The sequence below is a fragment of the Mytilus edulis genome, chromosome 2 (genome assembly GCF_963676685.1).
Source record: "Mytilus edulis chromosome 2, xbMytEdul2.2, whole genome shotgun sequence".
NCBI classification, from domain to species: domain Eukaryota; kingdom Metazoa; phylum Mollusca; class Bivalvia; order Mytilida; family Mytilidae; genus Mytilus; species Mytilus edulis.
In genome coordinates, this window is record NC_092345.1 from 47,884,251 (window position 1) to 47,956,339 (window position 72,089).

The following is a 72,089-nucleotide window of genomic DNA, read 5'->3' on the forward strand; positions in this document are numbered from 1 at the left end:
TTACAGTATAGGGGATTTAGACTTTTCGATTGTGACCATTTATTTTTTTGTAGCTACATTTCAGCATCGCCTATATATCGAACAGACCACTCAAAGTTGATACGACATTCTGGAGTTTACGCTTCTTATCATATTTCCCACAAAAAAGGTTAAAGTCTTTCAGGGAAATTATGGAACCAAGTTTCCAAATGCCATAAAGTTAAAGTAATCCCTTCGAAAGTTAACAGACACCATCCCGATTTGGTTCGCCATGGGGATTTCTTGATCACTGATAACTACGGATATGTCCATTTGTCGATACCTTAATTCCGTACTCTTTTCCTCGATTGTGACAGCATCGAATGTGCGTACTTCCCAAGAGCTACATGACGTGTGCCGCTAGTGGAGCACCAAAGTGTTTGGTGTTGCTCAATTTTAGTTTTTTTATGTACATTAATTTGTAACTTTTCAGGAACTTGTTTGTCTTTTGGTCGTCTTTAGGTTTTTTTTCTTATTTTGTAATGCCGTTGTCAGTTCGCTTCCATTTAGGTGTTATGAATGTCCTCTTGGTTTCTTCCGCTTATGTTTTCTTAAATTTATTTAAAATAAATACAAGCTCTTCAAACACAGCAAAAAAATCTTTACGATATTTTGGAAGCTCGTATATAACGGTTAGGATTCACATCCACTTATTGGTCCTTTGAAGAAGAAAAAACTTAATATATCGCAGTAAAATCTTGAATGTTGTCTTTTGTAAAAACAAAAAAACAACAACACTATAATACAAATCAACTTGCATTTTTTTGCATTGATTGCTCATAGACAATGGCATGTTTTCTTATAAGGATTATGGCGTATTTATCTAAATTAAATAATTCTTATAATTTATATCTATTTATTGAGAACTAGTCTATTAATTCAGACTTTATTCTAGGTTATAAAAGTTGCCAGAACGGTATATTGCGCATTTCGTCTTGAGTCAATACTTTTCCAACTAAGTGTTGCAGTGTGTTCCTATATTATATTGTTCCACCACTTACCAAGACTCGAGGCGGTTGAAAGCTTATAATACAAACATGTTTAAGCCCGCCGTGTTCTGTACCTGTCCCAAGACAGTCCTGTAATCTACTTAATAGTCGTATGTTGCTGTCTACCTTAGTAGGAACCAGGGTATCAGAGGTCTCGTTTAGTTTTGTGTTGTTTTGATTTGGTTATAGTATGGAGACTTTACTACAATAAGGGTTTGCCCATCTTTGATGTAGTATAAGGACATGCAACTGCTTGCATCATAATCGTTTGGTATAAAAAGATGGTGGTCTAATTGGCAAGCATACTGCATCTCTTTGTTTCTTTATTACATTACAACCGTATTCAATAAACGAGTGCCACATGCATGCAAACGATAGCCATAATTATACTTTCAAATTCATCTGGACTGCGCGTATTGTACCTGGGTGTAATCTTAAAACCGAAATAACACGAATGTAAGCCTTGATGTTCTAAGCATACCCCACTTGAAACTCAAACGTATCGGAGCACAGGAAGTAGGTTTCCGGCAAATTCCGTTAAAGAGCTCACTCGTACATTTTACCAGTTATTCATCATTGGCGCATTTATACGACTGTATACAGAAAGCTGTGATACTATATATATGTTTAGTTGTAAACAACACGTGTATTTTCAAGCCCAATTCGCAGTTTTTTCGACACAAATATATCGGCGCAGAGTTCGCGGTAAATATGGTATTGTTTCATATGATCATAAACAGATTTCATGGTAACACCAGCGTTTACTAGTTTATCACTTGTGACAAGTTCCTCCATTTTAACTGACCTTTTATCTTTGTAATAAAAAGTAGGATAACCTCTTAATACCATGAAAACGACAACTGGTTCATAAACAGCTGTGTTTGAAATAGATTTTTCTGAATCCGATGTTTCTTCATCAACAGATGTACAATGACCTTTGAAGCTTATTTCTTCTAACTCTTCAGTCTGTTCAGTTTCAATCAATACAATTTGATTACCATCCAAATCTGATGATTCATAATCATTATCCACATGGCTTTCTTGATGGTTAGTTCCATCCAGTTTGAATGTATTCTCGTCTTCAACTACTATTTGTTGAATACTAGACGATTCCTGAAGCCTATCATTTTGCACTTTTCTGTCCATTTCAACAGAAACGTCAATAGTTTTCTCGTCCCTAACCATTGTTTCCAATGAATCTTTCTCCGAACACAGATATATGTCATTGCCACTACATCTTGCATCATCATTAAAATCCTTCCGTGAACAATCTGAAGGGGTCAAATTGTAACATGCACTTTTAGTTGCTGAATTGTCATTACTCGTTGTAAAGTTTTCGGTATCAGCTAATTTGTTATTATAATTGTTATCATTGATATCTATTCGTATATTTTTTTGAACTGACTGTTCATTTGAGGGGCATTCGTTTGCATCATTCATTCCATGGTCAGTGTGTGTATCATCAACTGATAAGATTGACAAATATTCTTTATTCACATTGGGCTCTTCTGCGAGAAAATTAACTTCAATGACCGGATCCTTATCTTTTCGATCATCTGTATCATTTTCTTGCTGCGTTAAACATAGATTGAAACCATCCAAGTTTGGAGATTTATCAACCGAAACTACTTCTAACTGATTTGAATCGACTGAAATGTCTTTTGATGTGGGTTTATTCGAATCATCACTAAGGGGCATGGTTTGGTATGTAACGCTTTTATTGACACTACAACATCTCTGATCATCATCAGATCTGACCTTTTCAGTATGATTGATATGCATGGAAAGCCTATCCAAATTGGATTTAGAAACCGCCGCATTATTTCGATGGGCGACCATTTTTACATACGTTATTTCATTGTCAGAGTCTGATTCGTTACTTTGCATGTTTTGTGCATTGATATTTAACACTGAATCAGAGTGGTCATCATATTTGACATATTGCGTTTCCTTGAATGAAGTTGACACTTTGTGCCGTTGAGATTCATCATCACGACGAATCTCTTGTGAACATTCATTTTGAGCTATTTGTAAATTAATTTGCCTTTTACTCTCCTCGGGTGACAACCCTTTTTCCTGTAATATAGGAACAATACCAGGAGAACCATCCATACCGAATTGATATTTACAGTAACATAATTCAACATTAGGGTCATCTAAACCAATATATCCATTTTCATAAAACATATCTAAGCTCCAAGCTCGAGCCTTGTTGATAACATTCATATCTTTCTGTAATATTTTTATGTTGTAATCAGTGATCTGGTTTGGGATGCTATACGATTGCCCAACTACACTAAATAAACAATCATAGTTAGAGTCTATGCTGCATGGTATCTTTGGAGGTAATGACTTATTATCCCTCTCTGTCAGTTCCAATATTGCAACATCCAGTTCTTCATTTGCGTATTGCATTTGTCCACGAAAATGAAAAATACGACTATCTTCCTTGAACTTATCTGTATAACCAAAACATATATAAACATCTGGGCTTTCAAGATTTGATTCTTTGAATATTCCACCAAAACCTACAAAAATAACGAAATTATTTGTACCTACTAATCATATATTTGTAATAACGATAAGTTCAATCATACTAAATAATAGTTCACAATTTTCATATGATTTTTTTGAAGCCTGAAATCAACTGATTTCTAAAACTACTCTAAGTGTGACAAATTTCAGTATGTCACTTAATTCGTCTTACTATTTTTCTTAATTGTTTCTCGATCATGAAAAATAATATACTAGCTGTTCGGTGTGAGCCAAGGTCCCGTGTTGAAGGCCGTACTTTTACCTATTGTGGTTTACTTTTATAAATTGTTAAATTTGTACTTGGATAGAGAGTTGTCTCATTGGCACTGATACCACACCTTCCTATATCTATTCAAAACAATGAGCATTGAATAGATATAGGAAGGTGTGGTATCAGTGCCAATGAGACAACTCAATGCTCATTGTTTTGAATAGATATAGGAAGGTGTGGTATCAGTGCCAATGAGACAACTCAGCAAACAAGCTAGAAAATTGGCAAATGAATCGTCATGCAAACTTGTGTACCAAAACATTCTTAAGACTTACCTATTTTTTCCACTGTTCATTGTATTTGTGCATATTAATATAAGAATGTTCGCTAATCTGTTTGTAAATAACAAGCTTTTTGAAAGACTTTTATAAATTGATAGAACGTAGATAAATAAAAGGAACTAAAAAGGCAGAACATTTTTATCTTGAAAACAACATGAACAAGCACACGAACCCTTTATTTTTTTCTGTTTATTTATATACTTTCTATCTATAACAATCTTTTAGACGCTAGTTATTTTGAATCAGATATCTCAGCGAACATCCTCAAGCTAAATTGTACTGACTCTTATAGTAAAACCATATGCCTGCTGTGTTATTTCTTCACGATATGAAACGTGTTTTCATCATGGTTTTATAATTATGTAAAACTTTATGTAATGGTATTTGGTCTCTTGTCGAGAGTTGTTTCATTGGCATTCATACAACTCCTTAATTATTTTTTTTTTTATTAACTTCCACATTTGATCTTGGTTAAATCAATAAAACTACTATATCATGTATATTGGCTCATATCAGTATGTTTTATCAGGATGATAAATGATCTTACTGCATATGTCTTTCACAAAATGTAGCGATGTCATTACATATTTCTCTCCAACTCGGAATCCGGTACCGTAGGTTAGGTATCCCATTATCAGACCAACAGATTTAGATGTCTTTTCAGCAAGTTGTATTGAGATTCTGTCCGTGTCACAATCGGTTGTTGTATGCAATTCAATTTTTGAAACTGTTACGTCATCATCTTGATCTTTTAATAATGCACCTACAATTATAGTTTGATATATATGAACGGTTTGTATATTATGTTTTTTGTTACCATGCAGAAAATTGCCTTTACTTTTCGTTTGGTTTCCATGCCTATGGCATAGTACTGGAATTATCATTTATTTGGTGAATGTAACATAGATATAAGGTAGTTACTATAACTAGTAAAAAAATGTCTTGATAACAAAAGGAAACATGGTCATAATCCATGTATGATTGTTTTCCTCTTCAAACTAAAGAAACACATTAGTCTTCGCAAATTTTCTTTCATCTTTAATAAGTACTTTTTGGTTAGTAAGGGCAGACTTTTGTTATGCACTTTCAACACAGGCAATTGTCTCAGAAAAACAATCTTGTATACCTTAATACAACACAGGCACTTGTCACAGAAAAGGGCCTATGACTTTCAAGACGGGAGTCTGCTAAAGTACTCTCTTAGCTCTGATATACATGTAGTTTGTGAGAAAAATGGTACAGCGTAAAATTGGACAGAAGCAATTTTTACAATGTATCAATATTCAAAAGTTGTTCAAAATTTGGTATTTTTCTCATGAGGTGTTTTACCTACATTTTAATTTCTGATTTAAAAAAAAATTGAACTAGAGGCTCTAAAGAGCCTGTGTCACTCACCTTGGTCTATGTGCATATCATAAACGAAGGACACAGATGGATTCATGACAAAATTGTGTTTTGGTGATGGTGAAGCGTTTGCAGATCTTACTTTACTGAACATTCTTGCTGCTTACAATTATCTCTATCTATAATGAACCTATGAATCTATCTCAGTAGTCAAAATATTTTGTAAAAATTTACAAAATTTATGAAAATTGTAAAAAATTGACTATAAAGGGCAATAACTCCGAAAGGGGTAAATTGACCATTATGATCATGTTGATTTATTTGTAGGTCTCACTTTGCTGTACATTTTTGCTCTTTACAGTTTATCTCTATCTATAATAATATTCAAGATAATAACCAAAAGCTGCAAAATTGTCTTAAAATTACCAATTCAGGGGCAGCAACCGATCAACGAGTTGCCTGATTGGTCTGAAAATTTCAGAGCAGATAGACCTTGATCTAACAAACAAATTTGTTTCGTCAGATTTGCTCTAAATGCTTTTGTTTCTGAGATTTAAGTCAACAACTGCATTTTACCCTATGTACTATTTTTAGCCATGTTGGCCATCTTAGTTGGCAGGTGGGGTCATCGGACACATTTTTTAAACTACATAACCTAATGATGATTGTGGACAAGTTTGGTTAAATTTGTCTTAGTAATTTTAGAGAAGAAGATTTTTGTAAAAGATTACATAAATTGACGAAAAATTGACAAAAATTGACTATAAAGGGCAATACCTCGTTAAGGGGTCAACTGACAATTTTGGGTATGTTGACTTTTTTGTAGATCTTACTTTGCTGAAAATTATTGCTGTTTACAGTTTATCTCTATCTATAATATATTCAAGATAATAACCAAAAACAGCAAAATTTCCTTAAAATTACCAAATCAGGGGAGCAACCCAACAACGGGTTGTCCAATTCATCTCAAAATTTCAGGACAGATAGATGTTGACCTGATAAACAATTTTTTCCCATGTCAAATTTGCTCTAAATACTTTGGTTTTTGAGATTAGTCAAAAACTGCTTTTTACCTTATGTACTTTTTTTAGCCATGCCAGCCATCTTAGTTCACAGGGGGGTCATCGGACACATTTTTTTAAACTACATACCCTAATGATGATTGTGGCCAAGTTTGGTTAAATTTGTCTGAGTAGTTTCAGAGGAGAAGATTTTTGAAAAAGATTACAAAAATTTACGAAAAATTGACTATAAAGGGCAATTACTCGTCAACTGACCATTTTTGGGTATGTTGACTTTTTTGTAGATCTTACTTTGCTGAACGTTATTGCTGTTTACAGTTTATCTCTATCTATAACAATATGCAAGATAATAACAAACCAGATGCTTCGCAGGGCGCAGCTTTATACGACCGCAGAGGTCGAACCCTGAACAGTTGGGGCAAGTATGGACACAACATGATATGATATAGCTCTGAATTTGGATTGTGAATAAATAGTTGACACAACATAGGTTTCTGACACAGAATGAATGTGGTCTAAGAACTTAAACTTAAAGGGGCACTAGCTACGAGATATATGAAAAACCTTATACATTATTATTTTTGGCTTAATCAGTAATGAAATACAAATAGTGAAATAATAATTGCTTGTTAGTAGCCAATAAGGTTCAATTTTGTCAAAATAAGCAAACAACTATTGATTATGACTTATTCACTTGCAAGTGAATAACTCGACCTCATTGAATCCGTATTCATATGAACTTTAATTCAACCCCTTAGCTTGAGATGGATAACATGTGAATTGTATGTGTAAAGTTATTTAAAGGAACTGAATGTCAACATTGAAAGTGAAACGAATGTAAATCATTTAATTGACTGATTCGATCCACAATTAAACATTCTAATACAGGCAAAAACGATGGTAAACATTTATTTTTTATTTGTAATATGAAATTAAATAGACCTAGAATAATTCAACAGCACGTGTTTGCTTAATCTATTTACATCTATATTTATGTTTAAATCGCTTATATGGTCATCGGATGACTATAGAGGTCAACTCGATAAATAATTAGATTGCGTCTAGACTCAAATACAAACGAAACGAAGCTACGTATTTTCATGCCTGTGTCTTGTTTATTGTTTTATTCAGACTTTGATAAATGCTTTACATTGTTATAAATCAAATACGAGAATTTGATTAGAATCGGTGAACATGAATTTGACAGCTAGTGCCCCTTTAAAAACTTAAAAATTTTAAATTGTACATTTACCTATTATGGTCCAATATCCAAAATCTAAATACATGGTTAGATTCATAAAATTGAGAATGGAAATGGGGAATGTGTCAAAGAGACAACAACCCGACCAAATAAAAAACAACAGCAGAGGGTCACCAACAGGTCTTCAATGTAGCGAGAAATTCCCGCACCCGGAGGCGTCCTTCAGCTGGCCCCTAAACAAATATATACTAGTCCAGTGATAATGAACGCCATACTAATTTCCAATTTGTACACAAGAAACTTAAATTAAAATAATACAAGACTAACAAAGGCCAGAGGCTCCTGACTTGGGACAGGCGCAAAAATGCGGCGGGGTTAAACATGTTTGTGAGATCTCAACCCTCCCCTATACCTCTAACCAATGTAGAAAAGTAAACGCATAACAATACGCACATTAAAATTCAGTTTAAGAGAAGTCCGAGTCTGATGTCAGAAGATGTAACCAAAGAAAATAAACAAAATGACAATAATACATAAATAACAACAGACTACTAGCAGTTAACTGACATGCCAGCTCCAGACTTCAATTAAACTGACAGAAAGATTATGGTTTCATCATATGAACATCAGGCACAATCCTTCCCGTTAGGGGTTTGGTATCATACCATCATAACATATATGAGAAGAACATAACCCGTGTCATGCCAACAACTGTTTTTAGAATAAATGTGTTTAGTCAGCATATCATAGAACCCCAAGAATTCAATTTTGGTTAAAATCAAACTAAGTTTAATTTTGGACCCTTTGGACCTTAATGTAGACCAATTTGAAAACAGGACCAAAAATTAAGAATCTAAATACACGGTTAGATTTGGCATATCAAAGAACCCCTATAATTCATTTTTTTTATGAAATCAAACAAAGTTTAATGTTGGACCCTTTTGCCCCTAATTCCTAAACTGTTGGGACCAAAACTCCCAAAATCAATCCCAACCTTCCGTTAGTGGTCATTAACCTTGTGTTAAAATTTCATAGATTTTTGTTTACTTATACTAAAGTTATTGTGCAAAAACCAAGAAAAATGCTTATTTCCCAAAATCAATCACAACCTTCCATTTATGGTCATAAACCTTGTGTTTAAATTTCATAGATTTCTATGTACTTATACTAAAGTTATAGTGCGAAAACCAAATGTTTTCGGACTACGACGACGACGACGCCAACGTCATACCAATATACGACCAAAAAATTTTAAATTTTTGCGGTCGTATAAAAACAGCAAAATTTTCTTAAAATTACCAATTCAGTGCAGCAACCCAACAACGGGTTGTCCAATTCATCTCAAAATTTCAGGGCAGATAGATGTTGACCTGATAAACAAATTTTATCCATAAAAGGCTTGTCAGATTTGCTCTAAATGCTTTGGTTTCAGAGATATAAGCCAAAACCTACATTTTACCCCTATGTTCTATTTTTAGCCATGGCGGCCATCTTGGTTGGTTGGCCGGGTCACCGGACACATCTTTTTAACTACATACCCCAATGATGATTGTGGCCAAGTTTGGTTAAATTTGGCCCAGCAGTTTCAAAGGAGAAGACTTTTGTAAAAGTTAACGACGACGGACGACGGACGACGGACGCCAAGTGACGAGAAAAGCTCACTTGGCCCTTCGGGCCAGGTGAGCTAAAAATGTACAAATTTTGTTATATTTTTCACAAAATCTTATTCCGAAATTGATTGACCAAATTTCACACCAAACGTAATATGCACATCCACTCTGAGTGCCTCGTAATTCAAAAAATAATTAAAAATGATCCCTTCACTGAATTAACCACTCGGAACCCTTCTTAGCCATGTCAGCTAGTAAACACCAATCATCTATCTCAGCTAGTAAACACGAATCCTCTATCAAGGAAAGCATGCTAAGAAACGCAAGATCTCGAATATTGTTTCAAATTAAAGATATAAGTATACTCCGTATGCATGCGCTGTTGTAATTCAAGACATGAGGCTGACGGAACCGTATCTGTGGTATCCTTCATTTCACGTTCGACGGGATACTAGTAGATGCATTCATCATGCAAGTCAGTGAAGATTTAAAAACAGGACACATAAAACTAAGACAGCTATGTTTGATAGGCAGTGGCTATTTCGACGGCTCCGGCAAAATAGCCTCTTATGTGCTATTTTACCGGCTCATATCAAATATCCTCCTTGACGTATTTTGCCGGCTCTGGCAAATTGCGATTTATATATATTGTTTTGCTATTTTGCCGGTCTTATTCCAGATTTTTAATGAAAGACGTCACTGTATGTAATATATATTTTTAAGGGAAAATATTTATGCACATATGACTATATATGTGGCTAAATGTCAATAACCGTTTAGTCTTCGCAATTTTGATGAAGGCACTGGCTACGGTTACATGGAAATGTAACAATAATAAAAATATTATTGTTACATTGGAGACTAAATGCCGGAATGCATGGTTGAAGATTTGAAGAGCTACAGCAGGTTTTGGAGCACTCTGAAAATGACGACTATGTGTAACTGTGGACACGTGAAACGAGGTCTATTAAAACTAACGAAAATCAGACAACCGTTGATAATAAGTTTTAGTCTATGGTGCAATAAAACATTATAAGATGAATAAATTTTTTTATTAATTATATATAACATCGTGATGCATAGAAATCTAGCTTTTGACAGCATTTATTCTATGAATGTTCAATACTAAAATGTATATACATGTATCTGCAGTTTTTGCAAAAGGAATGCAGACGCAAAACAAACTGGCAAGTGTAAAAGTTATGTTCAGTTCTGAACTTTATGTCTGCAGTGGCAGCACCTTTCTGGAAACTTGCAAAGTAGTTTGAGGTTATTGTGTGTGAATTGATAGTAAATAGCACATACACATTATTTCTAGTTAACTTCAGTGGCGGATCCAGGGTTCCGTGCAATTGTAACCTCCCTATATTTGGTATGATCAATGCAATTGAATGAGGACATATAGCATGTATAGTTGGAACCCCTCTTTCTCCTGAGTTGGGAACCCCATTTCAAAAATGGCTGGATCCGCCCCTGAACGTATGGTCATATGATACAGAAAATGCGAAACTATTAAATTTAATCGAATGCTATTCAGTGAAAACATTCACCCATTTTGCATAATTTGACTATTTTCTTGAAAACATATTAAAGTTATTAAAGTTAGCATGGTTAGGGAAGAAATCATGTAAATGGCAAAATGATTGATGAAGCAAAAAAGTCAATATTTTATAGCCTACTTTAAGGGATGGGTTTTGCTCATTATTCGATATTGAAGGGCATATCTACAAGTATAGTGTTAATTGCTACATCATTTTGTACAAATTCAATGATATAGAGATATATATAGCATTGGCAATCATACAAAATCCTTCTCATTTTATATAAAGGGAAAATTTAAGTTTAACTCTTTATGACCCCTTCCTTTATGTTTCGCTATTATTTGAAAACTACATGTATTATCAGCAATAAAGCAAAATTTAAGTTAAACTCTTTATGTTTCGCTATTATCTTGAAAACTACATGTATTATCAGCAATAATGAATAGAGAAAAACTCCTCCAGCAAAAATAATAAGCAAGAAAAGATGATGATCTTCAAATAAGTCAGCATATTAACTGAAATTCTATTAATAGTCAAATAGGTCAATACACATTTGTAACTGAGTTAATTTGTATTATTAAACCTGGTCACTATATTACATGCATACGTAGTGTGTGAAAGATGGTTGCCACTGCTAATTAATGATTGTGATGCTGTATATTTTACAGGGTGTGCGGTTTGAAAGCCCCCTCTCCAAGAAGTCTCTGCATTGGCCTTTGCATTATACATGTACATCTATCACGAGGCAACATGTTATACAGTGACTGTGTTATAATAATCATTAAAAGATACAGTAATTAATGTGTTCAAAAAATTTCAGCATTTACATATATAAATCAAGAATGAAAGAAAGAGTAGCATTATTTTTTTGTCATATAATGGAAGGCATACATATATTCACTCTATTAAAAGAGACAATTTTTTAAATGTCCTCCTTTTCTGAAAGGCACTGGCTACGGTTACATGGAAATGTAACAATAATAAAAATATTATTGTTACATTGAGGACTAAATGCCGGAATGCATGGTTGGATAAGGAACCGATTATTTACGAATGTAACAATAATTATTGAGGCTACGGTTACATTGCGTTATTGTTACATGAAAAACAGCAATGTTCGATGGGACTAGTAATATGTACTAAATAATAAAAGTTGAAGACATTATCTTATATTAACAATACAAGTATAACATACAATTTTTTGATTTTTTTATAGTATGTCCTCCATGGATTCTGAAATCGGACTCGGACATCTCTTAAACTGAGTTTTACTATGCGTAGTGTTGTGAGTTTGTTTTTTCTAAATTGGCTAGAGGTATAGGGGAGGGTTGAGATCTCATAAACATGTTTAACCCCGCCGCAATTTTGCGTCTTTCTCAAGTCAGGAGTCTTTGCATGGCCTTTGTTAGTCTTGTATGATTTTTTTTAATGTTAGTTTCTTGTGTAGAATTCGGAGTTTAGTATGACGTCCATTATCACTGAACTAGTATGCATATTTGTTTAGGGGCCAGCTGAAGGACGCGTCCGACGGGTGCGGGAGTTTCTCGGTACATTGAAAACCCATTGGTGACCTTCGGCTGTTGTCTGCTCTATGTTCCGGTTGTTGTCGCTTTGGCACATTCTCTATTTCCATTCTCAATTTTATACATGTATACAGAAGTTCACAGTGTTAGTTCACAGTTAGCAAACTTTGCTTTTGATGTATCAATTTTTGGTAAGTGCGTTTGTATAGCTATGTATGAAATTTGTGTCTTGATATTGTTTCAGTTTCGTTTCAAACGCATCCCATGCAAGATTTAAATTTTTCAGCCCCAAAAAATTTGTAATAGGAATCTCTTCATCTTTTGTTCAAAGTATAATGACAGCAATACGAGTAGGTGTGCAGTTAAATACTTAAAAGTGAACAGTTTTCTCAGCCCGAGTTTTCAACAACAAACCATTGAACAATATTTTTCGCCTTTGGCACTACTAATTTGAAGTAGTATCTTTAAGAACATCAAATCCATTAATACCTAAAACTATTTAAACACCATTTGTTGAATAATAATATTTATTATTTATTATTATAACAAGTATTATTTAGTAGACATGAATGAATTAAGCAACAAAACTATATAGAAGATTTAAGTTTAATAAATCTAGCGTACATTGCTGTTTTTCATGTAACAATAACGCAATGTAACCTTAGCCTCAATAATTATTGTTACACTCGTAATTAATCGGTTCCTTACCCAACTTTGCATTCCGGCAATTAGTCTCCAATGTAACAATAATATTTTTATTATTGTTACATTTCCATGTAACCGTAGCCAGTGCCTTTCTGAAAACCTTTGTTTGTGCCTTCCTACATGTAGATGGACAGAGAAAGAGAGAATTTTAGATTTAATAAAGCAGTTCACCTTTTTGCTGTATATCCAACTCTGGTTCATCTGACGGATGATATATTATTTTCTTAGGACGGGTATTTTTTCGTCCACAGCCACAAAGTAATTTACTTCCTTGTTTCCCCATCAATTGTATGTACTACATGTACATGTATGCTGTAATTAAAAAGAGTTCATTATCAGAGACATACAGTCAGGGGTACTACTTGTACAAGTGTAATTTATTTACTTGAAGAAGTAAAAAAAAATATACACATATAAGTAAATAAATAATGTTTGAATAATCTCCCCTTAATTTTCTAAAAAATTTACTTGTATAAGTAAATTTTTCTTACAATCCCACAAAAATCCTCAAGTTTTGAGATGTAAAATCATGCCTTTAATGATTTTTCCCAGGTTTGCTCAAATTTTTTCATTAAAGTTCAATGTTTCATCTCATTAATTCATCAAAGAAACTGATTGAGCAAAGATCTTGTATATTTGCGCAAGGCCTTCAAAAATTGCTCCTTTGGGGCTTGTAAATGAGCAGTGTTATGAAGATAACAGACAAATGGGATTTTCATTGTCCATGAAATTATACTTAAATGATTAGTAAAGACATCTGTAAAGGGTACACAATTTAAAATTCTATTAGAGCAAAGAAATCTTAAGAATTCAAGAAAAGAAGAAAGGATGATTTTTTTACTTATACAAGTAAAAAATTCTGAATGCCTAAGGGACATAACTAAGCTAATTATTTTTTTACCTATACAAGTAAATAAAATTCACTTGTATAAGTATCCTACAAATTTACTTATATGTGTATATTTTTTTTTACTTCTTCAAGTAAATAAAATACACTTGTACAAGTAGTACCCCTGACTGACATACATTGTACACTATATATATATATATGTATTGTTTCATAGATCTACAAATGTACATGTATCAGTTTATTTTTGAATTTGCTATTTAAAAGTAATTTTGCTTTAAAACATTACCTGTAAGATACCTGTAAGATCGTTGTGGGGCTCATATGGAAGGATCCTATCCTTTTTAGCCCACCATATTTAACATTGTACCGATGATTTGTAGTAAGACTTAATCAGTTGATTGTAATGTTTCAAACTGTTTTTGTAGAATCACTTATAACTTACCAGTTACTGAGTAATGATTCTGATTTAGAAGAAAATAGCTATCTATGTGTTTACATTTTGAAAACGAAAATATGCGTTTCCGGTAACGTAACTCTTTTTAAAGGGTCACACTAATGCCTTGACGCAGGAATCCGAGTAGCGTAGTCTGACGACGGGCATGTTTTATAAAATAATTAAACGTATACGGTAACAAGGTTATCTGAGATATGCAACATCTTCTGAAAGTGTTACTGCATCTTGAAAATTTGAGATAATGGCACTATTCCTATTTTATCAAAACTCATTACGCTCTTAAATCTTTTAATATAAGACTCATATAAGGTAATTTGACAAAATTTAGGAAAATTGTTGATTTTCTTTCTTTTGATTTGAGACCCAAGTAATACCAAAGCAAATATAAGGTAAAAGCCCGAATCAGTCTTTTCCCGCCATATTTTATAAATTAAATATTTCGAAAACGAGCTCCATGACCTATTATTTTTTTTAGTTTATTTTGATCTTTAACCAATACTCTTCCAGCTTTTTAATTTTAAATTCTTGATTTATTTAATTTCACCTAAGATCAACTTAATACATGAGAAGAACAAGAGAAAAGATAAAAAAAAATAATTGTTTCTATGTAATTCAATCCGATGAAGTCGTTTCATAAATTATCTTCGACACGAACGCCCCTCAGATATAAGAAGCATATATCGATGTACACGATGTATTTATACAGACACTGCCGTTATCAACATCGACATGATAAGTATTATAAGATCTTATAAGATAGTTACCATTTTTTTTTTATGGAGGATGAAATATTTTGTCCTTCATTTTTCTTGTTGTAATATCTGTCCAGCCTTTGACTCTTTATTTTTTCACTCTATTCAGTCCTGCATTATGTTTATTAGTTTATCCTGCCTTTTGTGTTACCAATTAAGTTGCTTATCTTGGCTTCTTTTTTTTTTAACTAAAAACTCCTTTGCTGCCTTTTTTTTCAAATTTTATACTAGCCTTCAAGCTCATATGAAGACGAGATCCATGTCCTTTGCAGCAACACGGCTTCGTGTGGGACCATTGGACTGTCGGATTAACAGACTTTCGGATTATCGTACCATCGAACTGTCGGTCTCAAGGTCGGAATACGGAACCCGCCGTTAAAATTTCCGAGTGTTGGATTATAGCTACGCTCGGGAAACGAATACAGTCATGTGTTTCAAATATTTAAGTTTATTACATTTTTTAATAAATGTTGATAAACTTGAGAGAGCTTGACATATATTGTTTTTTATAACTGTCTAATTGTTGGCTCCTCGGTATCTTGTTGGGATTATGATTTTGTTGGGTTGCTGTCGTATGACGTACAACTCTATTTTTCAAATTGATAAGATTCTAAAAATCAAAATAAAGCCAAATCATTTCATGACAGCAATTTCACGTGTCCTGTGTATGGTACATGTACAAGTTCAAAGTGTGTCCTTATAGTACAATCAAATATAAATATAACGAGATGAGGTATGGGTTCCTTCAAAGATCAAATGAAGTTAATGTAAGCAATAATGGCAAACTTACGGCCTCCAGCAATGAGAAAATCCATACCATATAGTCGGCTAGAAAAGACTTCGACACGAAAATTATGATCAATTCAAATGGGAAAACCAGGGAATTTATAATCCTTGAGAAAACTAACGGTCTAATTTATAAAATAAATACACATGTTTATTTAGGGGCCAGCTGAGGCCAACCACCGGGAGAGCGATTTTCTCGCTGAGTTGAAGACCCATATTGGTGGCTTTAATTCCGTTGTTATCTGCTCTTTGCTCGGGTTGTTGTTTCCTCGACATATTCCCCATTTCCATTCTCAATTTTATGACAGACACACTGTACTTACACATACCGCCATTGTGCTATTGTTCTATGATCTTTTTTGTTATCGTGTCTTTCATATTTGTTAATGCTTTGTTTATATATATATATCCCCGTTTGTGTTTATTTGATTAATAATGATGTGGCTCTTTTTTTTTTTTTTTAAAGAAATTCACAATACGCCTATAGCGGAGAGACAAGAAGGACAAGGAAAACTTCTAATTAAGATTCTGCAGAGGATATGTATAAAAGAACTATTATTCTTTTATGGACTTTCCGATTAGATTTTCCTCTAAGTTCAGTATTTTTGTGATTTTACTTTTTTATAGACTATATTTGTTCATACTTTAAACGACTCAGTTATTTTATCAACTACCTGTGTGACAACAAACGCGCGATTCTACGTCAGAGTTAATGCAAATTTAATCATGTGCCTGTCAGGGTAAGGATACGTTAACAGGACTTAAAATATTTCAATCCTTTATGGGTGTATTAACATCTAGATAAACAAAATCATATATTAAAAGAGCAATAAATTAGGTTGTTAAATTTGATGTATGCCTTTTTCTTCTGTGTTGCTTTTTTTAGTGATTAAGACTATAACACAATGTTGACTGCTGTACCCTTATTTTTGACATTTCAACCTATTGTGTCTGTTTGTTTTGTTTACGAAACGTTATCAATATAATGGTCTTTGATGTGACTGTCATACAAGTGAGAGGTTTAGCTAGCTATAAAACCACGCTCAATCCACCATTTTCTACATTGGAAAATGTCTGTACCAATTGCAAGTAAGAAATATGACAGTTGTAATTGTACTCCAAATCTATATCAAGCTAGAACCGCTCCTTTTACAGACTGTTCCGCAGGTGCTAATTTGTTCTGACACATTTTAAAAGAACACTTTCGAGTTTGTCTATCACCGAAAAAAAACCTCGTCAATTATGCGCGTCTTAGGGGATCGCCTGTATCCCTGCACTATCAACATTCATCAAGCGTCTTAGTGATCGTTATTGTGCTGGATAAACTAGAAATAATAATTATTTGTTCGTAGTCTACCTGATCACAATTCTCTTATGATAGCAGTGCTGAATATCAATTATAAGAATTTAATTTGCCGATTAATTCGTGCAATATAGCTAATAATTTTTTCCACCATTCGTTCAACAAATGAACGGAAGTGACGACGCCCCTAAACGCACGACTGACGTTAACTAAAACCAAAGTTTTTGACGGATTTGAAACGAACTTGAAAGTTATCTATTAAGATCAATTATAGTCCATCAGCTGGTATGGCAAAAATTCAGTTCTGTGTTACACCCCAGGGTACCGCAATATTTTTGTATAAATTTGAAGAGTAATATCTGAAGAATATTTTAAGAGGTGTTAGACTTTTGAAAAAGTGTCCAAAAGGGGTTAAAAGGGGACTTATTTCAGGGTATATCAAAAAAATTGTTTTGCACACTATTACAGAAAAATGTAAAAATAACCAAGTATTCAGTACTTTACTTTTTATTAAATGGAACATATCATATCTTATTAAAACGCAGGCTAATTTTTAATTACTTTTTAAATCGTAGAGGACCAAGAAAAAAAGGGGGAGAGTCAATTTCCAAAAGTCATGATTTTGAATGAAAAGAAGCATACGTACTAATTTTCTTGATAAAATGGTATATTGTTTCACATTGAAACATATAGCATAAAGTATATAAAGGCTGTTGAGAAAAAAATAAAGATAAGAAACAAAAACAACGAGAATCAACGACAAACACAAACATAAGCAACCAGAAATGCACTATTCTGTCACAAATTTAAACATCACATTCATGAATTAACTCACATATTAAAACAAACAAAACTGTAAGGGTTTCTAACTTTCTTTTGTTTTTGTTTTAATTTAACAACCGCATCACCACATTTTAAGGTCACACAGAAGGTCAATCCACAGAATCATCATCAGTTAGGTCACCTGCATCTACTGAATTATCATCTTTTCCATCATCACTGTCGTCATCGTTAGCAATATCAACGATTTGATAATGCTTATATCTACAAGCTTTCAAGCATTAACATACAGCTATCTGTTCAGGATAAACCTTTTTGAACACATGAACATCTTTTTTTGGCACAACCAGCTTTACATGTACAGCACATCAAAATTACCAAAGCATCAAACGCTGGTGGTTGGTCTAGCAAATTGATACTGATCATAGCGCTCTAAACAATCCAATCATAGTTGTTTGGCAACAGACCAGTGTTGTGTTTAAGAGCAGATTTCCAAATCTTCGTCTGAAAGTTGGCTTGTTTAATGTGCTTTAACATTGCATCTTTTGCATTTCAAAACGTTCTGATCTTTATTTATCGATATTTTTAATTTCGTAGCCATATATAGAACACGAAAACCTCTCGAGTGTTTTGACAACTCTTCGCCAACCTCTTCCAAGGTTTCACCAAGATGGAATAGACCTTCTGAAAACTCAACATTACGTGTCAAAAAGCCGAATGCTTTGCTTTTTTTCTTTACCAGACAAAACACTTACTGAATCACAACCTGTATTGGCGCGAAATCCTGGCAGGTTTCTACAAAAATTCTCACCAAGTTTGCACACATTGATTGCACATTTAATAATCTACATTTGGAGGATGTGTATGTCAGACTTACACTTTTAGAATTGATATGCAACTGTGAAAATAGTAAGCCAATACTTCCACAACAGTGTCAGAAGGTTTTATAACAATGGAGTCGAAACCTTTGTCAGCTGCATGTTTTTGCATTTTATTAAGAAACATTTTTTTTATCGGCTTCTTCCTGTTTGATTATAAGCTAAAACCATTTTACGCTATTTCATTTTCAACATATATGTTGTGGCACATACTTCCATGTGATACAAATAAATCAATACATTCAAGTGTAAATCTATAGGATTCTTTACTCTTTTAAAACAAAAGAATTCAACAAAAGCAACTTTGTTTCCCCCAACTAACAAAAATTTCGTCCATCCCCAAGAACACGATTGTGACTGATGGTTTAGAACTTATCGTAATGATTTTCCCTCCCAAGGACCTGCCGTTCTAATTTCGTTATGAATATTGTGCGATACTATTCAGTGACAAAATCAATGCGGAACCACTTTTTGAAACTAAAAGGATGGTTTTTAAAATAACAATTGCCAAATCGAAAAAAGTGCGTGGTATCCTAGTAATTGTTGGAAAACTGCCATGTCATCAAATATCCACATGCTTTCCTAAGGAATGAGCCTTTTCTAAAAGACCACTTAGGACAGGTTTTAATTTTTCATTACATGTGTACAATCAAAGTTTCCAAGAGACATTGGAAGAGGACCTATATCAAACTGGAGAACCTATCGCATAACCAACTATCTTGTTTGGGCTATGACAAGCAGGCGAGTTTTTTTCATCTGCTCTCAATTTTTTTGTTGTTCTTATCAGCCATTAACTGCTTGCCTTTTATTTCCATTTTTTAAAATGTAAGCAATGATTTTCTTTTAAGTGTTTTGAAGATATCGGTTGACTTTTAAATAAGCCGTTCCGTAATGAAAATTCTGAAGCACATTTTCCCTTTCCATACGCGTTAAGAAGGTCGCACATTAATTCCGAAGAAGCAACAGAACCCGAGAACAAGCCATGATACTGCTCAGATGTTATAATGGAATTAGCTAGCTCTGCAGTGTCTGAAACAATTTCAAAACATCAGATTCGTCTCGCTTCATTTGAGTTTTTCCGAGTTCTTTTTGGGCGAATGTTTCAGGGTTAACCATTCCTACCAAGTCTCAACATTTTAATGATATTGAAGCTCTTTCATATGCATTTAGCAACCAACGTTTATCAGAATCTTTATTTAAACTGAAACCAACAAAGCCATTTTTTCTGTTTCTCTAAGAAACCGTAGAGAGTAAAAAGTATTGCGAAACCCAACAACTGACTATTTGACGTTCGTTCAAAGCGTTGTTTGTCGATTGAATGACTAAACTATCTTAAGTGAATCACTTCAAAGCTACAACACAAAATGTTATCAAGCACACCTTTATTTAGTTCGATAGAGTGCACCTTTTCTGAACGCAAACAAAATCACCTTAATTTGTATTTTTTTAATAAATATTTCGTTACACATTCAATTTATAAAATAATTTGTCTCACAAAACCATCATAAATCGACAATTAAATCTTTGTTTTCAGTTGCAAATTGATAATGCTTATGTGTGAATACATTGTACATGTTGTATACTGAATCAAAGACGGTAATTTGATGATTTCCGGTATTTCACGAGTATTTGCACGTACATATATTTTATTAAATAATTCATATTTTAGACGATATATAAATACTGCAAATGATTTAAACATTGCATAATTAATTGATTTTCAAGTTTAATGAGCTAAAACGGGTAATTGTATAACGAATTTCTTTATGAAAGGTGAAAATATGCCTTAATTTGAACCCAAAAAATCGGATTGTTTGTAATGTAAAAAACATTTCATTTTAAACAAAAAATCTTCCGAGTTACATATAATATGATAAGTTTTGTATCTCTTTTTGTTGTTTAAACCTACACTTTATTTTTTTTAATCGCTTTATATTAAAAAATTTAATTACAAATTACTTAGTCGTGATTGCTAAATGAGGGGACCATTGGAAGGGACGTTTTTAATCCTCTTTTGGACACTTTTTTTTTAGTCTAACACCTTGTATTTTATCAATAAAATAATGAAGTTGAATTCTATCAAAAAAAATTGCGGTACCCTGGGGTGTAACACAAACTCCTTAACTAGCGCGCTTTTGAGAACTAGCTGATGGACTATTAAAACAGGTAAGAACTGATCCAAATTGAAAATGCTGTCAACATAGTAACCAAACTTCGTATTATTTTAGCATATCATTCAGATAACGGAAAGTGAAGTAAAAAGTGAATGCCAGCTTCTTTTTACTGATATTTCTTTAGAAGACTCATAAAATGATGGATTCGAACCTGAAGGCAAACGATGATTGATTACATTTTTGTAATAAGAATGTTTAAGAATTTTAATTTCAAACAACACATAAGAAATTAAAACCACTATTGCACTATACCGAACGTTTCTTGAATATAATTTTTCTTATGACGTAGACTCCCAAGCTTCTGCGTTCTCACACAATTTATGTAGTAAAACGTTTCGCCAGTGTAGACATATTACAGCGTTTATGTGGGTTCAACGAATAGATAATAATTGGGGAAATTAAAAAAAAAAAATGTAAATGAATTGAGAATAATATAGTGCTCAACATATAACAACACATGGAGAAATGCAACTACTAGTTAATTGAGAAGCATTGAAACGAAACCCGCCTTTCGATCCAGACTCGCTTGAAAAGTAAAAAATGTTTATCCTGCACCGACTGTACAGCATGCACCGTGTTTTTTTTTTTTTTTTTTTTTATTTTATCTTTGATCTTTTATTGTAAATACACATTACCAGCACCCACGTTACGCACAGGTATTGAGTAATCATTATCATAGAAGAAGAAGAAAAAACATCCAGCGTATACTAACACTACTTCATAAACATTTTATAAACAAGATGATATCATATTTATTTTCAAAGTTCTTATTTCTTTTTGTCTTTCCCAAACACCACCTTCTCCAATCCCATCATTGGTGATTCAAATACCAGTGAGGCCACAAATGCAACAGCATAAGCCATCCCAAGATGTGCCAAAAATTCGTATATCTAAGAAATAAAAGAAAAACAAACATAATTGATTGTATCACATATGTAAACATTTATTATATAACCTACTTTGACCAAAATGGTTTACTTTTACAAATTGTGACTTGGATGGAGAATTATCTCATTTGCATTCATACCAAATCCTCTTCTATATACATTTATATAATTAACCTTTCAAATGCATCGTTCTTAGTTTTTGCAATGGCCGTGAACTAAAATACAATAATTATGCGTTTGTGCACTCTTAATAATCGCCTAAGTGTTCTGATATATCAATGAATTTGAAAACAATAAGCTAAGATATATATATGCTACAACATGGATACAGATCTTAGTTTTAATAACTTGTATACTGTTGACTGTTGTTTCTCTTTATATTTTGACATTTTTACGTATTATGGCCTGTTTGTTTTTTTCGCACATGATTGTCAATATAATGGCATTTTATACGACTGACATACAAGTGAGAAGTTTAGCTTTCTATTAAACCAGGTTTTACTCCACCATTTTCTACATTAGAAAATGCCTGTACCTAGTCATGAATATGACAGCTATTCTTTCGTTTGATGTGTTTGAGCTTTTGATTTTGCCATTTGCGTAAGGACTTTCCGTTTCTCCTATCGAAGGTCGGTGTTTTTCACCGTACACTACAGCTTCCTCCACCAATAAAAACTGGCCGCCACGAAATAGCCTAAATGCGGTGCTTAATAGTGGCGTTAAAACACCAAATTTTAAATCAAATCATATGTTCATGTGCAAATACCAGTCAAAAATAAAGAAACTTGCCAGTAGTTGTATATATTTTTGTTTCTATGTTGTATGTAGTTGTCGGCGTCAGCGAGTTTGATAATTTCAATTAATTGAGTTGGTGGAGTTGTTTTTTGTTGCAGTTCAGTGTTTCTGTTGTTCCGGTAATGACTATTAAACAGCGATAAAGTACTATTGCCTTTATTCGATAATACCAATGCGTGTCTGTGATCGATAAACGGACAGAAAGTCACAGGACAAAAAGTCACAGGACATAGTCACAAATTTGGTGAGTGATGGCATGTCTTTGATAATATAAATTTGTTGAGTTGATGGCGTGTCTTTAAGAACATAAATTTTTTAAGGACTTTCATATAGTTATAATTGTAAAGACACGTGTATATTGTCAAAGACCGCATATATTGAACTCCTTGTTGTCTCTTAGTTTTATGTCATTTTGGTTTTACTTTACTCTTTAACATATTCACCGCATCCTTTTTTAATTTATACTTAACGACGACATATAATAAAAAGTGCTTTGAATATATAACATTAGCGTTGACTTTAAAAGAAAATGATGCATCAGTAATAGCTATTGAAATTGAATATCTTGTTTGAAACTATCAGCTTTTGATGATTTTGCCATTTGATTGAATCGAGGACTTTCCTTTTTGAATTTTCCTGGGAGTTCAGTATTTTTTTTTATTTTACTCCTTACCACTTCATGATCATCCCAAAACAATAATTGTTTTCGTGATTGGTAGTAAAAATACATAACAAGTGGATGAATCAGGTAGGCACAGTACGTTAGTCTTGACAAAGGTATAAATCCCTTCCAGGACAAAATAGTATTTACGAAACCTGAAATAAAGAAATGCATTGATGAATCGTATCTAATTATCTTCTAAATAAGGATTCTGAGTAATATGATTTTACAAAAGATATTGTATAATTTGAAGTTTTTGGCTAAATATATAAATATCTTGAAGATTAAGTGTACAGTTAAAATTTTGTGTCGTGTTTTGATTCCTTGTTAAAATTGTTTGAAGCTAAACTGTGTTGATTTTCAAAGTGTGCACCATATTATTTTTGTGATTTCGAATAGACGGAAACAATATTACAGTAATTTCTTATAATTTAACAAGTACACACCCGTGATATCGCTTGTCCGTAACTGAATTAAAGTTTATTATGACCCGTGTATATAGCAAAATCCTAAATACACCATTTGGTGGTGCGCCTGTCAAATGCGGAACGTACCCTTTGATTATGACCCGTGTATGTAGCAAAATCCTAAATACACAGTTTGGTGGTGCGCCTGTCAAATGCAGAACGTACAGATAAGGTAATAGGTATCAGGTGAATATATTATTTGTATTGGTATCGGATTCGACCCGGAACTTGTTAATTATTGGCAATATTAATTACATGGAAAACAAAAGGGTCTGGAGTGGTGTAATTTTTAATCTACACCATTGTCCTATATTAGCTATATATAGAGTTGAATTCTTTGTTTTGTCGTTTTTACCCGATGACGGCTGACAAATTGGACCTCGTAATTTTAGTATTATAGATTCTAAATTCCATTTTAAACCGGAGTAAACCATGAAAAACGTTGATGACGTCACGGTCACATGACAAAATGTTGTCTATGAGATGATAAACCAAACAACGTCAGCCAATCAGAAGATGCGTTACATCCAAAATTAAATTAATAACTTGTAATTTTATCGACTCTTACAACCAGCATGTCGTTTGCGTACATAAAAGGAACAACTTATTTTCTTCAGAGTAATTGAGCAGCTATCCGTTGTTTCTTTTAAAGATGCAAGCCCATAACGGGTTGAAAACTCATATAATAATATTCAGATTACTTCTGTGTTTCATCGCTTTTTGAGAACATCAACAACTTTGTCATATATTTATGAAATTGAGGCATAAACAGTAACTTTTTAAAATGAAAAAGGTATCTGTAGCAGATATTTCCAAATTTATTAAAAAAATATATATTTCCTCTACAGACAATTGGAACATCTAGTTGTGTTTTATATAAGGCTTTGAATAATCCATTGGTAAATATTTTTGTTATTTTACTTTTTACGGAGTTCGGTATTTTTGTTATTTTACTTTTGACAATTCCACTGCTTTAATTTATTACATGTACTGTTACTTATCATTGACACAGTAATGGTGTTAACATATACCTAGAAATTACCTCCATTTCCAGTAGCACATGCAAATATGACCCAACAGACGGCAGCACCCCACACTGTTTTGTGTAAGACATTGTACAGTGCGGCTACACCTGTGGATAACTGATGTGTGCCAGTTACGTCGTCATATATACCATAAAGTACAGCTAAAGCTGACGCAGCAAACACCGCCCATATAGTTATATTTACAAACTGAAACATAGAATGCAGTATACATTATAGATTAGTTCAGTGCAGCTATATAATTATTGATGATTGATGATTGATAAAACTCTACACATAGTCCATGTCTTATAGTTTTATGAAATAACATTAAAAGGCACCAATGTAACTGCACTAGATACCCAATTCGACAAGTTAAATATATCAAGTGATTGTTCAAAACGTTCACAAGTCGATTTGTTTTTATTTATTTGGAAAATATACTTATCTTTGTTTAATCACAATGAAGTCACTTTATTACAATAAAAATGTTGTTCTCTTTAACAATTTGAACCAAAAAAAAAAAACTGAAAAAATTATGAAATTCGCAATAAAGACCCGTTGTTGTCTCTTTCACATATTCCACATTTCCATTCTAAATTCTACATATGTTTTCTGTTGATATAAAAAGGCCATTGACCTTGGTTTATCTCTGTTTTCATTTACATAAATAGCAATCTTGATGTCTCAAGCATCACTATGGTGACGTACATTAATCATGTTAATTTTCGAATAACATATTTGTGGTACTAATTATTGTAGTAATGTGCATCTGGTGCAGTAATACTAGGTATCGTTAATGCTATTTAAAACAAACGATGCGCGTTGAAACTGTTTAAAAATAGGAACATCCCCCATGTAAATGTTAATAAAAAGTTTATTATTAAACAACAACATTTTCAGCAAAACATAAATAGGATGGAGGATCTGTGTATTCACATTATTTGTAAAACTCTCCTTATTCCTGTGAAGCGTGTGCTTTACATCGAGGCTTGTGCTTTACATCGAGGCTTTCTATGCTTATCATCGACGCCACAGTACTTCAACCAATCAGACAACGTTTATTTGGGGCATTCGACCTGTTTTAACTCAGATTTTGGAATTTTTTAATCGAAATTATAGAAAAATGGAATGTTGTTAGTACATATAAAATAGAAAAAGATGAATACTATTAGTTAAAGCAAGTTTGGATGGGGTTCTGTGTATTTACATTGTTTGTACAACTCTCCTTACTGATGCCATATTTTGGAATTTCCGTGACCTAAATGGTTCGCGAAAATTAATATTTTTATATATAGTATAGTAACAAGTTTACTTCAGATTAACTTTTGAAATGGTCTTGTTTATTCGTTGTATACATGCAGTTAACGTGATTTTACTGCATAAACTCGCAACGAGTACTTTGTTTTATTTCAGTATTGATTGGTTCTTCTTTGTAAACAATTAAACACATATAATTCAAAGTAGACATTGCTCTGACTGATTCTATTTTTAATGTTGAGTTTATGTGAGGTTAGACTTCGCCGTTCGAAATCTGTACCCAGAAAAAGTGGGCGACATTAATTAACCGATATTCAAGCGTCGTAGATCTATTAGTAATGGACAAATCTAGGAAACAAACAAACTCAGGAAGGAACGAGAACAGTATGTTCGTGGACTAATCGATATTATAAGAACACATCATAATCATTTGTTTTGTGCCTTGATATAATCAACATGATTTGAATATTTCCGTATAAGCATATCCTGAAAATCCCTTTTTTCATTCCCTAAAATATTTTATTCAATGGTAGAAGTATTGATGTTGTGGTTTAAATGAAATCTTAATTGTTTATATTATCAATTTGTCTTACCTTGTTTATTTTACATTTGCATTTCGTTGTGTAAAGAATATAGCCTGTGTACATTCCAACCAGGTATGGTCCAATTCGACAGTATGGCATTTGATAATAAGCATCAAAATAGTCACCTCCACTGATGAAGTAAACATTGAGTCGGTAAGTATTGATTGCTTATTTGTATAACGACAGAAATTTAGTCAGTTAAAAAAACCACTTTTAAACCAAGAATTAACAGAGCAACATGACAGTTGACACATATGGAGCAAACTACATTTAGCATTTTGGGGTATATGAGTTCATCATCAGTTTTTGATGGGGTTCGTGTAATCAGTATATGAGCAGTGTTTCGTGTTCTCTGTTGTGTTTTGTGTATTGTTGTTTATTTGTTCTTTTAATTTTAGCTATGACGTTGTCAGTTTATTTACGACTTATGCGTTTGAATTTCATTTGGTATCCTTTGCAGATCTTTTCTGTGTTGAAATCTTCCCTACGAATTTTACAAAGTCATCACGAGTTTAATGCTCCGTTTTAGTGGGGCTCGTATTGCTAGGTCTTCCTTTTTCGATGTTGTTAGTATTTATATGACATGGTTAGTTTGTTGTCAAATTATAAGTTGAATTATTCCTTTGATATCTTGTATGGTATTTATCAACAGTACCAATTCGCAGTGTAATGAATTATTAAAATGTTACACTAATAAATGAACTTTGATCTAAACAGCCATTTAAAAAATGAATCTAAAAAGTTTAGTCTCGTTAAAAGCTTAATAATTTTTCAGATAATTTTTGTAGTAAATTCAGTACTGTTTAATGATTTGTTTTGTAGTCGGTCCAATTATGTGCAGTATGGTTTTCAAATAATCCATTATGCGGTTAAATCAGTACTAAATCAACTGTAGTGGTTAAGTTTGAAAAAAGAATTAAAGATTGAAAATAATTTATTGTTCATCTTTCTTTTAAAGCTGTTCAGATCAAAACTGCAAATTAAGTTTAAAATTGGAGTTCTTGTGTTACTACTTTAGAATGTATCTCCCTCATGCAAAGCTCTGATTCCTTTCACGGTTTTGGCTATACTTTTTGAAACGTTTGGGTTTTAGCTCTTCGTCTTTTATATAAGCTATGGATTTTACATATTTTGGCTTCGAGCATCACTGAAGAGACATTATTTGTCGAAATGCGCATCTGGTGCAGAAAAATTGGTACCGTTAATGTTAATAGACATCTTGACTGTTCTTTATACCATTTATAAAGATAAATGCACCTAATTATAACATTTGAACTTAAGATATGTAGACCAGGGATGAACAATGCATTCACAGTAGACTTTATAAGACTTTCAAAAAGTCATCTGCACATGAAGGAGTTTCAGTCTGTTATATTTTGTTTTGGAAACGTAAAAACGTAAACAGTGTCAGTTTAACGAATCTGTGAGACACAATGAGTGACAAAATAATACTTTAAAGGCTGTCTGCTACGAAATAGTTGATTAAATCTGAACGTCATCAGAAATTTCTGTATATCAAAATGATTTTCTCAGATGTCAGGATATTGTGTAGATATTTCGTTGTTGTAGATTCAAGAGTGTACAATTATTTCATAGACTTAAATTATATATTCAACTATAGCACTTGCAGTAGTTCTTTTTGGTCATTTTTTGGGGGGAAATTAATGATACTATGTTTGCCTTATAAATTAATGGTCTGTTTTCCCGTTCTTAAAAGATGCATCATATATTGAAAAAGGTCATTAGTTCTTAAAACACAACTGACTAAAAAATATAAATATTCACCTCATTGGATTTACACGAAGGTCCTTCTGCACTGAAATAACTGCTGTTGCTATGGCTGTTCCTACCCATAATATGAGAGTAACAATAGTCCCAGCTATTTTCGAACTGAAAAATAAAGAATGAACTTTGCAAGCATTTAACTAAATATGTGTCAAGATATAGCTTTGTATTTAAATTTCACAAATGTGACCTACCGCGTTAGATTATTTACCGGGTTTGTAATAACATGTGGAGCAGTATCTGCTTACCCGTCTGGAGCACCTGAGATAACCCCCAGTTTTTGGTTGGGTTTATGTTGCTTAGTCTTAGTTTTCTATGTTGTGTCTTGTGTACTATTATTTGATTGTTGTCTTTTTCGTTTTTAGCAATGGCGTTGTCAGTTTATTTTCTATCGACGAGTTTGAATGTCCCTGTGGTATCTTTTGCCCCTCTATTGTATTTATTGATATAATAATGATATCTCGAAGTTATATTCGGGAGTCACGGGTGGTATCAGTTTTGCAGTTTTGATTAGTTCCTTTAAACATGTGGTATACCGAGAAACATGTGGTATACCAATGAACTGTTTCAGCCAACCAAAGATTGCAGTCAAACAGGATACCAATCACAGTTGTTAGTACTCGGTAAAAAAAAACACCATCATGTACAAATGTACAGTGGGAACAATACAGGTATTAACAAATCGAGGAAAGTTGCGTCTTACCATTAAAAACGTTTGAAAAAAAAAATAGGTATGATATCAAATAATATGTACTTACTAATATAAAGCAAGCAGAATAGGTGGACTTATAACATAAAACTGCATATCATTTGCCAAGTACCAAGCATGGGCAAAACACTGAAATTTGGAATACAATATAGTGTTAAGTTTTAAACGGAATTTACATTTGAACACTCATGTTATGCGATATTTAAAAATTTTATAATACGATATATTTCAATGTCAAATATTTTCAAATACTTGAAATATAGCAATTTATATCATAAAATGTGGTATTTTAGTTTATGCTAGTATGTCTACAAAAGTATTCATATTCTTAAGGCTAGCAAACATAAGTTAAAACATTTTATGGCAGTATTATTCGCTGTTGCATAAATTAAAATCTACCAATTAAATGTTTAATAATATAAAGTTATAAACGTATAGATCTATAATAAAAATAAACAAGGAAATTTGATTTCAATATATTTCTACAAGGCCTTTTGAAGGTAAGGTGTAAAATATAGGTAGTAATGGTGGATACGTTGACGCCTGCCTTTATGAGGGTAAGCGAAATAGATGGTAACAAATCGCCTAGATAAATGCGTTCCTAATTTGACATTTTATTACACTCCTAATTTTCTAGATTGACAAAAAACTCATGATATCCTTTTTATACGCCCGTCAAAATTTTGACGGGACGTATTATGGTATACAAATGTCCGGTGTCCGTCCGTCTGTCCGTCCGTCTGTCCGTCTGTCCGTCTGTCCGGCGTAAACATGTCGCACCGTAACTTGAGAACGACTTATCCAAATTTCATGAAACTTAATATAGTTGTTTCTTATGATGGTCAAATGATCTGTATACTTTTTGATGAAAATAAGATTTAAACTTTTTGACGGCACTTTGTAACTAAAACAGGGGTGTGCTTTTTTCACATGTCGCACCGTATCTCAAAAACGTTTCTTGATTATTGCTTAAAACTTTACACACTTCTTAGTTATATTAATCTTAATATCTGTATACTTTTTGGTGATGATTCAAAATTTCATTTTTGAGTTTTTGAGTATTTTGTAAAAAAGAGGGAGGGGTTTTTTACATGTCGTGCCGTATCTCAAAAACGATTTATGATTATTGCTTAAAACTTTACACACTTCTTTGTTATATTAATCTAAAGATCTGTATACTTTTTGGTGATGACTCAAAATTTTATTTTTGAGTTATTGAGTATTTTGTAAAAAAGGGGAGGGTTTTTTTTACATGTCGCGCCGTATCTCAAAAACAATTTATGATTATTGCTTTTATTGCTTGAAACTGTACACACTTCTTTGTTATACTAATTTAAAGATCTGTATACTTTTTGGTTTGATTCAAAATTTTATTTTAGTGATATTTGTAAAAAAAAAAACAAAGGGGGGGGGGGGGGTTTCACATGTCCCGCCGTGTCTCAAAAACAATAAATGGTTATTGCTTAAAACTTCCTCAGAAACTATTTATGATTATTGCATAAAACTTCCACACAGTTGGGCGTATCATGCGCTCATGGCGCAGCTGTTTATTTAGATTTGGGTCGTAATATCAAACTTTTATTTTGTACTTTCATGTAATCATTTTCATTTAAGTGCTGATACCCTGAACATTTAACACAGTTTTTCTTCGCAAGCGGAACATATATGTTCTTGTAGTGAACACAACATCCTCAATCAAATTCTAGTATACTAGATGAAGTCGCGTAGTTTTCATGTAATGCCGTTTAGAAAAGACGGCTGGAAAACTCTTTTGTTGACGATGGCTTAATTGTATACACAAAATTTCTAGACTGGGACGGTTTATAAAGTAAGAGCTTGACGCAGTTCATATACCTTTGACTACGGTTGAAGACCGTATGTTGACCTCTAGAAGTCTTTTTTTATTTTTGTTTGTCTTTTGGTTGCGTGTTCGTGGACCTATACCACACATCTTCATTACTTTCGCTCAACCCCATCCCACCCCATGCCATCCCACAACTAATAAATTTACCTCTTCTGCAGCAGTCTTGAAATTATTAATGTACAATAGATTCCACCACCACGTATCTTTACAGTGCTGATTGTTGAAACCATCGTTTGCCCACATGGGTCCGCTTCCCAGGTATTTAGATATACATACCTGCATCATCAGAATTAACATATATGGAGGGGTTAACCTGTTATACGATAAAAAAAAAAATTAAAAAAAATTGCATTTTGTTGATAACAAAAAGATTCAAATCAAGTACACACTATATTTATATTGAATTTATATTTATTCCAACGGTACATCTACATGATGTAGGGGGCCTCGGTGGTCAAGTGTTCTAAGCAGTTCTACTACTATAATCACTAGCTAGTCAATACTGAGGTTTTGATTTCGAACCCTACTTGTGTGGGTGCACACGACTCTAGTCTTTCTTGACTAGGATTGCAGGTTGGATTGTCAGTTATTCCTATCGAAGGTCGGTGGTTTTCTCCGGGCACTCCGGCTTACTCCGCCAAAATAAACTGGCTGCTACAAAATCGCCTAAATCTGGCGTTAATTCTCACTAAAAATAAATCAATTGAAATCGATATGTATACAAACATATTACAAAGTAGCTACATGAGCGATTTATATCAAATAAATACCATTAAATGTAAACAAAAATATTATAGGATATTTGGCCAAGGTGTTATTCAATCTCATTTTATGTTAAGCCAAAGTGAATACACAGAACATTATTATTTCCGGAAAAGTTTGCCATGCTAACCAAATTAAAACTGAAAAATTTGCATATATGTCTGACCATTAGAAAATGAAAACGACTATAATAACAATAATGGCAAAAATGAAGAACAATCAAAACTTCATACATTATGGTATTTATTTTATGAAAATCACTCATAAAGTTACTTTGTAGTTTTTGTATTCTTATCTTTCATTTTTTCTAAAATGCTTTGTCTATATGTATTTTTGAGTTTCTTTGATACATATGACGTAGCTCTGTCCTTATACATTTCATTATTGTTTTATTGTGTCGTAGTATATGTTTGTTTACATATTTGTTTTTTTATATATTTGTTCGTTTTATATTGATTGAGATGAAAACATAATGTTGACTGTTGTACTCTTATTTTTGACATTTTTATATTAACGTCTGTTTGTTTTGTCAACGCATTGTTGTTAATATAAAATAATGGAATTTTATGCGACTGTCAGTGAGAGGTTTAGCTTGCTATACAACCAGGTTTAATCCACTATGTTCTTATGAAAATGCCTGTACCAAGTCAGGAGTATGACAGTTGTTGTCCCTTCGTTGGATGTGTTTAAGCTGTTGATTTTGCCAGTTGACTAGGGACTATCCGTTTTAAATTTTCCTTAGAGTTAAGTCTTTTTGTCATCTTACTTTTGTGTGTGTTTTAAAGATTTAGGTCACCATCTGGAAGTACGATCTTAGAAGTTTTATTATCTATAATACTAAAATAACGAGGTCCGATTTGTCAGCCGTCATCACGTAAAAACGACGGATCAAAGAATTCAACTTTATATATAACTAATATAGTACAAAGGTGTAGATTAAAAATAACACCACTCAAGGCCCTTTTGTTTTCCAAGTAATTAATATTGCCAATAATTAAGAAGTTCCGTGTCGAGTCCGATACCGATACCAATAGTATATTCACCTGTTACCTATTACCTTATCTGTACGTTCCGCATCTAACAGGTGCACCACCAAACGGTGTATTTAGGATTATGCTATATACACGGGTCATAATCACAGGGTTAACACTACTAAATTCGATCAATCATTATCAAATTGTTACATATGTCACCTATTGTAGTATTTTAATCAGTTACACTTTCTAAGATAACAACACAAATACTAAAAATCTGGACTAAAAATAAGGCGTATAAGTACAGTTTTCAATTTGTTAGCGGGCATGACATGAAACAGCGAATCAAAGAATTCAACTTTATTTATAACTTATATAGGACAATGCTGTTGATTAAAAAATACTCCATTCCAGGACCTTTTGCTTTCCAAATAATTAATATTACCAATAATTGATAAGTTCCAGTTCGACAGGTTAAAACAGAAAGATTTGAAAGCAGAGTAAACTGTGTATCTTATACTCAGTTTGACTTTATCAGATGACAATACTAATACTAATATAAGGCTTGCGCATAGTTATGTACTTTAATTCAGTCACGGACCCGCGATATCACGGGTGTTCTAGTACCTATTAAAATGGTCGTCAGACCTGTTTTTCCGATTGTGTCCTATTTCCCGTATCGATTGTCACATTTTGACTGATTGTAGATTTACATGGTAGCAGTGCATACATATTACATACAATTAAGTCAAAGACCGAAAACGACTTTTATACACATCCACAGGAATGGATTTGTTGAAATAAACTTTGTACCATGAATTTCAATGTTCATGTATCTTTCTCTTATACGTACGCGGCAAACAGTTTGTATTGGTGATGAATAATATACCAACTTTTGAATTCTAATTGAAGAGGCTTTTCATGTTGTAGAACGAAGCGATTTATTTCTACATATGAATAATTTGTGGTTTTGACACTGACTTTCAATGTACATGTTTCTGCTCGATCTCCGACACAGCAGTTTTGTCCCATTTATTACGCTACGTTGACAAGCAACGTCATAACTATTTCCGACTTTGGATTTCTGCTATGCTTTTTATTTTATTATAAACTCAAATTGGCTTTAATGGTAGAAAGGAAAAAACTATATGTGACGGACAGAAGGATGAACGAACGAATGGACGGACTAAAACACGTTTTATTCTAGATCTCCTTCGATTATAGAACAAAAATTGTAACTCTGTATATTCAATTAAAATTACTACCGGGTACTATGAAAGGTTGCATTAATGCATTAGTTATCACGGGTGCCAGATGTGGAGCAGGATCTGCTTACCACTCCGGAGCACCTGAGATCACCCCCAGTTTTTGGATGGGGTTCGTGTTGCTTAGTTTTTCATTTTCTATGTTGTGTCTTGTATACTATTATTTGTCTGTTTGCCTTTTTATTTTTTAGCCATGGCGTTGTCAGTTTATTTTCGATCTTTGAGTTTGACTGTTCCTCTGTTATCTTTCGTCCCTCTTTTATCATCATTCGATCACAAATAGTCATATTATGCAAATATATAATATTCAAAAAGGGCATCATTCTATCCTTCCTTCCTTCCTTCCTCCCTCCCTCCCCATTCATTCATTCATTCCTTTATTCATTCATTCATTTTTTGTTGGCAGATTTGATATTTTTTTCTTACCTCCAAAACCGATGAAAATAAAACATAAACCAATTAAGTTTGCCTCTTTGTTTCTTCAGTTGATTTAGAACTACGTATGTAAGTAAGGTACCACTAGAATAATGTAAATGTACTAATTGTTATCATATATCATTTCAAACTAAACTGACACATTAAAAAAATAAAACATTTAAATTAGAATAAATGTCCAAGCTTGTTTTATTTTTATTATTGGCATTCATATATTTTTTAAGCATGCACTCTACTTTTTTTCTATTTTTGTAATGATGCATTTGCCGATTTAATGACGAATGAATTGTTTTAGTTGTCGTAACCACAATCCCGTCATCTTTTCTACGAATGAGACTTACCGAAATAACATAACATGAGCAACACGAATGAGGGTGATACTAGTAGGACAGGATTCTGCTTACCCTTCTATAACACCCGAGATCACTCTCGGTTTTTGGTGGCGCTCGTGTTGCTTAGTCCGTTGTTGGCTATGATGTTGTTTTTTTTTAATTGTTGTTTGTCCTTTGGTAATTTTTTTTTTCCAAGGGTATTTTCATTTTGTTTTCGTCTTATGATTTCGACTATCCTTTTGTATCTTTCGCCTCTATTTTTTTTTACACCTGTTTTCAATGATTTTAAAATAACAAACAAAGTCACTTCGATATTCAAATAGTAACATCTATTTGTTGTTTGAATAGTTAGCTTTTTTTAAATTCTTTCTCCAATATTACCTTATTAATTATTTTTCATGGAAAACAATAATCGGAAACAAGTTAATGATAAGAAAAAAACTAAGGTAAACTACAGGTCAAATGTAATGCGTGTCATTTTTAAATCCGCGCAAATGTAGGTCGTCCGTATTTTGAAAATCCTTACGTACCTTAAAGCGAAGAATGTATCTACTGATACTTCAGCATTGATAATGGCCATGAAGGTTTTCCTCTTTATCAGTGCTCCAAAAAGTGTAGCAATATTACCTATAATTGCCAATTAATGAAAATACATCATTGTAATTACAATTAGTTAAAGATGTGTAACATGATATAAATATTTATCGCTATTTTGTGCATTTTCCTTTAATCTTTTTTTTGTAATAATTTTTCATATCATGCTACTCGCTTAAGATGAAAAATTATCGCAAGACACTAAGGAGGCACGTAGCGTTGCTAACGAAATTGACATGAAATTGACAACGTCGTCATAGGTAAAATATCGATAACCAGATTATCATTGGTCATCTCAACTCGGTTGCTTTTCCCGCTAAATCAAGCGAGGAAATGCTCGAGGGCTGATATTGACCGAGGGCTGATAATACATGCGATATGAAAAATGACATGTTATGATCTTTTTATCATATGCTTCAACAGTAGAGAAAAATAACAGATTCATATATTGATCCTTTTACGTGGTTCCCGAAGTTTAAAGAGTAAAAAAGTTCACGGCCGTCGGACCCAAAATTTGATACATTTAATATGAAATCTTTCTATCATATGCCTCAACAGAGAGAGAAAAAAAAACATTTTAATAAGGACGAATCTACAAAAAAATAATTCAACAATACACATAATGATCATTGTTTGGAAAAGTCAACTTTTTAAAGAAACTTTCTAAATCATGTTTCAGAAAAACTTTAAAAAATGCATTTATTAAATAATTTGTTTGGCTTGGTTTTTTTTTTTTTTTTTTATTATTATTATTTTAAACAATATACTTTCCAGTATTCAAGTAATTGTTTTGTACACTACTTTGTAATGTTTTTCACTGAAAACGTAGCACTGAGGTGTATTTTCCGGAATTGGCCAAGTATTACCGGAATGCCATGTGATAACGTTACGGAAAGGCATGTGATAACAATCGAAGCATGTGATAAACTTTTCTTATCATATACTTGTATACAATTTTACTAAAATTTTACAGTTCAATAACATTTGAAATTATCAAAAGGCTATGAAAGGATTACTAGGTATATTGACCAGATTCCTAAGAACTTCCAAAGCGGGCTGATAAAGGTACCTTTACAAACTCCCCGGCAGTTCCAGTTCCGATCCGCATACGGGCCCGACTACTACTCTACACTAATGGAGTAAAGGAAAAAAGTTCCGGAACGGAAACGATCACTGTACGGAGTTTGGTACCTTTATTGACTGCTTCCGGAATGTTATCACATGCCTTTCCGTTAATTTCCGTGACGTTTATCACATGCAACTTCGTGCATTTCCGAAAATTTGATTAAAAACGATAACAAAACGCGGAAAACGACAAGTGATACGACTTTTCACAAAATGGTTGAGGAGCAAAAATGTTTTAAAGACATAAATGAGGTAACAATATAATTGAAGAACATAATATGATAATTGTTGTGACAAAATAAATAAAATGCTTGTAATATCAATAAAAACAATTAAAGTTAAGATATTTTTTTTTTGGCTGTCTGTAAATATTATCTGAGAGTGCAAAGACAAACAAAATTAAATTTTAGTTGTTCTTGTCTGTATTTCTTCTGCTGAAGTATATGATAAAAAGATAATTACATGTCATTGTTCATATCAGACCCTTTATCGGTCCTCGTTCATGATATTAGCCGTCGAGCCTTTGGCTCTTGGGCTGATATCATAACCTTGGGCCGATAAAGGGTCTGATATGAAAATGCCATGTAATAATCTATACATATCAGCCCGCTAAGCACCAATTCAAAAAATATGGAATTTACGTCAATTTAATGCTATCATACTGTAAAATTTATATGTTATTTAGTCTAAGTATATGATAACAAATGATATAATTTTATCATTGAAATAGGAAAAGTAATATTAATATGATATAAATATATCATTCAAACAGTAAAAGTAGTAATATGAATAATTTAAAACAAAAATGTGTCCATAGAGCACGGATGCCCCAATTGCACTATCATTGTCTATGTTCAGTGCACCGTGAAATTGGGGTAAAAACTCTTATTTGACATTAAAAATAGACAGATAATATCAGAGCGAACATGTGTACTAAGTTTCAAGTTGATTGGACTTCACCTTCATAAAAAACTACCTTGACCAAAAACTTTAATATGAAGCGGGACGGACGGACGGATGAACAAATGGACGGAACGACGGATGAACAAATGGACGGACGAACGGACGAACAAATGGACGGACAGACGAACGAACGAACGAACGATCGGACGCACAGACCAGAAAACATAACACCCCTCTACTATCGTAGGTGGGGCAAAAAAAGGTTCACTTTATGAAATATATAGCCTATCTGTGCACAGCGTTATTTCGCAGTGTCAAACGTTTTTGATCTCTGATTCTATTGCAACATTCATCGCATCTGTGGAAAGTTATATATGTATTATAAATCTAAAAGCTAAATCCAGCAATTAAATCTACAAAGGAGTAAGTTAAGTAGGACCCCTTTTTGGCCCCAAAATATAGTAGTTTTACAAAATTGTTAAAAAATAAACTTTTAAGGCTTTTGGGAGGAAAGTAGAATACTTAAATATGGGCTGTTTTTGACAACACAATTCCCATATATCGGGTACTAGCATCATTAAGTCATGCTACATTACTGAAATCTTCACAATTTTAGCATTAGCATTAGCAATAAGTTAGTTTCAGACGGTTTCCGCCTTAAATGGAAGTAACCGCATTTGTGTTCATTCTTAAGTATTTAAATGTTAGTTGTAGTTGAAATACATAATTGTATATAAAGTTTGAGCGTGAACACTTTCATTTTTGACAAAAAAACATCTGAAAAGTGATTTATTGTGGCATATTTGATAGATTTTTCTGAAACGACTATATCAGTTCAAATCTAATTGAATCGACTGACACTGACGTGTTTAAAAGGTGTCCATAATCTTTCATCAGATGAACCTGAACTTTGAGGCCAAAATCGGTCCTAACCAGATCTTCTCCTTTGCAGAATCATTTTTGTGTTCTTAAAAAAAATTAACTCGCGGGATTTGAACTCATGCTACAGGGATATCGAGACAACAGCGGCTGCACTGTGTCCGGCGCTCTAGACCACTTGACCACCTCGAGTGAACTTCAGCAATGCACACACAACTAGAAACTTACCTGCTGAATTCATGCCAAATGCGTATGTGTGTCCTAGAATAACCCAACTCATACTAATAAACCGTATACCGTTGACAGCAGTTAGCGTGCCAGAACCTTGGTTTGTACTCAATATTTTGGCTCCATTTGTGTAAACAGAAAATGACAGCAGTAACTTTCCAAGAAATCCTGAAACACATTAAGTACAAAAGTGCATTTATATATGCATGTGTAAGGACGCCATAGAACGTTGGAATCTCTAAAAATGAAATTGCCATAACCGTAAGAATGATGGTTACAAATAGTCAGTTTACGTAACTGTGTATAATGGCGTTTACTTGCGACTGTTTCAACTAATGAAGTATTTTGTAGTTTCTAGTTGAACAGACAGGTAAACAAAAATCAACCAGTTTAATTAAATTCGCTATGCCGGATGGATTAGGTGATCCAGAAACACGTTTGTGTGCTGCAGTTTGTTCGCAGTAACGCAGGTGTCAAACGATTATTATTTTCCCTTAGAGCAAAGACAGCCTCTCTTTACCTATTTCGGTGTCAAAAAATCTCTGATAAATTGGTCAAGCCCTTTTTGACTGGCTTACAAAACTGAAATATCCTTTATTGATGATTTCCTTGTGTACCATAGGGCAAAGCAAAGAGCCCTCCCCACCCCCACCCCCCACCCCCCCACCCCCAAGAAATTGTGACATTGACCATCTCAACTTTATTGATAAAACACCTTTTGAAAAATCCATCTATCATTTTGTTAATACCTTCTTGGAACCAATAAAACCTCATTAAATATGGGAGTGAAATTGAAACTTCTTTCTTTAAACATTTTAGAATTATTGGCTTCTTTATTGAAAGGTCATCAGAACTGAGAACAGAGGTCTTGTTGTAACACTGATATTGAATATTGTAATATTATAAATTTATCACTTATGTTTTTGTGTCTATTTGATTAACTTTCGTATATTATTATTATTATTTTTTTTTTTATTATTATTATTTTTTTTTTTTTATTATTATTGTTTGTTTAAACTCGTATTGCCACAAAGATAGTAAATGTTTAATGACAATTAATAAAATTATAACTATTATAGACCACTTTCGAGTTATATCCTTATCCAGAAAAGCTCGTCAATGTTGTGCGCCATTGTGACGTAATTTAAGAAGAAAGAAGAAGTGAAATTCATTATCTATATCTTTAATAGAGCAAACATTACATAATCTAAGATTTCGTGGTACTTTTTTTTATGTCTACCTAATTCAAGTTCCAGACTATGAATAATAGAAAACTTCATAAATAAATAGAATGAAATTATTGAGTTTCTATTAATTTTCTTGTTCCTGTATGTTATTGAAAAACAAAAATGCGTTTCTTTTTTTTTTTATTAAAGCTATTAAAGTCGGGGGGAAGCTGGGGGGGGGGGGGGGGGGACTGTTTCTTCTGAGAGAAAAAAACTCAAAAGATAAATGCTCGGTACCTAATGATATGTTACCTGGTTTGTATGGCGTTGTGGACGGATCTTTAACTGACATTGACTTTTCCGGCTCTTTAAATTGATATTTATGCTCCTGGCCAGATAAATCGCTGATTGGTCCATTTTTTTCGCCCTCATATCCGTTATTGACATGCCCATTACCAGCTGAATCATATGTCGTAGCATGAGCATCGGATAGATCCCAACTGTTTTTCTTTGGTTTTGACATGTGTTGAATAACAACATCGTACGTGGTAGCTATGATCGCAAGTCCAACAAGTATACCTATTACGATGCTACAAATAAATTGTTTCCATATAAACTTTACCATAACAAATTATTTGTATTTAAAGGGGCACTAGCTACGAGAAATATAAAAAAAAATCTAACATGTTATTTTTTTGGCTCAATTATTAATGAAACGCAAAAAGTGAAATGATAATTCACTTTTAGCAGCCAGTATGATTCTATTTTGTCCAAATAAGCTAAAAAAAACCACCTTGATTATGAATTATTCACTTGCAAGTCAATAATTCGACCTTATTGAATCCGTATTCATGTGAACTTCAATTTAAACCCTTAGCCTGAGATGGATAACACGTGAATTGTATGTGTAAAGTTATTTAAAAGAAACAAATGTCGGCATTGAAAGTGAAACAAAGGTAAATCATATGATTGACTTATTCGATACACAAAAAAAATCATTCTTATACAGGTAAAAACGATGATAAACATTTGTTTGTCATCTATAATATGAAATTAAAGCGACCTAGAATAATCCAACAGCACGAGTTTGCTTAATCTATTTATATCTATATTTATGTTTACATGGTTATATGGTCATCGGATGACTTTAGAGGTCAACTCGATAATTATTTAGATGGCGTTTAGACTCAAATACACACGAAACGAAGCGACGCATTTTCATGCCCGTGCCCTGTTAATTGTTTATTTTAGACTTTTAATAGCTAGCTTGAGTCTGGTTAGTTTGGATACATGTTTTACATTGTTATAAATCAAATATGAGAATTTGATTAAAATCGGTGAACATAATTTGACAGCTAGTGCCCCTTGAATGGTTTATGCCTTTTGATAAAAAGAATAATACCAATTCTTCGTCTGCAACACGTGATTATTAAATAATCTTTATCATTTATGATTAAAATCAATTTTTTAGGAAGCAAAATATGTTACACGATTGAGAGTCCGTAAAAAGAAGATTTTATCAGAATATTTGTCTTTTGTCACATGAGCGAAATGTTCAACTATATTCCAGTACTACAACAATGTATTTATCTATACTACTAAGGAAGAAACCATTTTTATTGAGCCGCAACTCCTTTGAAACCATTCAAAGTCGGAAATATTTGTAATATGAAGTATACACGGGGGGATGGTTCCTGATATTCATATGATGAAGACATAATCTTTCAATCAGTTTAATTGAGGTCTGGAGCTGGCATGTCAGTTAACTGCTAGTAGTCTGTTGTTATTTTTGTATTATTGTCATTTTATTTATTTTCTTTTGTTACATCTTCGACATCGGACTCGGACTTCTCTTGAACTGAATTTTAATGTGCGTATTGTTATGCGTTTACTTTTTCTACATTGGCTAGAGGTATAGGGGGAGGGTTCAGATCTCATAAACATGTTTAACCCCGCCGCAATTTTGCGCCTGTCTCAAGTTAGCAGCCTCTGGCCTTTGTTAGTTTAGTATGATTTTTTATTTTAGTTTCTTGTGTACAATTCGGAGTTTAGTATGTCGTCCATTATCACTGTACTAGTATACATATTTTTTAAGGGGACAGCTGAAGGACGCCTACGGGTGTGGGAGTTTCTCGCTACATTGAAGACCCATTGGTGGCCTTCGGCTGTTGTCTGCTCTATGGTCGGGTTGTTGTCGCTTTGACACATTCCCCATATCCTTTCTCAATTTTAGTGTTTTGTATTTCTTATATTTGTCTTTAAAACAATCTTCATTCCACAGAAAACGCCAAATTTTGAGAAAATATAATAATTCGGATACCGTTATTGATCAATTTCATATACGCTTTCGCGCATGCTAAGTCGATACACAATCCGACAACTTTGCAAACAGTAAACCTGAACCACTCAAAAACTATCACGTATTATAACAACTTACAACACTTTATCAAACTTACAACATCCAAAAAGAAGAAATATAGAACCGTGTTCACACTATAAAATCTTCACCGGGTCGAACCCGGCTTAATTAACCTGAATTACCCCAGTTCACATTTGATAAACATTAACCAGGTTTGTGATTTTCCCTCAGCAAAAATAGAAATGTTAGCGCGAAAATAATGTTTTACGTTAGTGAGCGTTATTATCTCCCCTGTTACTGTAGCCTTAAAAAAAGCATGAAAATCCAAAAGCCGAAATAGAACCGCTTACTACCCAAGGTCGGCTTTGTGGCAGCAAATTTTAACCTTAAATTCAAAACAATTACAAAATATAGGATCTAAAAAAAAAACATAAACTCCACATATATCAATTAATTTGAATATCATTGTGCAAATATCAAGTCCAATCGTCAGCGGATTAAGACCAAGTGAAGGGAGAAATGCCGTATCGTGCTTTATTTGAACAAAACACGAACTTCTCAAAAGCAAGAAATATAACTCGAATCCAAATAATCCAAAAAAGCTCTTATATATACTTAGCACTTAAAACCAACCCAAATGCAAATTGATTATCATTTAAGTTAGTCTTATGCTTATCTTATATTGCATATTTTGCGTATTGCTTTAATATATATATATAGTAATGGGTGTGCTGACCTGATGAGTCGAGCTCTTTCTACCAGATTGCTTATTTGTTCTTATCTTTTACAGTTACATTTGCAGGAAAGGGGATGCATAAGCGTTCGGAAACATAGCTTACTATACGGTATGGGTTTTGCTTATCGTTAATGGCCGTATGATGATTTACAGTTTTCAACATCAAGGTCATTAATAGTCTCTATGATTAATTGTCTGACAGACGATTATACAACTTTGGAAAGTATGATGGCCAGTTAAGGCCATTTCGCATTTTCGCGTTTTCGCTTTTCATATTCTATAGGTCGAAAACGCGAAATCGCGAAGTCGAAAACGCGAAATATTTTATCTATTCGATTTCGCGTTTTCGACTTCGCCTTTTCGCGTATTCGACTTCGCGTTTTCGACTTCGCTATTTAGAGTTTTCGCCCTATAGAATATGAAAGGCGAAAACGCGAAAACGCGAAATGGCCTTAACCGGCCACCATAGGAAAGCACAAAATGTTATTATAATTTCAAAAAAGATATGTACCACAAAATTAGTAAAAAGTGTGTAAAATTAAAGTTTGAGATGGTTATGTACTTCTGAAACAGGCATACACATTTCCAAAATAAATAAAACTATTTGAAAGATTGCAAATACTTACAAGGCTATTCTTGCTTTAAAATCAATAGGTTGGTCTTGTTTCTTGCATTCTCCGCCAGTTGCAAATACTGTGTTATTTGACATCCTAGGTAACACTGAAAAACAAAACACACAAGTTGCATATATAGTGATATTGTAAATGATACAACAGTATGTTGACGAGTATTGTAACATATCCTATATTTATTCATATGATGCACAATCATACCCTAATATATGAAAACACTACGATTTTCTTTGCGAATTTCTTGCCATATCAACACCCTTAAAGATGTCATGGTAGCGTAATCGTCACGAGTACAGGCGGAAATAGATTTGAAACCCGGCCATGTCAAATCAAAGCCTTAAAAATAAGTATCTTAAATACGCTTCTCCTGAATGCATTTTGGCATGAAGGAGTAAAAGCAAAGTCTGGTTAACTCGATGTCTGAATAATATGTTGGGTTGAGTTACATGCCTTCATACGGACTATAACCTCACGAACTAACACGTTAAAATTCGATTCAAGGTGTCAGTCTGGTCCAAAGCAGTTTACAAATCATATCACATGTTCATATATGTTTATGTTATACTTGCCACTGGACGTAAAACATTAATCTACCATACCATCATTTCTACGACATCTATGTTCACACATATTTTTGTTAGGTTTAGTTTTTTTAGAGGTAATATGGTTTTTTTCTACTTTAATATAGTTTTCTTCATGTCTAGCTCCCTTCATATAAAATATACATCAAGGTGACAGAAATTTCAGGGAAGCAGCACCGGCGCGATAAATACGGTTAATTCTATTCTATCGTTTCTGTAAACGATTCAGTAACAAATACAATTAATCGATTTTTTTAACTCTTGATTTACTCAATGTTTAGAAATGTAGTTGTTCACTGACATATATATATAAGTATATACCTACCGGAATTGAACAGATTTTTTATATCTAAAATGGAGCAAGTATTCGGCACACATAGCCCGAGATGGATTTCCATTCCTTTTGCTCTCGTTAACTGAAATAATATCATTTTAAGTAAAGAAAAAGCAAACTATATGTATTTTTTTCATTAAAAGTTCGAAGAAAAGTCAGATTTGTAACCAGAAGAAATCTCTCTTTTTTAATGCTATAAATCTTTAAAAATATAGGATCTGTTTATCCTGCGAATCTTTATAAAGCATGTGTTATGTTTATCCTGTGAATCTTTATAAAGCATGTGATCTGCTTATCCTGTGATTCTTTATGACGCATGTGATCTGTTTATCCTGTGAATCTTTATAAAGCATGTGTTATGTTTAATATCCTGTGAATCTTTATAAAGCATGTGTTATGTTTATCCTGTGAATCTTTATAAAGCATGTGATCTGTTTATCCTGTGATTCTTTATAAAGCATGTGTTATGTTTATCCTGTGATTCTTTATAAAGCATGTGATCTGCTTATCCTGTGATTCTTTATGACGCATGTGATCTGTTTATCCTGTGAATCTTTATACAGTATGTGTTATGTTTAATATCCTGTGAATCTTTATAAAGCATGTGATCTGTTTATCCTGTGATTCTTTATAAAGTATGTGTTATGTTCATCATGTGAATCTTTATAAAGCATTTGTTATGTTTATCCTGTGAATCTTTATAAAGCATGTGATCTGTTTATCCGGTGAATCTTTATAAAGCATGTGATCTGCTTATCCTGTGATTCTTTATGAAGCATGTAATCTGTTTATCCTGTGATTCTTTATAAAGTATGTGTTAAATGTTTATCATGTGAATCTTTATAAAGCATGTGATCTGTTTATCCTGTGATTTTTTATAAAACATGTGATCTGTTTATCCTGTGATTCTTTATAAAGCGTGTGTTATGTTTATCCTGTGAAAATTTTCTTTTAAAAACACGTCATCGACCAGTCTATGCTGCGAATCTTTTAAAAACATATGATTTATCATTGATATGTCATCCTATTTATTTCTTCATTCGAAAGGTTGTTATAAACTGCATATTTGAAGGTACAATGTATAAGGCAATCAAATAATGATAGTATGCAGAGTTTTGATACTTGTTATTATATCCTGCATGATATAATTTAAAAGTCCTTGCTTATAATAACTATAATTTAGACAACCGGAGTGGCACAATGTAAATAGTTTCCCTACATATGAAAAAAGTTCATCATATTGTAGTTTGTGCCATGGAATATTTGAAAGAAAAAAATAATCCGGTGAATATGGATAATTTTTATATATGTTCAAATACTTAGAATTAAAAAATAATGTAACAAAGTTCGGGCCAGGTGAGCTAAAAAACTAGTTCTGGCCGGAAACCTGTTAAAGTACCGTAGATAGTTGGAAAAACATGTGTCCTGCATGCGAAGTCCACATTTAAATGAATGTCTGTTCCCCTCCCCCAGGTGTACCCCTGGTAAACAGACCAGACAGGCAGGTCTTTTATTTTCAGTGTTAAATGCAGTTTTTTGTACTCAATTTGAGTGAATTTGCAAGTTATGATTACCATGCACACTTATTGCTTTCAAGGACTTTTCTAAAAATTATTCGGGAATTAAAAAAATCATATTTATTTTTGGAAAATAATTTTTGACCTGTGGGCTTATTTTTTACCCGGTTGGGGGAGGGGAAACAACCATATTTTATTTTATTTTGGCCTAACTGACTCTAAAAATTACGAGAGTGCAGCATTCTCTCATTCATGGAAATTTTAAACTTTTTAAAGGAAATCAAAATCATGATAATGATATTACACACTATTAGTACAAAATTGATAATGGACATGGCCAAAGGCCACTTATTGGTCATTATACTAACATCTTGTTGAATGTAGAATATAAATGCTGTACATTGTATAATACACAGGTCATACCATGCAATCGATGTCACAGTTGGACAGAGAGAAAGACGGACAGAGGTAACAATTACCTGTTTACAGCAAATAAATCTTTACGTATTATAAAAACCTTCATAACTTAGGAAAATGTAAGAATGAGAAAAAAAAATGTTTTTATGAAATTTTAAAGATAAAAATCATACGTACAGGATTGGTAAGAGAAGTAACATAAAATTTGGCAAGACAGTATTCTCCGTTGAATTCCTCAGCTGATATACCAATGCATTCGTCATAATCACCAAGCCACGCAATTTTGCCGCTCAGTAAACCTGCAGGAGGCTTTCCCAAAGCATCTAACACTAAAAATAATAATAATAAAAATGTATCAAGTGAAACCTGCGGGAGGCTTTCCTTAAGCATCTAACACTGATTTTTTTTTAAATGTATCAAGTGAAACATGCGGCAGGCTTTCCCAATGCATCTATCATGAAAATAAATAATGTATCAAGACAACCTGAAGGAGGCTTTCCTTAAGCATCTGACACTGAATATTAAAAATAATGTATCAAGTAAACCTGCAAGAAAGTAAAACTATAAGAGGTTTTTCCAAAGCCTCTAGCACTGAAAATTTAAAAAAAAAATGTATCAAGTAAACCTGTAAAGGTTTTTTTCAAAATCATTTAGAACTGAAAATTAAAAAATAATGTATAAAGTACCCCCATTAAGAAAGTAAAACTGCACGAGGTTTTTCAAACGCATCTAGCACTGAAAATTAAAAAAAAAATGTATCAAGTGAAAATAAAAATAAAGTTTTAAATAAACCTACAGGAGGATTCTCAACGCATTTAACACTGAAAATAAAAATGAAAAATGTATCAAGTAAACCTGGAGACGATTTCCCGAAGCATCCAACACTGAAAATAACAAGAATGTGTCCCAAGAAAACGGATGCCCCATCTGCACTTTCATTTTCTATGTTCAATGGACGGTGAAAATAGTGGAAAATCTCTAATTTGTCATCAAAATTTGAAAGATCATATCATAGGAACATGTTTACTATAAAGTTTCAAGTTGATTGGACTTTAATTTCATCAAAAACTACCTTGACCAAAAACTATGATCAAAAACTTTAACCTGAACTTTCCACTATCCTTTTCTATAATCAGTTTACCGTGAAAATGGGATAAAATCTCTAATTTGGCATTAAAATTAGAAAGATCATATCATAGGTAACCATACCCAAGGACGTATGTTAGTTATACGTCCTTGCCATACCTGACAACTGTCAGGTTCCCAAATAGAATTTTGAAAGAGTAATATTGTCCACAATTTTAAACAAAACAATTAATTTTACAACACAATTGGCCGTTTCAGAATCTAAAGCATCATGGGTAATTTCATTGTTCGTACCCCAAAGTGAAAATAACGTTATGTCATTGGTTGAATTTCCATTGTTTATAACGTTTTAAACCAATCAAAAGGCTTTGGTGTACGCTTTTGAAAATATTACCCAGGATGCATTAGATTCTGAAACGGCCTATTGCTATAGGCTTTTTAAAGTATGAAGAAGCAAAACAACAACATTAAAATATATTTAGAGCCCCCTTGTAGGTTTTGTAGTACTATAAGAGCCATCTTGCAGTAAAACACCCATGGGCATTTTGAAAAGTTGACAGGTATGGGTAACATGTTTACTAAGTTTCAATTTCAAATAAAAGCTGTTCAATTGCAGGATGGTGCAGGTCATGTTGTCTGACTTGTCAACAAATACTAAATACTCAAACATTAACTTGCCACTGACTGGGTCTGTGTACACTATATTTTGCAATGTAACTTGCAAAACCCAGAATGTTGTATACCTCCGTCAGTGTCGATGTGGCATGCAGTATGTTGGCGAGACAGTGCATCCATTCAACAAATGCATGAATGGTCATCGAAGTGACTACACTTGCAAGCCCGACCTACCCGTAAGTCGTCATTTGAGATCACCTGGGCTCATACAAGCTAATCTCAAAAACCTTACCATCACAATCAGACCACAACGAGGATTGGTCGAAGGTCGACAGAGTCGCTCGGGAAAGATTTTGGATAAGAAAGTTAAGGACAGTTTCCCCAGAGGGCATAAATGAAAAAAACATAGTCACTCCTTTTCCTGTCATCACTTGTTTTCAGTAACTCCGGTTTCCGTACTGGTTTTACAGTTCGAAGATTTTTTTAAAAATACCAGTTTAAATTACAGGGCTCCATTCATTTGGGATGGATGTATAAGTACGTAGCCACGTTCAATTATTTTACCTTATTAGATAAAACTTGTTTTTCTATCATTATCAAACTGCTATTCGTTTGGGAGGCTTAAATATGTAGTTTCTGTTGCTATTGCCCTGCCGTTGTCAAATTTAAATATTATACCAACTTGGACCGGTAAGGGCATCTTTGATTTTTTTGTTTGAGGACTGCCCTCCATGCAGTTATAACATCTAAACTGTCACAACCTTTGGAAATTTAGAGTTGTGCCAGTTCACTTCGTAAATGACTATTTTTATTTGGCATATCTTTTTAATCTTTGCGCCGTGTTTGGAAATTTTAAAATTATACCAGCGTCTGTGGTGTTCGCTTAAATTGTATAAATTTCAAGATGTTGATAGTTTCTCAGTTTGAATATATTGACATAATTCATTTGACATCGTACTATTATTGAAGAAGGATATCTGTTATCTATGGTGGCCGGAGGCGGCCATTTCGCGTTTTCGCGTTTTCTCCTTTCACTTTCACGCGAAATCGAGAAATCGGGAAATCAAGAAATCAAGAAAGCGAAATCGAGAAATCGAGAAATCGGGAAATCGGGAAATCAAGAAATCAAGAAATCAAGAAAGCAAAAACGCGAAATCGAGAAATCGAGAAATCGGAAAATCGGGAAATCGGAAAAACGAAAACACGAAATCGAGAAATCTATTTCATTTCCCGTTTTTCTCTTTCGCGTTTTCGCGTTTTTGCTTTCTTGATTTTTCAATTTCGCGTTTTCGCTTTTTCGCTTTCCCGATTTCCCAATTTCCCAATTTCCTGATTTCTCGATTTCGCTTTCTCGATTTCGCTTTCTCGATTTCGCTTTCTCAATTTCTCGATTTCCCGATTTCCCTATTTCTCGATTTCTCGATTTTGCGATTTCGCGTTTGCAAAGTGAAAGGAGAAAACGCGAAAACGCGAAAAGGCGAAAATGCCGCATCCGGCCACCATAGTTATCCGAAATATATATCTAAATTTATATTTGTTCATTTTATAGTTACATTTGTATTTAATGGTGACGTTGTACCCTTTCTGACTTGTTTTATATATATATATCACTCGTACAGGCAAAAAGGAGAAGTCTTTAATAACATATTTATAAAAAAAATAAAATTAGAACAATTAAAAGGTGAAGAGTGATCATTTGATACATTTGGACTAATACATGTCATTTTTAAATTTAAAAAAAACGACACACACACTTATTCATTAAAATGTACAAGGGGTTATTTTAAACATATCTTATATACTCAAAAGAAAATGGATTGGACACAAGTAAGCCATACTAATGAAGTCAGCTCCGAACAACAATTATAATTGTACAAGGGTTGGATTGTGTTTAGAGAATAAGTGACTATGGATAAGAACAAACATATCAAGACGTTGCCTGTCCTTGGTAACTGTACAATTCAAAATAACAATTAATCAATTAACATTTTACATAGTACATGACTGTCTAAATGATAACGATAAAATTAAACCAAATATTTGGCGCAAATTCCAAAATTACCATACATAATCTTAACTTTCCCTTTACTGGACTAATGTGGCTATAATCGTCGATGTTGACTTGCAATGAGCAACACGATATGAAAGGATTCACTAGTGGAGCAAGAACTGCGGCATGTCCACAATAGTACTTGAGTTTACATTCTTTTGTTACGGGGTTCGTGGCGGTCAAGATTATTTGTTCTATTTATCTTTGACTATCTATTTCCCCCAAAGTGAGTTTTTCGATTGATCCTCTTCACCGTTTAGAATTATTTTATGATAATAAAACAATTTCTCATTTGATTACTAAAAATCAAGTTAATGAAATGTCTTGCTGTTCATTGTCTTGTATCGACTTATAAGTATTGCAAATTTGAACCGGAAAATATTAAATAGATCATGGTATATTTCAACGGGATGAATGACTTTTATTGTCAAACAAGTGAGAGGTTTAGCTAGCCTTTTAAACCAGATTCAAAATGTTATACATACAAAATGCCTGTACCAAGTTACGAATGTGACATTTGTTATCCATTCTTTGATGTGTTTGAGCTTTTGATTTTGCCATTTGATTACTTACTTTGCATAGCCCATTGTTTTCCTCCAAATAATCCTGCAAGAACACTTTGAGTATGGTTCAAGCAAAGTGCATTCACTTTAGGTAAGGGTGGGATTGTACTAGCTGTTACTGGAGAATTAGAAGCCGTCACATTTACGGGTAGAACTGTTGTTGGCATTGCCTTTGTGGTTACGGAAACAGTTGGTGTTTCCTTTGCAAGTGTGGTATCACCTTGTTCATGAGTTGCATAAACCGTTGTAGGCAAAGAATTAATGTATGTGTTCTGGTTTAAAGTCGAAGTGACATTAAAATCATGAATATTAGTGGTATTTCCAATCAAAACACTAGTACTATCAGATAGTTCTGAAAACTTGTCCAACTCATCTGAAAATGTCTGAAGATTGTCTAATATGGTCCGTACATTCAGTGCTTTATTCATTGCATTTATATCTTGAAATAAAACCGTCTGGTTATTATGCTGTGAATATCCTTTCAATATTTGGAAACTGTTTTGCATTATGTCATGATAATTATCATCTAAAGCCACTGAACATTTGAATAGAAGTAAAAGGAAACAGTACACATACATCTTTGCCATGGTGTTAAACAGCTCGATGGCATCAACTGGGACTGTTTTAAGTCAACTCCAAGATAATATACCCTGCTACCCGAGACTTTCGCAATATATTGATAGAAAAACACGTCCCATATTTTCACTGGACTAGGTAAATACCAAATTTGTCATCGCTTGTGTTATCAAAGATATAACCCAGTGTACTTTGAAACTTATGATATCCAACATAATCCTTTCAGAATATGTTATTTCAATTCAATGCAACCTTGACATTTTATCTTCGAGCCTTGTTTATGTTACATTTTTGTAAAAGTATAAAAAAATCATACTAGTTAAAAATATCTCAAGTCGAAACAAAATCTTAAAAAGTCATTGTTTATGCTTGCATTTCCTATCATGATTTTCTTGATGGAGGGTTGCTGCTCACAAGGAAGCTATTAAACCAAGAGTTCCAAATGGTGAAGTTTAAATCATCCCTTCGTAAATTTTACGGACGCCATCACGTGTTGGTTGACCGTTATGGAATAACAAATGATATCGGATATGTTCCTTACGTCGTAACTACAATTCCCTTCCCTTTCATGAATATGACCTACCGAATTAGACTATTTACCGGATTTGTTATCACATAAGCAACACGACGGGTGCCACATGTGGAGCAGGATCTGCTTACCCTTCCGGAGCACCTGAGATCACCCATAGTTTTTGGTGGGGTTCGTGTTGTTTATTCTTTATTTTTCTATGTTGTGTCATGTGTACTTTTGTTTGTCTGTTTATCTTTTTTTTCATTTTTAGCCATGGCGTTGTCAGTTTATTTTAGATTTATGAGTTTGACTGTCCCTTTGGTATCGTTCGTTCCTCTTTTGTGAAGTACTTATCTGAAATCTTCAAAAGAATGCTTTTGTTAGGAAATATTACAAAACAAAATCAATGATTGAACATGCATGCATTCTATACTGTGAATAAAGTTACAATTTGGCTTAGTAGCAAGTGGCAGATATTTCAGGCATATTTTTAAGGCATAAGAGAAATAAGGATAGTAAGTCGAATAATGACACGCATACATACACATCCATATAGTATAATGATACATAAAAAAGAAGATGTGGTATGATTGCAAATGAGCAGCTCTCCACAATAGCTACATTATCAATGTTTTGATAAACTGAGAGATGAACTCTACTTAAAAAGGTCAACAGCTGGACTAAGCTCTAATATGTTAAGAAGAAGTTATCAATGAATTAAACACTGATCTGCCATTAGCACAACATTCTGTTAAAAGACCAAATTATTGCAATATATAATTCAGGGTAACCATGGACAAATTCATTGCTTATGACATGACTATGAGGCTGGTCATATTAGATATTTACAACAACTCTGTTATAAATCATCATCCATTGTCAAATAACAAAAGGCACATTATTCTGGCTTTGGTATTTGTTTCGTTGGGTTGCTGACTATTTGACTTTTATCCACACATTTCCTTTTATTCATATGAAAGAACGTAAACCAAAATTAAAAAAACAGCTTGAAAATAGCACCTAACTGTGTAATACCGTTGTAAACGACATTAGAGCACTAAAAGGTACAACATAATACTGAGCTGACAAAAGGCATGTATGAGGATTAACTGTCAGGCAACTGGCAGCGTTATCTACACGTTGCTAGGAAAGGAACTGGTCAGTCATTATCGCTTTCTTAGTCAATACCACTTTCCTTTGGACAGTCCATATATCACGATAATGACCAGTTTTTCAATAACTATTTTGTAATAAATATGTGAGTGTCAAACTAGTAAGCGATAATATGTGGTCTACCACAAACGTATACCAGACTACCAATAAAGAATTCCTAATAAGTTTTATCTACATTGATTAAAGATTGTTGTATTGCAAGTCAGTAAACAATTATGACACATCGGAGATAATAACGGATCTTAACCCTATCATCACTGTCACAAGTTAGTAAATAACTATAGATTAAAAAACAAATAGGGATTATTTTTAACGCAATTTTTAACAAACAAAAATACGTTCAAATATAAAGGTTGATTAAAGAAAAACATTGAAATACTTAATTGTTACATGTTTTTTGGAGAGAAAAAAATGACAGAAATTAGCCGACAGTTATACACAATTGAAGTATACCAGTACATAGATATAAGAAGGTCTGGTATAAGTGCCAATGAGACGAACTCAAAATCCAAGTCACAGTTTGTTAACATAAATCATGATATATATAGCTCGAAGAACGGCCTTCAACACAGAGCCTTGACTCTACCTCACACCAAACAGCAAGCTATAAAGGGCCCCCAAAAGACCAGATATATAACTTTCCAGCAAAAGTAAATCATAATTCTGTGGCTGATATGCTTATGTACGATGATACGATTTCTATATGAACAAAACGAAGGTATCATATCCAAGGGCATTCGTTACAACTCGATCGATTCCGTACCTTCATCTAAGATAGAAGGAGAGTAGCGGATTTAGCCGAGGGTTGCCGATTGATCCAAAGGCTGTTCTTATGTTTTTTTTCCATATGCCTGTAGCTTGTTGCGTAATGACGTACACTAACGTCTGTCTTTTCTTAAATATTCTATGACATCACAAATACTAATAATGCATAAAATATTTAAATGTATATTTTTTCTTCGATTATAATAACAACGTTTTTAAATTACATAAATTCCCAAGAAGTACATGTATTCGATACAAGATTCGAGAATATTCACATGAAAGCTTAAGTGTACAATAGGAGATCTAACTACGAGCATAAGATAATTTAAAACGAGACAAGACTGACAAAACACAAATCCATAGTGTGGAATGCATATTATGTTCATTTTTTTGTTTTTTTTTTATTTAAGGGGTATTTTAGTACTCGAGAATCTAGGTTTTCGTCACATATCTCCACCTGTATTTTTTATTGAATTTATTATTTATATCTATCAAATCTCAACGGTAAATAGTTCACAAGTCATGATCATCTTGTTACTCATAACTGATAAAACAATCCGTAATATTTAATTTTAAAGTAGATATACACCCGACATACCTTTATCTTATATGTCGGTCAAAAATTATCACGAAATACTGTGCTATTTATTTTGATGGTGAAAGAGGGGCGAAAGATACCAGAGGGACAATCAAACTCGTACATTGAAAATAGACTGATAACGCAACGAACTACGCATTGTTTCGGGACGTGTCTGTAAACATAATATAATTGTACCCGACTCTCGTATGCGACGTTCTACTTACCATTACTAGTATTTTAATATTTTGATTGACTTTACTAGACAAGTTTTACTACAAGTGCAGACTTGGCTGAGATACATGTAAGTTCTGAGTTTTGAAGCAGAAATCGCTTAAAACTTTGCAAACTACTTTATAGAACCTTCAATCACGTTCATTTATTGCTCTCTGGATTCATATATACAAATACTAGTATAAGGTTCAGTCCGATTTCGATTCAGTCGAAGACATCTTAGACTTAATCACAGGCACTTGTCTTTTTTTTCTCTCTATATAGATATACCTTAATTACTATACTATATATAAAAATATTAATTTTCGCGAACCATTTAGGTCACGGAAATTCCAAAATACGGCATCAGTAAGGAGAGTTGTGCAAATAATGTGAATACACAGAACCCCCATCCAAATTATCTCTAGACAAAAGTATTTATCTTTTTCTATTTTATATGTACTAACAATATTCAATTTTTCTATAATTTCGATTAAAATATTACAAAATCTGAGTAAAAATAGATCGAATTCCCCAAATAACATTGTCTGATTGGTTGAAGTACTGTGGCGTCGATGCTTAGCATAATAAGCCTCGATGTAAAGCACACGCTTCACAGGAATAAGGAGAGTTTTACAAATAATGTGAATACACAGATCCTCCATCCTATTTATATTTTGCTGGAAATGTTGCAGTGTTCATCATTTCTGTTTTGATTCTGCTCACAACATTCCATTTTTTCTATAATTCCGATTTAAATATGTGGAACCCGCAATAAAAATAGATGGCCTCAATCACGTGGCCTCAATGATTTAATAGCAACGCAAAAAAATCCATTAATCATGTTGTACGTTGTTACCAGTCGGAACTACTCGGCCTTTCTGGTTGCACGAAGTGAATAGCCGAGTAGTTCCGATTGACGATGTTACATAAGCCAAATCACACATACAGATCTTTGCGCTCAAATGTAATTCTTGGTGAAGTATACAGGTAACTTCGTTTACGAAAATTTATACACACTTTTTCATTAACATATTACCAGACTTTTGCATATTCACGTTTTTTGATGCTGAACTGTAGTCAAATTCAATTCTGTACATTTTATTTTACGTGAAGCGATAGGAGTAAGAATATTTTTTCGCGCCAATTTAAGCAGAGCTCTTCATCACCATCAACAAAATTATTTATTGTTATTTTCGTGAAATTTTAGTCATATAGTTTATCAATCAAAGAATTTTTGGTAAGTATTACTTATTCATGTTAAGGTTCTACTGATGTGCTTCTCTAGACCTTTTTGACGTTCCGTTTTATCCCATTTATCTCAATTCTATCTCCGATGACAGAAATGTCAACTCGACCTATTCGTGTCGAAAGTGAAAATCGCATCTATTTGATGAAATAATTTCTTCTTCAACGGTTCATGCATTATTTTTGTATTATTTGATAACCAATCACATTCACGTTGCATGTTTGCATGAAAATGGTTATCACGGTATTGGTGAATTGTAAGGGCGATGCAACATGCGAGGTCAGTGCGCGATCACGTGACATTATTATTTGTAAACAAACATGCTCCCCGTGTAACACGTGTCTGAATTATCCTTTCAAAGTGTTATGAATCTTTCAATCACTATTTTATGATATATTTCTTTTTGTTTTTAGGTCTGCATATCAGTATAGTCCAAGTGAATTAGTAATAGTTCTGAGTTGTGGTTTTTTTTTCCATAGAATTAGAAGGTAAGTCTACATAAGTTATATTTAACTTAAGTCTAAAAAGATAACTCCACTTTCCCTCTATATTTAAAACCACATACTAATTTAAACAGCATTTGCTCCCCTTGAACACTAATTTGCCCCTTCCCCGTCATTTCCCTTTAAATTGGCGCAAAAGTCATACTTTTAGTCCATTTACATTAATGGCCTATTTGTGATTTTACCATCTTAACTGCAATTTTCATATTGAACACATTTGACCATTCAGTATGAGTTCCCACGTTTTTTGTCTTATATGAAGGATGTTAACTTTTTAGGTCATGTTTTCCTAAACACCTTATTGCTATTTGGTTTGAGAACACAATTAATTTGTAGTGCATTTCTTTTAGAACATATATGAAAATTAAAAAAATCCCACCCACGCTTTCTCAATGAAACTTTTACAGTGTGTTGTACTACTTTTGGGACAAATTATATCAAAATTAAAGAAAACTTCATCGTCTCTAACTCAAAATATGAACAATTTTATCTTTAGGGCGTCTTGAAATCTTTTGACAGCTTCCGAAGTCCTATATTTCAACCTTTTTCACCTGAACTAAATCACTACTTTCCTTTTAAATTCGGGACCCAAATTTCTTTACAGTGTAATTTCACCCCCCTACTTACAATTTGAGGCATTAAACATGGATAAATTAATTTGGAAGGGGTATTAAAATTAATGGCAAGTAACCCACTATTAACACTAGGGACTTTATTCGTGAACAACGAAAATCAAGGGACGACAATTGTGGTCTCGCACCATTTGTCTGTCTGGATTGTTAAAACCACAAAATCAGATAGTGATGAATATGCAAGTTTTCAACAATCCCGGAAAATACGAAAAATACACCTTATCGCTATTTAATCCAATCTGTGAAAGACAGTCAAATGTACAACTCCCTGTTCGGGTCATGTGGCTAAAAATAGAGGTTTTTTAGTAGAGAGCTGAGGGAGTAAAAACTTAAGAAAGCGATCATCAAGAAACTTTAAGGGGGTGGCGGGTCTAAATCATTTATATAGGATTTCTCTATATTTTTCTATAAATGAACTTTATATTATAGTTAATAGAAAAATAAAATTAAAAAAGTGGGGTCACCCTTCATTTGCGCTCATAATCAGTCTTCCAAAGAAGCATACATTTATGTAAAAGTGATTTTTTTCTGTTGAAGTAATAGGAGAAATAATTTATTAAAAGTTAATATCGAAATACAATGAAATAAAAAAAGAAATTTATTACAGAAATCGCTCAAATTTTTACAATAATTTAGTTTAAGTACAGCTTACATATGGAAATGATAACCAAACATGACATATAACCGACAAATCTGACAGGAAGTGCAAAAAAAAATAAAAAAATCCCGACCTACCGACCCTGATTTTTTGGCCTTGGAAGCAGGAAACAGACATATATTTTTTTTGGCCTAAAAGTCATCTGGGGCCAACACAAGTTTATTGTTTTGAATGATTTTTGTACCATATGATAAAGTAACAACTACAAAAGGTAACAAATAAAATTTGTAATGAAAAACAAATGTTTATTTTTTTTCTGAAAATTTTGTACCCTCAAGGCTCCTTAATATAGTATGATCCACTTTTTCGAAATTAAAATTGAAGTTTAAAGTTTTTACGGTAAGGGACGACATCAAAAGATCAATGTAAGATAAAAAACTTAATTCAAATAGTTTGGGGGTTGAACTGCTGCAAAATTTGGTTATCTGACATTGATTTTTTTATATATCCATATGGGTCAATCAGTTTTTCCCAAATTAAGTTAAGAAGGGGGTAGGGGGGTCAGTGAAAAAACTATGTGAATTAAGTTTTTTATCCTTCATTGAACTTTTGGTGTCGTCCTTAAGTTAAAACAGGTCTCATAAAAAAGTATTGTGCATCAGTGTAAATTTCATGAATTCTTAAATCACATGTATATAAATCATGGACTATAATTCTTTATAGCAATATCTGTTAGCCATTTAGGGGTCTTTTGCATTTAAAGTTCAGATTAAGTGGGTTCATTTTGCGAAAAATGACCTCAATATAAAGGACAATATATATATAGACAATATATAGACTCAAAAAATGGTATATCAAACAGAAGACAAAAAAGGGAAAATATAGTGAATTTTGGAGAATTTATATTATTAAATGTACATGCATTTGAAATATTTAAGATCCATGGTGACCTAGCTACCAGTTTAGAAAACATTGATTTAAATGCTAGTCTATTAGAGGGATATTTCATAGGTATTAAAAAAAATCTGAGACAAGTGCCTATTGACTTAATGTATCTATAACGCAATTTATCAATGTTCTATTCACATTATATTGTTTACACATTGGTTAACTAAACTACATTACATACAATATGCATGTATTTAAGAGTGCTTACATGTGCGTAAGAGTTTTGAATACGTGCATGAAACGAAACACTTGTAGGCACACAACTTGCATATCAGTCTTTTCATTTTTTCTCTCTCCGCAAACATATTATTCCGTTTCCTCATTGCGCAAACGATCATAAAGCTACATAAATACAATCAAAGGGAATATTTTAAAAATGTTTTTTACTAATTTCTTTGTAAGTGAAGTTGTGTTTTGCTAAAACTCACCCAGTCAATGTTCATGTTGGACCGTTTTACCTAGGATGTTAAATACCATTCGGTTCTTTTGTTCTTAAGCCATTGATTTTTTTGCCTTTTAAAATGTCGAGAATACCCGACAAAGGTTATTTCAGAAGCATGTGTCTTTATGCACGTATATTGGTAGTTAAATATTTTTTATATCTTTTAAAGGTGACTGGAAAAGATTTTGATAAACAATCTGACGATGGGCATGAGTTTAACCGGACCACTGAAAAAGGAAAGGGATAATTGATACCAACGCATGTTTTATTTTCTTCTTGCATCGGATTATAAATCGTGTGTATAGAGACCATATTTGATTTCCGCTTGTCAATAAAAAGTTGATCGAGCCTTTATACCTGAGCAACCGCTAAAAGCTTTTTGTAAGAATATTTTGTTATTTACCAAAGCTACCTTAACTGTTTTGTAGTTTTAAGACTTTCTATATCTATATTTAGGATTTTTGTATTATTATTACTTAAAATAAAACTTAATATTACTTCTTAATATTAAAACATTGCCGCTCCATATTTGTCTCACTTGGTGGCAACAAAACTGTGTAAGCGACACATTTTATTTATATATAAGCGCAATATGTTTTTATCAGTATACCTTGAGCTTGGCTTGTTGCTTTAATCTTGACAACTCAACCTCGAACAGCAGTTGCATACTAGTAACACATTCAAACTTCGAACAATCTTAATTTATATTAATCTGCTACCTTCTGCATAGTTATAAATGTATATTTGTCTGTTTGTGGCAAAATGTAAGTTTTTGTCTTTATGGGTAATAACCTAACAGTACTTAAAGTGGGACATTGGTAAAAAGCTTTCTAATTTTTTTTTAAATTTGTTGTAAAAATGGACATCACACTTTAGGTGTCACGGTAGTATTTCCTGGCCTATAAGGGATAATGATAGCCTTTTTAGGATTTTCACCACTTTCTAGCGCTGCGAGCACTTTCATTATTCTAATCAGAAACAAATTTGAATATGTATCATGACCGTTGACTTTTTTTTTTTGCTATTTTAAAAACCTAAGGCCACTAGTGCTTTTATGTCTTTTACATTGTAGCATGCAGTGAATATTAAATTAAAAAAAACACTCAAAAAGTCATTTTCACCTGTATGTAAAATTATTTCATATTTTTCTACACCTGATTCATCCCTCAGTTTGGGAAAGTATTGTCAGTTGATACTATCTTGTATGTTTATTCCAATCACGCAGATACATTCAATTTGACCTTAGAGTAACCTAAAATCTGGAATGCAAATACTACAGTAATAACTGTGCTATCTAAACACCAAAACACAAAAATGACTTAAAATAAAACAAAAACAAACAAGACTAACGCAGTGTTTCTAAAAGCGGCATGGTTCACTCGTGTTTAAGATAACATTACGTGGTGATATCGTGTCATAGTTCAACAGGTACTTAGAGACAGAAGAATTTGTTTGAGTCCGACCTCAATTGTTTTTAATCGGATTTGTTTTCCGAGTTGGATTCTTAAACATTATTGCTTCAAATTGTTTATTATTTGTTATCAGCTACTGGTGTACTATATATCCACACAGATCACCGATTATATATCTCGTTATATAAATATAAATATCATAAGTCATGTTGTCTCAAATTTACAAATTATAGTTCATGTGTCTATCACATCAAATTAAGCAAGAAATTAATCCTTTTTAGTGTGTGTTTGAATTAAACATGTTAAACAACAAGCATTTAAAATTTCATTTAATTTTATTTGTGTTGTGGATATTGTTTTTTTTTTTTTGATTTTTGAATTAAAATTGATTAAGATTTATTATTGAAGTCTAATAATTGTTCACAATAATTTAAAAAAAGATATGTTTAGAAAGCTTATGATAAGAACTCCTTGTGATTTTTTAAATGAAATAAATGCACATTAAGCAATGCCATGTATTATTTGAAATATTATAGGTCGAAATATAATAGGACCAAAGTTTTCATTTTTTATATGTTTAACCCGTGACCCCAAACATCTGCCTGGCGAAAGTCACAGACTCGACAATAGACTGGCATGAATACGAATTGATAAACAATGTCAATATGCCTAGGCTTTGATAATTTATATTTTAATTTTCAGTTGATGGCAAATACGATCTGTTCTATTTCTTAGACACATGTCAATGTTAGAATGATTTACTATTTAATATATGATCATAATAATGATGTTAAAATACGTCTATTAAAATTGTGAACATTAAGTTGTTTGTATATTTTTGGAATGTAGCTTAGCAAAATGTATAAAGCAAAATATTCTTTAAAATGAGCTATCTTTCATTAGCTATCACTATTTATTATATTTACATCTTTTTGAAATCTTAATAGCAGTAACATTAACAGATAAAATATACCCTTGACATGTTTCATCTGTATATACAAGAGTGACTTGTCTTTGTATTTTCTTCCACATATTCCATTTAGTCAAGTAAATGTAGGAGCTTATTGTCGTCCTTGGACAAAAATAAAATGAATAAAAATAAATAAAAATGTAGGTAAAATTGCGGTTCTTGGGCGGAGGTTGTACCCTTTAGCTTTACAGTGGTAGGTTTAGCTGTAACAGTAGATGTGGTATATTTGTAGTTTGTCTGTCTAGAGGTGTAAATGATTCAGAAGTATATCCTGCAGTGATCGTAGGCGTGGCTTGAGATTCTGATGTATTCATTCCAATAGATCATGAACTGGTATCACCACCCATTGTCTCTTCTGTAGATGATGACTCTGCAGAATTAGTGGTGGTGCTAGTTCTATCTGAAGTCAGTTGTGTTGATAGTGTGATTGCAATGTCTGTAGATGGAACTGAAGAAACTGTATAGTCAGTTACACTTATAGTGATATTTGTCATAGAGGACATTGGTGGAATGCCATGATCTACTATCATCACCTTGAAATTATACACATCAGTTGTATTCAGAGGAACTTTTGTTCTGATGTTTCCAAGTGTCACGTCTATGGTAAAAACGGATTTAATTTTTTCATCATCTATGAGGGGGAGGACAGGGGTAAGGGAGACAGGGAGAAAGGGGGTAGGAGAAAGGAGAAAGGGGGTGGGAGAAAGGAGAAAGGGGGTAGGAGAAAGGAGAGGAAGGCTGGGAGAAAGGAGAAAAAGTTGGAGAAAGGAGAAAAAATAAAATATCTCCTTTTAAAAAAAATTCTAATATTTCAAGAAAAACTGTCTCAAAAGGAGATGTTTTATTCTAATGGGAGAAAGGAGAACTGGGGTAGGAGAAAGGAGAAGAGGGGTGGGAGAAGGTAGAAGGGTACCCCCTGTCCTCCCCCTCATCTATCTCAAATGACGTTTGATCGTTGTCAATGTCATAACCTGATAACGGATCCAATCGGAACATCAAATGGCACGGCCTGTGAATAACTCGTCATGTTGAATATGGGGGCGTACATATTCTGTGGTCCAAAAGTGATATAATACGTAATTTCCACACCCTCCTCAGCTGTTTCATTAGTGGGAATAAAATCAAAAATATGAAGAAAGAACTTCTTTTTATTCATATCAAGAATATGTGTTGTCTGCCATAATTTTTTTTCAATCATTAGTTTCCTGTTTGAACTTGATTCACATTGTAGCAAATATTGATTATCAACAGGGTTTGAACTTGTGATGTTATTCTCTATTATAGTATATGTCCAGGTCGATGCGTTTGCTGTTACTTTTAGATGTACGACTGTATAGACTTTGTTTTGAGATCGCACGTACAAGCTTGTGTATAGCTGAGTAATATGTCCTGTATATACATCGTAGACATCAGATCCATTCTGACTGTTATAAAGTTTATCTGGCATGGCATTACTATCCACAACGTCATTCACCAAAAAATCATCCAAGTCATCAATGAAATGGTCTGTATCTATTTTAACCAAGTGAATAAGTTCATGATATTCAAGTTCATTTAATAATGACAATTGTGGATCTCCAAGGGGGTTGATGTTTTCAAAAGTAGCAGTATAGTTGTAAAATGCTCCTTTCAGAGTTGATGTCAACAGCCAAAGTGCAGTTTTTGTTTCATTGGAATGGATGTCTCCAAAATCAACGGAAAGTGATGGAGCAATTTGATTGTTATCAATAAACCTTTTTCATTTTCAATGATTTCTGGCTGAGCAGATGATATGTGCAGAGCCCGTGCTGTGCCAAAGCCTGCATTCATTACAGAAACTGCTAAACTAAATGGAATAATTGGTTCAGCAAAATCTGCTGATAATGGATCATCTCCTCCTACATACTTTTCGTGGAAATAATGCACCACCAAACTAGGATTAGGTTTTACAGTTATGGTGTCTGGTAGCAAAGGAACGGAAAAGTGTGAACCACCAAGTCTGTATGATAACCGACCTCCAACATCATACAATGTATTCTCTTGTGGAGCTGCTATAGAATAAGGGATCATTAACCATTCAGCTGACCCTGAGAAATCTTTTCCAAGGGTCCCTTCTCCATCTACACCAGATATTCCTTTTAAGGATGGTTTATCTGTAAGGGAAATATATGAATTCTGAAAACTACAAAACTACCAACAAAAATAGAACAAACAAAATATATTTGCGATTCTTAAATTGTTTGTTTGTAATTTTGTTATCTGAATTCCATAACACTTTTAACACGTTTCAGAATGTATTAATATTTGCCAAAAAGAGAATTTTCAGATAGAAATGGGAATGTTTCGTATATTATCAAAGAAAGCACAGACTTTCGTTACCATGAGCGAAATATAAATCGTCTCAACCTTTGAAAGTCATCAGAATGATAGCACGAAAAGGCAATAAAAATTTCGCAATAATGTCTCATGATAATGAATAAAACAATCAAGTAAAACGCTTGTTTAATATCATTTTTTCGTAACACATACCTAGCAGTGTGATACAAGAACTATCTCTTCACCCGAGAAATAAATATCAGTCCACAACTATAAGAGACTGTAAATTATCCAGCATAATTTGAGTATTCAAAAGTAAAGAACCTTAGTGACCGTGCTCACATGCCCCACGTCCCCACATTGTCACTGGACAAATAAAATAAAAGAAAGAAAAAAATAAATCATAATTTCCTGACGATATGCACATCTACATAGTATGTCCTTATTATCAAAAAGGTTTCATGAAATTCTGTTGTGAGATTTCAGAGTAGCTGCTAGGTCAAACTGTTGCAGTAGTATTTTGAAGGAAATAAGTTCAAAGGGGCGTAACTCCTAGAAAAAAAACCTAAATCGTAATTTCCTGTCGATATGCACATCTATGTGTGGTTTCAGAGGAGTTGCGATGACAAGAACAGAACTGACAGACTGACGTACAGACAGACAGACAGACAGACAGACAGACAGACAGACAGACAGACACAGACAGACAGACACAGACAGACAGACAGACAGACAGACAGACGGACCAGACAGACAGACAGACGGACGGACGGATGGATGGATGGATGAACGGACGGACTTGTTAAAAACATCATACTCTCCGCAACTGCGTTGCATGAGGTATAATATCCGTTTTATTTTGACGCCTATATAAACCTACTCAGCGGCTTTGAATTGTGACCTAAATTGCGACGTCACAAAGTGTGCAAATTATCAACAATGTTGTAGACTTAGGTGAGCAGAACAAAAAGTGTTAGTTGAGAAAGACCATTATACACAGATTACTGATTTCTGTGTGGAAATATTTTTACTATTAGCCATTCTACACAATGCGAAGCTCTTTTGCTTTTTCGCCACACTAGCTCATACAAAAGATATCATTTGTGTCTTGTGGTTGATATCTGAATTTATCGGCAATGTATATTTTCACTTTGATGTTACTGCTGTAACGATATCGCCTCGTCTTATTAATATTAGTGTTGGGGTTGCGACTAGCTCATGAACAAAAACACATCTTACGTTCACGACATTTAATGAAAGAGAGCGTAAAACAAAAAGGCGTTTCCGGACATCACTTGTACAGTTCCGTAAAACATATAAACTGAATTACACATATACATATAATATATATCTAAATATATAACATCCCCCGGCAGAAAGAAAATTCCCAATGATTTTTTGCATATGTGGAATTCATACCATAATCAAATAAAATACATGATCAATAATACCAATATATCTTTCTAACTTTCATAATATTCAAAATTCTCTCAACTTTCAATATATAAAAACAAACAAGTAACTAGTATGGATAACTTTGTGGAATAAGCATCTTGTAACAAATTGCAGAGTACTACATGTATAGAAAATATCTTGTTTGTCATAAACGTGACAGTTAATATCCTATGATATAAATTACTATGAAATCACCAGAGACCTTACTCTTATTTTGTAGATAAATGCTAAACGTGATAAAATATGCACACTTTCAAAGAGTCTCACACAAAAATACAATATAAGACCAGATCATAAAACTCTCATGCACTCTGAATTTCTCGCGAACCATACTATTCACAGCAATACTACTCAGGTTATTCGTGATTAACATATAAAAGTCACTTACAGGTATTCATACAATCTCATTTGGTTATCTATGCCTTACTATTCCAATTTCCATGTTTTGGGGGTATTAAACTTATTTCACTAACAATCCGCACTACAGAAAAAAACAATGTTCATTTCTTAAAATAAAGTGTAGTTTTCTTTATAAAGTTTTGACAATACGATTAAGTCTTTAACTAATCCTTGCAACTTTCGAAATTACAAACAAAAGTTTTATACGATACGCAAAATCCTATATTCAAAATGGGAAAAAAAACACAAAAAAAACCTTCTTTTAACTACATGTTCTAAAGTCAATGAATTTGCCTTTCAAAAGTAATTTAGGCTAACTGCCTTTAAATTCTAATAAAAGCTTCATTACAAAAAAAACATGTTTATCAAACAAAATTATTCATGTTATCAATAATCAATACAAAATATTGCAATAATCATATATGTAAGTGATGCCGGAATGATATAATAAAACATCAATGCATAATAATACAAAATATAATAGGGAACACACAATAAATGTTCACAATTCTCTTTTCTTTTGCCTCTTGGTCTTCATTTACGGATATCCAGTATAACGGATATCTTACTATGAGATAAATCTCACAAGTAAGTTTGCGAAAGAATGAAATACAGACGGCAAACACAGATCCTTGACGAATTATTAATATCATGAGTCTATGTTCCAAATTTCGATAAATGTTACGTTGTACATAGCTACTTAATTAAATTGTCATGAGATCAATCTCACAGACAAATAGTCTACTTGTGAATATACATATATATTTACCGTGAGTTGTATCGCGCATGTACTCATGAGATAAATCTAACGAGTATATAAATGATGGACGTTAATTAAATAAAGATGATGATATGACAATAAAAATGTTTAAATTTTTGGCGGAGGTCGAGATTTTAATTTGGCCTTTGCTTTCGGTCCAAGCTGATGTTCTTGAAGTCACATAGCGTGTTGGGCTGGTTCACCAACTATATGAGCAAGATACGCTCTTTTTCCATTCATAATTTTGTGCGCTAGAAATCTTTTCACTTTTAACTGACTTGCAGACGTTGATTCGCTAGATACGTCAACCTCACTAAAATGAATGAAATTATTATCTTTGAACCTAGCGGATAATTTCTTAGTGCGCTTTGGGCGAGACATGGCTGTACTATTTTCAACAATCAAAATATTGTCTGATTTGCTTGTATTAGCAGAATCGGAAGTATTTTCAGATAAATTTTCATAATTAGTGTTCTGGTTGTCCTTTAACAGGCGTATTATCCTCATCCATAGATGTATAATCTTGCACTTCAACATCGTCTAGTTTCGTATGAACAGGGTCCATAAAATATTTTGACGGATTTGGTTTTCTCACATACGCAGATTTCAGTCTATTGATATGCACTGACTTTGATAGAATTTTGTTCGTGTGTGGGTCCTTCAGGGTGTACATATGAGGGCTATTTACTGCAGAAATCACGTATGGACCGGCAAATTTATTCTTAAATTTTTGTCCTGACCCGGTTGGCTCTTTCAACAAATAAACATAGTCGTTTTCATTAAATGAAATATTTGATATTTTGTCCTTATTTACTCGGTCCATCATTTTAACTTTTGAATTGATAGCATTTTTCTCGACTTCAGTACGTATAATGTTTAATTTTTCACATTGCTGTTTCAGATACGTATGGCAATCTTTAGGTACAGACGAAAAGTCGGTGTCCTTAATATGTAGAGACAACGGAAATTGGGGTCTTTTCCCAAACACTATTTCAAAAGGCGAAAATCCAACACTTTGGTTTGGCGTATTGTTCATCGAAAATACTAATCCCGGTAATACGTCCTCCCATGGTTTTCCTTTTACAATAAACGGTGTTAGTCTTTCCGATAAAGTTCTGTGAGGTCTCTCACATGCTCCCAAACAATGATGAGCAAAGCTAGGGGTATATTCCTGAATAATATCCAATAAACGACAAACTTCTCGGAAACATTTACCAATAAATTCCGATCCTTGATCACTAACGATAGTTCGACAAACTCCAAATTGCGTGACTAATCTAAAAAAGGTATCGGCTCTGCAAACATGTATTTACTAAATAAGTCAATTGCAGTAAAAATGTAAGAATTGCCACTTCGAGAGACAGGGACGGGTCCATATTGAAGGTCCATTTCCCAAACTTCAAATGGTGCACACGGCGTAGGAAATGACGTAATGGACGCTTTTGTTTTTAGTGTGGTATTTTTCCTGCTTTGACATTCATGACATGAACGAATATAATCAGTTACTTTTTCACTCAAATTCGGAAAATAGTACTGTTCTTGGATTAAATCAAGAGTATTTTGTATACCACAATGTCCACCTAATGTCGAATCATGATGTAATGCAATTATTGTTTTCAATGAAATTTCCGGGACAAGTAGCTGAAAATTATTCATTGTTTTTGCACGCACTGATTTCCTATTTCGTGTATGAAATAATATTCCATTGATCAAGTGAAAATTTGGTATTAATAAAAGAAGTCTGCGCGCTTCTTTCTGCAGCTTTGGTAGTTCGTTTCTTTCAAGATACTTAATTAACGGTCCGCAGTTTGTTTCATTACGCTGCAATTCATGTATCGACTCTATGCTAAATCCCTTTTCCCGAAAAATGTCAATCGATTTCAAAATATTTACATTTGGATCAATATCAATACCAGTATCAGAGTCTCGTTTGTTGGTATAATTTAATTGTTCGTAATTTCATTTTCACTGGTATAAGCAACCTGCGTTTTATTAACGTCAGTAGTTTGCTCAAATATTTTGTCCGAATCCTGTACATTATCACTTGCAGTGCTTTGATTAAATATTTTGTCTGGCTCTTCATTTTGAGAATTTTCAGTGCTTTGATTGAAAAATGTTGCATCACATTGAGAAGTAGCACTATCAGTACTTTGATCAAATATTTGATCCGATTTTGGCAAATTAGTCGACTGAGTGATTTGTTGATAAACTTTTTCAAACTGGTTCAACTGATCAGAAATCGATATTTGAGTATGCTTTGAGTCACAATCGGTCAGTTTATTCAAAGGTTCTGATTTTTTCACTACGTTATATTTCTTTCGTGGGTAATGTTGTATCGTTTTTCGCGGTTTACGTTTCTTTGCTACACGTGCAAACTGTTGATCAATGTCTTCAGTGTCGGCATCATATTCATTTTGTGCCTGTAACAATACATTTTTGCGTGGAACACTATTATCGACGGTGTACATCGGAACTGGCGCAGGCAGACAAATATTGTTCAATTGTAAATTTTTACTGTCACTAGTATCCGAGTCATGTTATAAAGTGGTCAATTGAATACCTCCTGGAACAATTATTTGACCTGTATTTTCCGGTTCATATGGGAAGTACGGATCTTGCTCGTCTGGACTTTCAAAGGCGTTATTAGTCTCTTGCGTGCATCGTGACAAAGCATCCGGAACTTGCATTTCCCTCGCAGGTTTGTATTGAATTTCAAAATTATACTGCTGCAAAATAGCAATCCATCGCTCATAAATGGCGCCTTTCAGTTGGTTGCTAAATAGCGGTTTCAACGCTTGGTGGTCGCATTCTATAACAAACGGCTGTGTACGTAGGTATGATGAACATTCTAAAACGGCGGTAACCATGCCAAGTAATTCTAGCTTTGTTGGGCCATATGATTTCTGCCATTTACTAAGTGCCTTAGATCCGAATCGTATAACACGAATTTCATCAGTTTCGCTCATTTTCTGATATAGCACGTAACCAATCCCCTTACAACAAGAGTCTACAGCAAGTCTAAATGGAAAATTGAAGTTTGGAAAGGCTAGAATAGGAGAATCTAGCAGGAGTGATTTAACATTCTGAAATGCACGTTGTTGTTCATCGGTCCAGCTAAAACGTTCATATTTCTTTAAAAGTCTCGTCAGAGGTTCCATTTCAGCACTGAAATTTTTGATGTATTTCCGAAACCAATTAAATAAACCAACAAGGCGGCGTAACTCTTTCACATTTTTTGGTATAGGATAATCAACGATGGCCTGAACACGGTCCGGTGGCGGCTCAATTCCTTTATTTGAAATTTTATGACCTAAATATATACAAGAGTTCTGAGCAAAGGTACACTTTTTGGGTCCCAGCTTTAAACCAGCATTCGAAAGTCTGTGAAAAACGTTCCGTAAATCTTCAATATGCTGATCGAATGTTTCGGATGCAATAAGGATATCATCAAGATAACACAAAGATGATTTAAAAGTTAATCCTTTAAGTTCTTTATCCATCAACAGTTGAAAAAATGCTGGAGATGAGCTCAGTCCCATCGGTAATCTTAAAAATTTAAAAGTACCAAAACATGTATTAAAGGCTGTGTAACGTTGACTGTCTTTTGAAATCGGTAACTGAAAAAATCCAGACGATAAGTCTATTGATGTCAGAAAATTCGGTGTTTTTGTAGAAAACGATTCAGTGAGATCTTGTAAATCTTGGATTGAATACGAAAAGTGCTGAGTCATGGAATTTAAATACCTAAAGTCACAACAGAAACGAAATTTTGACAAACTAGTCTCTTTCGATGAAGCATTTGCTTTGCCTTTTTGGTACGTTCTTTTCGACACAAGTACAACCGGACTTGTAATAGGGACATCTTCTGTTTCGTCTACCGGTGCAATTACACCTTGTCTCAAAAGTTCATCTAAATGATGTCTTAGAATATCCTTCTTTTCAGGAGTTAAACGATATGAACGTTGGTGTTTCGGTTTAAAGTCGGGCTTCAAACATATTTGGTGTTGAACAACATTGGTAAAGCCTAAGTCAGGGTTTTCCTCGGTTACAAATAATTCTTTATTAGAATGTAAAAATTCAATCAATGTCGATTTCTGTACTTCAGTTAAGTATTCGGGAATATTAAAATAAGAAATAAATTTAGAGTCGATCTCAGTATCTTTAATCACCGGTTCAGTCGACAATTGAATATTTTGAACAAAATGAGTGTCATTATTTTCACTCAAAGGCATACATACATGATCCTTAGAAAATGGTTCAAGCTCCGCTAAAATCTGTCCTTTATTCAAATGTACAGTTTCATTAGTAAAATTCAAAATTTTAATCGGGACTTGTTTCTCTCGATTTACTGTCACTACAGCTTTTGATATTATGACTCCTTGGTCTTTAGATATTTTAGAAGTACATATACCTTGCATTCCATATTGCACTTTTCCATTTACGTGTCCCCAGATAAGGACTTCTGAATTCGGAGGTATAGAAGCGGGACTTTGAGTTAAAACCTTGAAATGTTTAGATCTTATGCGACAATCACTAAAGTCAAGAACGATATTCTTGGAATATAAATAATTCGTTCCTAAAATTAAAGGATGCGATGTTTGCACTAAAATATATACATGAATCCAGTGCTTTCCTTGAGGCACAGTAATCTTAACCTTAGCAGTTCCATAAATTTGCACTGTTTGGTTATTCGCTAAAGTAATTTTGTCACTCGTAGCACTGAACTCGGACTTCATTGAATCTGGTATTGAGTTAAAAAGTTGCGAAGACATGACATTTATTGAGCTACCTGTATCAATTAATGCTGAAATTTCCTGATTTGCAATTCGCACAGGCATATACAAAAATTTACAAACAAATGTTGAATCGTCGTCACTTGTACATTCAGTTGATTCTGAATAATTTACAGTTTTATCAGAAATGTTATTAATAACATGGGCAGACTCGTGTACAGAAACTTTATCTAGTCGCCGCCCCGGGGGTCCTGCCCTGTGAACCCCGGGTTCCTCCGGTTTCCCGAATAGTTTACACACTGTGGACTCTTATGGCCCGTTTGGCCACAAATATGACAAATAAATGAGGAATCTATATTACCCTGTTCATTCCAATTGCAGGCACGTGCAAAGTGTCCTGGTGCTTGACATTTATGGCACAGTCCACGGTCATATTGATATACTTGACGATCTCGATTTCGTGGACGAGAAAACCGATCGTTTTCTTTTACATCACGAGAATTATCTAGTTGCTGTGAAAATATTGTGGCAAGTTTTGACACGGCTTGGGTTAGACTGTTTATTTGTCCTTGTAATTCACTAACTACATCGGTTTTGGAATTGTTTAAATCTTTCACCGCAGCGGGTGTGTTATTGGCAGATTTAGTAACAGCAGCTACAAGTGGTGCTTCGTCCTTTCGATAACCGTAAGCTTCGCCCATTTTGGCAGCTGCTAGGCAATTTGCGCTATCACTATGGTGACCTGCCCGAACAAAAAAGGCGAGTTGATCAGGCAAACCCTTTATAAATTTAATCAGTATTTCGTGATCACTTTTGTGCAAAATTGTTGCTTTTTCAAGGAGTTGAGCGTAAAAATCGTCAATTGATTGCCCTTTTGAAAGCTTTAATGTTTCAAATATTTCACCTTCAAGAAGTATAGTTGGACTTCGAAAATCAACATCAATATATTGCTTCTTGTACACCTGTTCAAATGTTTGCCATACATGCTTATTGTCGGCTGGAAGAGTATTGAACCAAGTAAGAGCTGGACCACAAAGGTGCAAATGAAAAGCGGCAATTTTTCTAGCATCTTCTTCAGGTAATATATGATGTAACACGGCATAAGACTCAAACTCACTCAAAAACTGAAATGCATTTTCATGTGGGTATCCCCCAAATTTACGGCAATTTCCTAACATTTCCATTTTGAGAAAAGAATTATGTTTGAAATTTGATATGGGAGGTTGAACTTCGTCGTCAAGTGTTGAAGAAACTACGGTATTTGGCGTACTAGA

At 33.3% G+C, this 72,089-nt stretch overlaps 2 protein-coding genes across 2 annotated transcripts; both read right to left on the minus strand.

The window, feature by feature from the left end:
* Positions 1-854: 854 nt before the first annotated feature.
* LOC139512308 (uncharacterized) lies at positions 855-14,444 on the minus strand. Its single transcript, XM_071299817.1, has 4 exons — positions 14,333-14,444; positions 13,212-13,352; positions 4,642-4,857; positions 855-3,535 (listed from the first exon to the last, which is right to left on the minus strand). The coding sequence occupies exons 2-4, from the start codon at positions 13,321-13,323 to the stop codon at positions 1,635-1,637; spliced, it is 2,229 nt and encodes a 742-aa protein (XP_071155918.1). The 5' UTR covers positions 13,324-13,352; positions 14,333-14,444; the 3' UTR covers positions 855-1,634.
* A 7,286-nt stretch (positions 14,445-21,730) lies between these two features.
* On the minus strand, positions 21,731-51,323 carry LOC139512309 (O-acyltransferase like protein-like). The gene is made up of 15 exons (XM_071299818.1): positions 50,615-51,323; positions 46,468-46,619; positions 44,348-44,438; positions 43,436-43,529; positions 40,027-40,304; positions 38,549-38,716; positions 35,350-35,446; positions 34,479-34,571; positions 31,199-31,364; positions 29,237-29,316; positions 28,479-28,583; positions 26,703-26,823; positions 24,870-25,059; positions 23,373-23,515; positions 21,731-21,907 (listed from the first exon to the last, which is right to left on the minus strand). Exons 1-15 carry the CDS (start codon positions 51,189-51,191, stop codon positions 21,785-21,787), a joined length of 2,478 nt encoding a protein of 825 aa, XP_071155919.1. The 5' UTR covers positions 51,192-51,323; the 3' UTR covers positions 21,731-21,784.
* Positions 51,324-72,089: the final 20,766 nt, after the last annotated feature.

Excerpts from the sequence above, each read along its gene's own strand:
- LOC139512308 (XM_071299817.1), bottom strand. The coding sequence starts at position 13,323 with ATGGGGAAACAAGGAAGTAAATTACTTTGTGGCTGTGGACGAAAAAAT. Across the intron at positions 4,858-13,211 it reads GTTGGATATACAGCAAAAAG|GTGCATTATTAAAAGATCAA; the intron begins GTGAACTGCTTT and ends CTATAATTGTAG. Across the intron at positions 3,536-4,641 it reads TTTTGTGAAAGACATATGCA|GTTTTGGTGGAATATTCAAA; the intron begins GTAAGATCATTT and ends TTATTTTTGTAG.
- LOC139512309 (XM_071299818.1), bottom strand. The coding sequence starts at position 51,191 with ATGGCAAAGATGTATGTGTACTGTTTCCTTTTACTTCTATTCAAATGT. Across the intron at positions 26,824-28,478 it reads CTTCGTGTAAATCCAATGAG|TGGAGGTGACTATTTTGATG; the intron begins GTGAATATTTAT and ends TTACTTCATCAG. Across the intron at positions 23,516-24,869 it reads ATGTGCTACTGGAAATGGAG|GTTTCGTAAATACTATTTTG; the intron begins GTAATTTCTAGG and ends TCTTTATTTCAG.